The 72,089-nt window shown below is 41.4% G+C and overlaps 1 protein-coding gene across 1 annotated transcript; it reads left to right on the top strand.

The window, feature by feature from the left end:
• Nucleotides 1-14,661: 14,661 nt before the first annotated feature.
• Nucleotides 14,662-52,131, top strand: VAPA (VAMP associated protein A). Its single transcript, XM_059894014.1, has 6 exons — nt 14,662-14,988; nt 33,524-33,676; nt 36,503-36,606; nt 37,123-37,203; nt 48,160-48,333; nt 51,372-52,131. Exons 1-6 carry the CDS (start codon nt 14,910-14,912, stop codon nt 51,528-51,530), a joined length of 750 nt encoding a protein of 249 aa, XP_059749997.1. The 5' UTR covers nt 14,662-14,909; the 3' UTR covers nt 51,531-52,131.
• Nucleotides 52,132-72,089: the final 19,958 nt, after the last annotated feature.

Below are 72,089 nucleotides of genomic sequence, written 5' to 3'. Positions count from 1 at the left end.
TACCCTTGAGGCATCTCAGGCTTTGGTTTTGGTTGGCTTGCAGAGGCCACCAAAGCCCTGGAGCCACTTCTGTCTAATGGGCTCCTTGTTTAGTTGCTTTAACAAGGGCTACAGGCCGGAGTCCTCCTGGAGCAGGCTGTGGGGTCTGGGTTACATGCCTCCTAAGGGTCTGGCTAGACGGAGGGCCTTCCTTCCCCCAGTCCATGCTTATAAGACATACGGGGACCGGGAAAGCAGGACTCTGCTCTTCCAAATTCACTCAGAAATGAAAAATGGAAGCAAGAGAATAAAAAGGTCCAAATATGAAGAACAGGATGATCCCTATTTTATTTGAAAATGGAATAAAAAGCATAAAGTGTTGTCATTGGCTCTCTCTGTATGGATATTTTTTCTTTCATTCTATTTTTTTCCGCTTACTTATAATAAAAGAAAAAAACCCAAACAAACAATTAATAGAGTACTTTGGAGACCCCAGTTGCTTAGAAACCGCTGGGAAATACAAAATTTGGAAGGACAAAGCAAAGGGGAGTGAGCACACTGGCCCAAGGTCACGGGTGCTCCGGTGGAGTCTTTGAATGCTGAACTTAACCGCAGGTCCTGTGTTCCAGTTGTGCACTCTGGGCCTTACCCGGCTTTACAGGACAGATAGTCATAGAGACTAAATCAGTAGCAGTTCTTCTTTTGGAGATGAACCGCCTTGGTTATCTTGGGTGTCGTGGGGTAGGTGATATATTCGCTTTCTGGTGGCAAGTGACGGAAACCCAACTCAAACCTGCTCCAGCAAAAATGGAGGGAGTACTGGTTCTTGAAAGTGGAAATTCTAAGGGGACAAACTGCTTCAGGTGGGTGTGGGTGCTCAAACAACAACATCAGGACCTGATGTTCTCCACCTCTTGGCTCTGCTGCTCGTGTTGATTTTAGCATCGCTTGCTTCCCTGGCTTGTGATCACAGATAAAAAGTGAGCCTGTTTCCTAATAACTCAAACCAAAGTCCCTGGGAAGACTTTGACTGTCTAGTCATATGCCAATCCCTGCACCATCCTGAGTACTTGGGGGAGACCTTGCAGGCCTGGGTCACTTTGCCCCCCACAGCAGGGTCAGTGCCATGAAAGCATCAGAGCTAAGCAGGACCACGGGGGGAGGGGGAGGAGGGAAGAGGTGCTGGACAGACTAGCGTGTCTGCTGCAGGGGACGGCGATGACGTTGGACACACTGCGTTGGACCAAGGGCTACACCAAGAATGTGGTCAGCATCAATCAATTCCCGTGAAAAACCCAACCTGATAAGAAGATGCCATGTACTTACCCAGTGTCTTTCAAACGCCCCTTCTCGTTTCATTGTAATCCAGTCTGATTTCCTTAAGTCTGTATCTATAGGACTTAGAAACCAAGATACTCCGTGCCTTATTCAAATGACAAATTATCTTATGGTAACACTTGAGTTTCGCTAAAGATGGCATACGGAATATGAATCCAAAGACAGCATGAAACACTTAGCAACTAGATACTCAGAAAGATGCAAAGGATATGAACAAGGTAAGACAATTTTGGGGTTTAAGTGATGCTTTAGAAATTAATTTTTCTGTAAGTATGAGCAATTTGATTTCATAGTGGGGATCTATACAGACTGTTCCTTGGATGATCAACACGTTTGTCTTTCTGAGGCAGAAATGTTCAAATAAATTATACTTAGCAAATATGGAAAAGATGTGGTATATTGTTGCTTAGAGAATTCCATTGTGATTTGGGGCAGGTTTTTAAGATCTTGCAAGGGAACTGTGAAATGGTACATTCTATGGAGATAGAAGTTAACTAAAAAACAAAATAAACCAAAAAGTACAAGGAGAAGATGGCTGCAAATGCTGAAATAATAGTGACCCTTTAATCAGGAGATCCTTTAACACCCACGGTGAAAAGTGTCAACCAGGGCAGCAGTGACAAACACTGGGGTCAGCATAGCAAGGAGCCAGATAAAGCTTCACGGTTTAGGAAAATCAGGATTTTTCAAATTCTAGAATGGAAAAAAGAGATTGATGTGAATATGAAAAAATGGAAAGCCGTACACATGAAGTTAAGGTTGGTAAAAGGGCAGTGATTGAAACGGAAGAAGGTGAATTGTGAAAACTGAAAGGAAATGTGAGCATTCTGTCGCCTGTTGATAGGAAGTGTAGTGCTTTTATGCGCACCTGTTCAATCATCTTCTTTTAGGTCAAGATGGCGACTTCAAGCAAGAGTGAGACCTGGCGTGGGAAGCTCGGAGAGGAGCAGGGTCGTTCTGGCATCGAACGTGTCTGTGGACTTGATTGCTGCTTTCACTAAGCACCCCGGGGGGTCTCTGGCCTTCGGAGACCACTTACTGGTGGGGCTTGAGGAGGGCGGACAGAAGGGCTGCTTCTCTCTCCCTGCCCCTTGGTCTTTGACAGGCAAAGCTAAATGCAGGTCTAATGACTCATAGATCAATATCTTTCAGGGACATTAGCACAACTTGGAGAAAGTCACCAGTCAGCTAATGATTCTCAGTGTAGAAATGGCAGAAGAGGCTAGCCGCCTCCCAGAGACGGTTTTAAAGAAGGTTTCCTTTAAATCATGCCAGTTAACAAGGGCCAGGCTAGAGTGTGTTGTCATGCTCTCACGGACAAACAAATGACTGGAACTGGAGCAGCGTCTCAGTGAAACGATTCAACATTAGTGGATTTGGGTGAGCTCCTCCCCGTGTTCATCCCCTTAAATAATTTGATCTCTCCCTCTGAGGGTGAAATCACTCATATGATAAAGATGATTACTTTCAAATTATCTCTGCTTTTGCATCTGAGGTTTTTTAAAAAGCATTTACAAAGCCAAATTATAATCCCACTTTATTTTGGATTGCTACGTTCATATATGTCTATAGATGTAAAAATGCTCAAATAAAATCGGTAGTTGTATATGTTGCATACCAGCTGCCATCGTTTCTCCTCTTCAAGCCCTATCCATGGTACCGATTCTTTCCTTGTGTGCTTTAAAAAGAAAGGGGCCAAGATTTATTATGTGTGGTTCAGACACTAAACATGTTTACAGTTGATATTCAGGTTGAAGGCAGAAAGATGGGTGCATACGCCAGAAATGAGCTCTATTCAGAATTGACAGAAAAACTGTTTTGAATGAGGTGAATAATCAGAAACCACAGGCCGTCCTCTGGGAAAACTGTTTACAGGTACATGGGACACCAAAAACTCCTCTGTTTCTAATTAAAATTAATAAATTGATTTGTAATTCTCAGGATTCTTCTCTACCTCATTGACTTGCTTAAATGTGAGATCTTGATAACCCTTGTTTATCCTCTTGGATGGAGATTCGATGCCTTTCCAACAATTCAAGTGAAACACATCCAAACGTCCCCTCTCCAGGAGGGAAGAGTTGAGCTGACCAGCAGGGGCATGGAGAGTTCCTGAAGGTCAAGGGCAAGCAGAGGTCTCTCTCATCCCAGGCAGCAGAGGACGCCAACAAGCTGAAAATGAAGCAGTGACGATGAGACCCAAGAAACTGGGAGGGGACTGCAGAAGTTTCTGAAGCCATAAGGGTGATCTGTGGGTAAAAAAGTCAGAACCTGGTTACCGGACATGGGAACAAGATGCACTCAGGGAAGATGACAGGGCAAGGGGTGGGAAGTGGAGGAGGTTGTCACCTGGGACAACCAGGGATGAGTGGGGCACAGGTATGGTGCAGAGGTGGGTCACCCTGGTTTCAGGGGCCGGAGTCAGGATGGACAAGATCTTGGCATTTGAGTGCTGCCCTGGCTATTGCACTTACACTTACGATTTCTTAAGTAGATCATGGGGCTACACCAGAAATCTGAAATTGCATTGCTTATGAAAATTTGAGAAACTGGATGGCTGTAACTAGATTATGTTTACCAATCTCACTCTAAATTAAGTAATAGGATGGGTGACCAAAAAGTCCATCTGAAATACAAGATGTTTAATCCTGTAATGGGGTTTGCTGTCCCTTGATTAAAGACAAAACATAGTTTACTAATGTGTGGGGAAAAAGAATGAGCTTTGAGGTCTGAGTCTGCCTTGGGCATCCTATGTACTTCAAATTTTGATCATTTTCAACCTTATTATTTAAAGAAAAGAGAGACACCTGGATATGTATAATAATCACTGGCAAATTTACACATAATTTAGGTAAATACTATTTTCCACTATGCCTCAGTTATTTTTTTAAGGGAATTAGAGGCAGGGAAATAATTTTCACATTATGTAAAACAATCTGTTGATTGAATGTCTTTTATATTTTCAATTAGTGGTAATTATATTGTCACCTCTTCATGTTATTACATTTCTCTACATTGGGTTATTTGTCAGAGACGATTTTAACCAAATTCGTAAGTTGATGTGAAGTTTATTAGTACCAACTCTAGTGGACTGAATGGTGGCTCCAAAGACATTAGGTCCCAGCCCCAGGAACCTGTAAATGTTACCTTATTTGGAAAAAGAGTCTTTGCAGATGCGATTAAGTTAAGAATCTTGAAATGAAGGGATAACCCTGGATTATCTGGGTGAACCCTAAAGGCCTTCACAGTGGCCTTATGCGAGAGAGGTAAAAGAAGACTCAACACACACACTCACACACACACACAGACAGAGGAGAAGACCATGTGAAGATGGTGGCAGAGATTGGAGTGATGGGGCCCCAAGGCAAGGACTGCCAGCAGCCACCGGAAGTTGAAAGAATTAAAGAACAGATTCTCCTCTAGAATCTCCAGAGGGAGTGCAGCCCTGCCCACACCTTGATTTTGGACTTCTGGCCTCCAGAACTCGGGAATAAACATCTGTTGCTTCAAGCAACACTTAGTGGTAATTTGTTACTGCAGCCACAGGAAACTAATACACTAATGAATAAAATATTTTTGCAAAAGATGCATAAACATAAAATAGCAATGATAGGTTGGTGTTAGGATACACTTATGGGCAATGTATATGTAATAAGCATTTCTAATATGATGTTTTCTTTAATGGCCTTAGAAGTTTGTATTCTGTCCAGTGATGAGAATATTATTCACACACATATTTTAATTTTCTCAATCATCATAGGATCAGGTAGCATGGACATGTTTGTTATTTTTTTCATAATCTATAAACCATTGCATGCAAAAAACAATTGTGTGTTTTACTGTATTTCTCTTTCTTTACACCAGTTTTCTGAACAAAGAGGCTGGTCAATATCCCGGATCACACGTGAAAGATGACCTATGAATATTTTTTTTTGACAAGGAGATTTTAAGGATGTTTTAAAAATTAATTTTATTCAAGTATAGTTGATTTAGAATGTATTAATTTCTGCTGTACAGCAAAGTGATTCATATATATATATATATATATGTATTCTTTTCCATTATGGTTTACCACAGAATATCGAATATAGTTCCCTGTGCTATACAGTAGGACATTGTTATTTATCCATCATATATATAATAGTTTGCATCTGCTAATCCCAAACTCGCAACCCTTCCCTCCCTCACCTCCCCTCCCCCTTGGCAACAACACGTTTGTTCTCTATGTCTGAGAGTCTGTTTCGTAGATAAGTTCATTTGTGTCATATTTTAGATTCCACATATAAGTGATATCATATGGAGTTTGTCTTTCTCTGTCTGACTTACTTCACTTAGTATGATAATCTCTAGGTCCATCCATGTTGCTGCAAATGACATTATTTTATTCTTTTTTATGGCTGAGTGGTGTTCCATTGTATATATGTACCACATCTACTTTATCCATTCGGAAAGATGACCTATAAGTGTTCATTAACACATTCATTGGAAGGCAAACAAAGCTATAGGAAAATAGGAGATTGCAAGGTGGTGTTCGAACAGAAGGCATTTCTGGGACTTCACCCTGCATGGGTGAAAGAAAGGGTACGTGCCGGAACAGAGGAGCAGTTAGCCGAGGGGAGCTGCCCCAATAGAAAGCCACGTTCCTGTGCTCAGTTCAGAATCCACCAGTAGAAGAGATGGCTAAGTCCCCAGGAGGAAGGAAAGAAACACTGTGCGATTCCCTCAGGACTGCCCAGAGGGACCTCTGGCCATTGACTCGGGTCACTATACAATAGGGAGAAGGAGGTACCCAGACTTTTCTAGGGTTGTTGGGCCAGTCTCAGCTGACATGGATACCGGAGATCTGAAATGCCACCTGAGTGTGCCCCTCACCTCAGAGTCCTGGCTAAAGGGTGCCTTACAGTTGGCCCCTTACAGCCACACATCCACCTGACAGTCATTTTCTTGGGCTCTGAGTGTGTAATTGGCATCTCATGGTTTCATAAAGGAGAATGTACAATCAGGGACAAAGCATCATTTACTACACTGCTAACATGCAGTAATTTATATGTAAATATAAATTCTGGAATTTATGTACTCACTTCCACGATTACTAGGTCGTCTGGGCAGGCACAGTCTAATTTCACCTTAATGTATTTCTTCTGAAACTGAACCAAACTAGTAAGATGCATGAGTGATAGACCACACATTATCCAGGCTGTACTTTATATGGAACTATAGAAACTTAAAGGACGAGCCATTCACATTAAAATCCATAGCTCGCATCTGAATTGTGATTTCACTTCCATTCTTTAGCTTGACAGTTCTTCAAAATTCATGATTCTATTGATCTTCGGCCAGATGAAAAATAGGAATAAGTATATCCCGTTTGCCACGTGTTCGTTTTATTTGTCTGAGCTTGTCAAATCACCTGGGCCAGGACAAAGGGGAAGAAGCAGCCTGGCTGACGGCTCAGCCTGCTTGCTGACTCTCGCTTGTCCTGAAGGTGAAACCGGCCAGAGCAGGGGATGGATGTTGCAGTGGAGCCCGGATGTGTGTGTCACTTGTCTTTGCCAGCAGGTTCCAGCCCTGGGGGTCAGTCACTTAAAGGGAGGTGGGGGGAAGTAAACAGCGTGTGAGAAAGATAAGCCATGCGTGTGTGTTTCCAAGGGTTCCAGTAGTTTTTAAAAATCACATCTGTAAGGAAGTAAAATCTTGTGAACCACTGAGGCTAGGCTAAATTAAATTTCTCAGAGCCTTTTTTAAAAAATTGAAATATAGTTGATTTACAATGTTGTGTTAATTTCTGCTGTACAGCAAAGTGATTCAGTTATACATATATATACATTCTTTTTAAAAATATTCTCTTCCATTATGGTTTACCATAGAATATTGAATATAGCTCCCTGTGCTATAGAGTAGGATCTTGTTTATCCATTCTATATATAACAGTTTGCATCTGTCTCAGAGCCTTTTAATTCCAAAGAAATCCTCCATCTGAGGAAGCAGCTCAGTGAGTTTCCGTGATATAGCCATGTCATTGCATTGGAATAAAATTAATCTACATACTTGGCTTCAACTGCTGATAAACATATAACAAATAGACAATGGCTAGAGCCATGGCACCAAGTAAAGTGCTAAGGACATTTACAGTGTTGGATGCTTCCTCTATCACGTTGTGCTATGAACTTGGTGTACACGTTTCATGGTACAAACTCTCCCGGTGAGTGAGTCCATGGGGGTCAGTGGGGTCCGGCCATACCTCCAGACTGACTTGAATGAACGGTGACTCTAGGGTTCCCACCCACCTCGCAGGTGCTCTGGTTGTGGTGAGTGAACTCATCACATCCATGTTTAGAATGAACTATTCAGGTTCCTGATTGGTGACTGCTCAGGCCCCGCTAGGCTGGGTTTGTACTTAATCCTGGGGTCAGCCAGCCTTCATTCGGGCTATAGGCGTAAACCACTCTTTGAGGACTACAGGTCCTTATTTATATCTGCATTAAAAGGTGACCCCCCAAACGCATTCATATTCTTATTTTTTAATCTCATGACTAGGAACTTAATATGCTGATGAGATATAGTCCAGACTTAGGCGACAGCACAAAGTTCAACAGGAGAACTAAAGAGAATTCCTTTGGGAGTAACTCTTTGTCAGACTGTGCTATTGAGTCTCCAGTGGTGACAGTTCAATTTTTTTGATTATTTTCTTTAGATAAAGTTATGATTCTAGTTATCCCAAGCTATATAACGTCTAAAAAGGGAGCCAAAAATGGACATTCATGCCTGCCCAAGAATGAGCAATTATGAAGTTAATAACAGCAATGGTGACATTTACTGGGCACTTACGAGTGCCAGGTATTGTGCTCAACCATTTACAAGTATCACCTCATTTAATTTTCACAACAACCCTGGGAGGTAACTAGTTGTATTATCCCCTTAGAAGTGAAAGGCCAGGAATTGAACCCGGATTGGAGTGAGCCTAAACTCAGATCCCCAATATTGTTTAAAATGGCCAAGAAAAGTGAGGTAAAAATAGCCCTTGAGGCAGAAGGAGACAGCCAGAGCACTGTTACAGATGGAAATGATTAACCATGTGTGCTAAACAAAACCAATGCTTTTATTTTTTTATTTTATTGGGGTAAAATATGCCTAACATGAAAATTACCATTTTAACCATTTTTAAGTGCACAGTTCAGTGGCATTAAGTACATTCACATTGCTGTGCAACCGTCACCATCATCACCTTCAGAACTTTCTTCACCTTCTCAAATGAAACCCTGCACCCATTAAACACTAACTCCCCCTCCCGCTCCCCCAGCCCCTGGCCACCACCATCCTACTTTCTGTCTCTATGAATTTGACTACTTTAGGTCCCTCATATATTACAGTAAATGGAATCATACAGTATTTGCTTTTTTTTTTTTTTTTTTCTTTTTTGGCCACACGGCTTGTGGGATCTTAGTTTCCCGACCAGGGACTGAACCCCGGCCCTCAGCAGTGAAAGTGCCGAGTCCTAACCACTGGACTGCCAGGGATTCCCAAGAATCATACAGTATTTGTTCTTCTGTGTCTGGCCTCTTTCACTTAGCATAATGTCTTCAAGATTCATTTGCATTGTAGCATGTGTTAGAATTTCCTTTTCAAAGCTGAGTAATATTCTGTTGTATGTGTATACTATATTTTGCTTATCCATGCTTCCAACTTTTTTGTTCTTAAGAAAAAACAAAAACGCTTTAGGAAAATAAATTAAACGTTCTAGTAGAAAATCTTAGAAAGGTGTGTGCGTGTGTGTTTACCTGGCCATAAAAAAATGCCATGATCTTGATTGAAATGGTCACATATATTTGAAGCACTTCCTAACTCTCCCAGAGTTAATTTTTTTCAGCTCCTTCTCCTAATGCACGTCACGCATTGGATGATGCTTGCTTAAGTCCATTTAGACCATCAACCTCTTCAGTACTGAAATTAAGTATTGGTTTCCTTTGTGTCTGCCCGAGCCTGTGCGATAGAGCACTTTGTCCCAAACAAGACATCAAGTAACAATTGGAATAAATGAATACAAAGAAACCAAGGCTCATTATTTTCAGAAAACCCTAGAAAACTCTCTTCTGTTTATGAAGTATCTCATTAAGAAGATAACATTTGGTTGTGGATTTAAATGTCTAACAACTTATATAAACGTATGGCTGATATTTCAAAGGTGATATCAAATTGTGGGATCTATCATATAACAATCATTTAGTAAAAGCTTACTATTTGCCAAGCACCATGCTGAACACTTTGTACTCATAGGGAATATTAAATAGAAGTTGGAATGTTGCCATTTTATAGATAAGGTCATGAGTTTAATTGCATAACAGGGCAAAAAGTGATGAAGCCTGGATTCCAGTCTGCTGATGAACAAATGTGTGCTCTCCACCTGGTGTCTACTCCAGGTTTTGATAGGTTTGGAGACTAGACGGGGTCAGATAAGGTCAGATGTGGATTTATTGTTCATAGGCATCCTTGGATTTCTTCTTGGTTGGTTTCCTTTAGGAATAACTGTATTTGTGGGAGAAAACACATTATTAACTGCAAAGAATCTGGTGCTTTACAGTTGCTCTGACCTTTGTAATCTAGAGAAAGAAAATGGAATAAGCAGGAGGAGAAGGTGCATTCAATGAACAAGGATGGATTTAGGAAAGTGTACAATTTTGGAGACCAAAACTATTGACCCAAACAATCCAAGGATACTTATACACGCCCCTTCTTCAGTTGCTGGTGTGAAGAGCGTCTAGCACTTGGTGAGGCTAGAGGAGATGGACACTCTCATAAGTTCCTGATGGAAGTGGGAACGGCTGCAACCCTTTGGATAAAATGTGTGCAATATATATCGAAGTAGGAAATAGCCTTGATCTAGTGGTCCCATCACTGGGCATCTCCCTGCAGAAATAAAAGCATCCTATGATAAGGATGCGTGTATAAGGACGTTTATTGCAGTGTTGTTTGTTGTGATAAAAGCCTAGATCAATTTACATGTTCATCAATAAGGGAACAAATGGTACCATAGTAGGGTAATCTATTCTATGGATTCAGCTATTAAAAGACTGAGTTAGATCTTTGCCAATTGACCTGATCAGATATCCATAATATACTGTCAGGTGAATAAAGCAACTGCATATGGCTTTACATATTTTACAAGAATTCTTATGAAAAAACGCAAAAGCCAAATAGCTATGTTTTCATAGTATGGATAAAGTTGGGGAGTGGCACACAACCAAGGCAGTTAGCATTGGTCACTCCAAGTGGAGTGAAAATTGGGAGGTATAGGAGGAAACTTTTTATTCATATGCCTTTGGGTGGTGTCACTTGTTACAATAATCACACATTGCTTTTACAGAATAACAGATTAATTGAGAAAGCATTCTTCAAATTATTTTTCATAAACAAAGATTATTCATCTTATAGTTTTAACTGCTTTACATAGTCACACAAAGAAAAAGTCCCGGGATAAGTTTTTTTCTAACTCTTCTTCCAGCCTTGATTTTATCCGGTGAAGCTTCCACCTGCCTTCTCTTGGAATCTCTATTTCTCAGGGAAGTCTGACAAATATGCTACAACAAGCACCCCCATCGTACCACACTTCCATGAGCACTGCATCCCTGTGATGCTTCCCGACCTCCTGCATGTTTCAGGTGGTTGTCACTCTCTATCCTATCTATGTGTTTAGAAAGAGCCCATGGTGTGCAGTGACTGTGTTTCCTTCCCGTTGTAGCCCCAGGGTCCCCCTTTTACTCCGTGGGGTGGATGGCTTCCCGTCCTCACCTTACAGGACCGCTGAGCAGATTGCTACACCACTGACCTCCTTCTTGGTCCGCTCCTGGCTTCCCTGACGCCTCCCTCTCCGCAGCCCTCTATTATCACAGGCAGGAAGCAACGCAACAGGGGGAATTAGGTGCTTACACAGTGTGGGGAGGGGAGGAGGGGCGGGATTTCCAGGAATGACTCCCAGGGGCAGACTGAGCCGCCCCACAGGGCAGCTGCTCCCTCCCATGCTGCACGTTCTACCTCTGACCCAGGGATCTGGAAGCTGCTCTCAGGCAGGAGCCGCTGCTCCTGCTGACCCTGCAACAACTTACCGCCTCTGGATACAGGAAGCTAGTGACTGAGTGCTGGAACGCTGCTGCAGAAAGCTTCCAGGTCCCCGGCTGCCTCGGCAGAAAACAGACAGGGGCAGAAAGCCGGCCTCCGTCTCACTTTCAAATATCCCAGGAGTGTAACTCACTGGTCGAACTTATTCCAAGAACAGAATCCTACTTGCAAAGGAGCTATTTCATATTCGTCTCTCTTGCTTGGATGTAAGCTTATAAGGGCAGAGACCATGTTTACTGGCTCACCACTGAATCACCCACATGCCGGGCACAGCAATCATTTAACATTTAACATTGATAAGGTAACAGTGCTGGAACAAGGCACTATTCTAAGCTCTTTGTGTGTATTAACTCATTTAATTCTCACAACAAACCTCGGTTGTAGGTTTCGTTATCCTTCCCAATTTACAAATGTAGAACAGGCACAGAGAGGTGAAGTAAGTTGCTATGACCACACAGCAGAAAATGGTGCTTGAACCCAGCCTGTACTCTGTATCCTTCTGCCTGACTGTCTGCTGAAGGTACGCTCATTTAAATGTTTACTGAGTTGAATTATGCAGAGGATTGATCATAAACAAATTCATAATTATAGACCACCTCTAGAGTAAAGGTTAACATATTTAACTATGGAGAAGAAAGTAGTTGTACTTTGTTACCATTTATACTGGAAATTGGTGTGGTTTTTAAATTATTATTATTATTGCCAAATGCACAAGAGATAATCTGTGCAAAGGTGAAAATTATTGATGATTCAAGTAGGTTGAAGTAATATTCAAGGACTTTGTATCTCTTAGACTCATGAAAACTTGGGAGTTAGAGAAATATGCTTGAGTATATTTTTTGCTAATACCTTAGTAAGGGATCTTTATGTAGCCACATTAATCAATGTAAAAAGAGCAATGAACATTGGGCTCCTGTTTCTCCATTCCAAACAATAGATGTCAATTACATTTAAAATTGTTGCCTTAATAACTTCTGGGTGTCATTTTTTGTGGCTTTGGGAAGAGCAAAAATGCACAGAGTAGAAAATTGGGCTACTTCCCTTCCCCACCTCCCTCCCCCCTCTACTTACTGACATAAGATGCTCTCACCTGTGTTTTCATTTCCATATTTAACAAGAAAAGTAACACTTGCTAATTGTTATAAGGTTGTCCTGAGTAGCTGTGTTGTTTGTAAAGTTCTTGGAACTGTTAGAAGAAAGGTATTAATACCAAAGCACAAACCACTTAAATAGTGTGCTATTGAATGAGGGTATGCTGTGCTCTAAAATAGTAATAGGCGAATTATTCCAAAGAAGTTTCATGTATTCTTAGACCACCAGATCTGTAGATTCTTATAGGTTTAGACTCTATACCATTTTTGAAGCGATACTGTGAAGAGAAAAAGTGAAATGGGCAGAGGTTTCTGAATGATATAGACGTGGAAACTGGAATACATCCAATTTCGGCTTCCTCCTGAACTCACGGTGAACACGCCAACATTGCCCCACAGGGGAGAGACTGGCAAAGCCCTCAGCATGCTGGGCCTGCTAACTGGGGTTCCCAGTTAGCTTGCTGGGAAGACAAGTGTCCATCTGGCCGTGGAGGAGCCAGTCCAGCCAGGCTAACTTGCCCATGGATAAGAGTTCTTAGGCAAGTAAAAAAAAAAAAAAGAAAGAAAAGAAAAAAGGAGTTTGTGACAGCTTTAGGGTTGTCTGTTCACGACTAAACATATGTGGGAGCAAATCCCTTGAAGGGATTGTCAACCTAAACTTTTTTTTTTTAACCTTAAGGCCTCTTTTGGTAAACATAGAATTTGTGTATTCTTTAATGAGAACTGAAATTTTAAGATAATTTTGTGAATAAAAGGAACTCAAAGGAGATGTAAATTTAGAATAAGCTTTTCAAACTATTTAATAACCGCTCCCATCCTCCGAGGTTTTCCATTGCTCTCCTTTGGCACAGTCTGGTACGAATGCTAGGTTGGCTGTTCTGGAAAGCTATTCCCAGTTGGCCTCGGATGGCTGGACTGCTGTGAGAACGTAGACTTTGTGCCGCGCCTAGGCCGTGGTTCCATTTGTCTCATTTGTTTTCTAGACCCACTGGGCTGCTCCTTCATGGCAGCGGTATCAGTTTGTCCTTTGTTTCGTGGTGCTTCCTAGGGATTCGAATTTGAGCAGCACTGTAACGGTTTAGTTACGGCACATTCATCTTTTTCATGTTCTTGTCCCCGATTACCCTGGCAATCCGTTAAAGATTGGTCAGCAACTTTGCTGTTGGGATTTTTCTCCTTCGACTCAGTTTACTACAGGCTACCGTAAATGCTGCAGATGGAATTCGTTGCCAACATGTGAACGTGACACTGTTTTGGTTTGGGCTTATCATTATCAATCAAAACTGAAGAACAGATAACGGCAACAAACGTTGTAGATTTTGACTTTTATTTCCAGTTTGATAACGTGTGCCTCGTCAGATCCCCAACGACGCGTCTGCTTCTTAAAGGAGGCGTGTTTCCTCTTCGGCTTTTGCATTACTGGAGAGAATTCAGGAAGGAGGAGAGCTTGGACTGGAGAGCCACAGAATTTAGTTCTACCGACGGAGGGATGGGTAGAATTAGGGAGCACGCTGACAGATCCACGCATGTTTTCCACAGGGCATCTTCTATATTTCTAACCAGGTGAACCTCGGGTCAGTCTCCAGAAGCTGTTTTTTTTTTTTTAGCGCAAACGAGACACCCTCTGGGAACCAAAATGAGTGTTGGCGCGCCCCACCCCTGCCTCCAACCGACCCTTCTCCTTCCCGCCCGCCCACAGCCGCTACTACAACTCCCAGCAAACACCGCGCAGCGCCGCAGGGGGACCAGCTCCGGCGGAGGCCCCGCCCCACGCGGAGCATGCTGGGAGTTGTAGTCAACAAAGCCTGACCACGCCTCCTTCTGCTATTAGGCATTCCCGCTTGGGAGATGGTAATTCGCTGCCGTAGCGGGTTCTCCAGTCTCGCAGCCCTAACTGCGGCTAAACGGGACCGAGGATTGCGCCTTTCCGCCCCGCCGTGCGCGCCGCATCGGTGCCCCAGAGCTGAGCTCCGCCCCGTCGACACCCGCTCCCTTGACAGCTGGGCGGGGATCGGAGCGCGGCGGGCCGGGAGCGCGCAGGCGCAGCAGCCGGCCGCGCGGGGCGGCGTGGAGGGCGGGCCGGGCGCGAGGCCTCGCAGCCGCCGGGGCGCGCACGTAGGCACGCAGAGGCGTCACGTGGGGCGCCGAGGATCGCAGTGCGCGTGGCCGCGGCGGCTGGTGTGGGGTTGAGTCAGTTGTGAGACTCGGAGCTGCGGACGGGCGGGCGGCCCAGCGAGCCGGCGACAGAGCGGCGGGCGTCGGGTTCGGGAGCCGAGCGCTGGCCCCGCGTCAAGTCGGGCCGAGCCGCGCCGCAGTCGCCGCCGCCGCCGCCGCCCCCCGCCCGCAGCCAGCGACCCGCCGCGGGCGCGCCCCCGCTCTGCGCTGTCTCCGATGGCGTCCGCCTCCGGGGCCATGGCGAAGCACGAGCAGATCCTGGTCCTCGACCCGCCCACAGACCTCAAATTCAAAGGTGGGCAGGGGCGGCCGGCGGGAGGGGCGGACTGGCGGGCGGGGGGTGGCGGCCGCGCCCGGTGGGCCCCCTCCCCCGCCGCCCGCGCTCGGCCCCGCCCGCGGGGGTGCGCGTTCCCTTGCTTCCTCCCGCCCCGCGCGCCCGCCGCCATCTTGCGGCGCGCGGGCGCCTCGCTGCGGCGGCGGCCTCGTCCTTGGCCCGCGGGCCGGGGCGGGGTCCGGACGTGGGCGGTGGGGCGGGAGGCCGGGCGCGGGCCGGGCTCTGCGTCAGCGGGGACAGGCGGCCGGACGTCCTCCGCGCCGGGCGACACCTGCGCCGGGGCGACACCTGCACATGGACTCTGGGGCTGCGGGGCCCGAGGGAGCTTCTCGGGGGGGTTTCTCCTGGGGATGCTGAGGGCGTGCGGGGAGCCTGCGGGGAAGCGGGGTTCGTTCCATCTCCCGTCACGGGGAGACCGAATCCGCTTGTGCAGGAGTCCGTATCTTGTCCTTAATTCAGGGAGTCTTCCGAGCACGGAGCCTATGAGATGTGTGGCCGCTCTAGTGCTTAAATCAAATCCCTCGTTGTAGTCCAAGGTTGAGTCCGAAAGGAAAACAGATTGCTTTCCATAGGAAACGCTTTAAATAGCTTTAGGAGTTTTAAAATGTTGTATTCTGACGTTATGAGAGGAGTATTGTATAAAGCCTTCATTTTGGAAGCTCTAGTGCTTTTCCGAATTTCTTTGAATGGAAATGTCAGTGAGCTGCTTGTTAGGTAAGGATTCGGTTTTAAGACAACTCCACGAAATACTAATATTTTGAGAGGCGCTAAGTGCATTTTATTGTAGCAAGTTTATGTGCGCGGCATGATTTTACATAGTTGTAGGCGAAAGGAAAAAAAAAACTTTTGGGGAATCATGAATGTAATGATTTAGATAATACCTAACTCAAATAGCTATTATCTTAGGGTAGAGGAATTTAGTTTAAACCTTTATGGTGTGTGGTTCTTCCGAGAACTTTAGGATTTTGCTTTTATTTTTTGGGAGGCTGAGTTTACAGAGGAAGTTTTCTCTTCTGGTTAACCTGTGTGTGTTGCCATAAGGGACTTGGATGCCGTTAAAACTAGTTTTAGGTCAGGAAATGTTCGCAGAGTTTGACGCTTTCTGCTTAGAGAAGTTGTAATGTTTCCATAGTAAGAGACTAGTAATAGCAAAGAGGCAAGTTAAAAAACAACCAAAAACCCTACACAGTGACTTGCCAAATAGTTAACTCATTTCAGGTATTGAAGATTTACTAGCTATGATGATAGAACAGGTTCTTGTGTTATGGATGAAAGTAGTTCACAGGACGTATTAAAGTTTGGACATAAGTTGACTTTAAAAAAAAAGAGTTTCACTGGAAATTTTATAGGGACACACATTCACTTGGGCCATTTACTTAGCAAACACTAGTGAAAGCTTTGTGCCGGGACTTCCTTGGTGGTCCAGTGGTTAAGACTTCACCTTCCAGCGCAGGGGGTGCGGGTTCAATCTCTGGTCGGGGAGCTAGGTTTCCACATGCCTCACCGCCAAAAACATGAAACAGAAGCAATATTGTAACAAATTCAATAAAGACTTTAAAAATGGTCCACATCAAAAAAAAAAAAATCTTAAAAAAAAAAAAGCTTTGTGCCATCTCTATATTTGATTAAGAGTATTCAACAATGAGTAATTTATTCAGCAGGTATCAGCTTACTTTTGGGGATTCAGTGGTAAGCAAGGTAGAGGGAAGGTCCACAGTTAGTTTGGTTTAATGGGGTAAGCATACAATTAACAACAGTAAAATGTGCTAGGTTTTATCTCAGCCCTTGAAGAACTCCTAGATGGAAAAGACATATAGATGCTGTAACAGAGGCAAAACAAGTATGAGGAAAGAAACCCCTTCTTCCTTCCTCCCGTCTTGCTTTAGGAAGCAGCTTGCTTTCAAATGGGGAAGGGGGAGGGCTGGTCAAGGGAATGGTTTGCTCCTTTACTGATGTGAGAGAAGGTTGGCTTGTACTTAAATACCCAGTGGGTTGCTGTGTGCTTCGGTCTGAAAGTGGGGTAATGGGGAGGATTGGGAAAGAGGAGGGGTAGGATGAATTGGGAGGTGACATTTGGTGTCATTTGAACTTCTTAATAAAAGTTACTCTTCTAGTCAAAGGTAAATAGATTGCTCTGATGGAAAGCTCTCTGTATTCCGAAGAGCAGTTCAACACTAAGTGAGGAGACTCAGTTAGAATCAGCAATCTCTTTATGCTTCATTTGATGGTGGTATAAAAAGTCATTTAACTTTACCGTGAATTACCCGTAATTTTCAGTTTAAGTAAAAGTCTATTAAAGGATAGTTTTGCAAAATGTCACCTGCTGGTAGGTTTATTTGAATTAGTTTGACTTTACATTTGATTAAGATGGTTTCTCCAAGAGTGAGTCATTTAATCATTCTGAGATTGGGTGGTGAATTTTTTTGTTATATGCATAACAAAGTCATCTTGATATGAATTATCATCACTTTGCACAATTGTGGAGAAGCAGATAGCAGTTTAATAGATTTTCTACATACCTCAATATTTTATTGAAGTTTATTGTTTTCTACAATTGTTTATATGAAAATACGTTTAGAATGATGTCATGAATTCTAAAGTAGTTCTTTTGTTGCATTAGTAACGAAAAAGAGGTAGATATTTTCAAATTCTGTTTTTTAAGCCCTGGCAGTAATTTGATGTAGAATTCAGATTTGAAATTTGATATTACATGTGAGAGACTTTTTTGGGGTGGGTCCTTAAAATGTTTATTTACTATTATAAAATTTCTTCCTTTGTATTATACAACATTTTATTTTTCCAGCCTGTTAATAATTCTGGAGGAGAGTTTGGAGAAGAAAGTTTAGAAAATGCTAAAATAAATTGTGAATGTATTCTTCCTCCTAATGATCAGAGAAAGAGGAAAATAGACCAAAACCATTGTATTGAAGGTGGCCCATAACAGTAACATCAGTAAAGAAAACTAAGCTCTCTGAGTGACGAGGGACCTGCAGTGTGTCAGCCAAAGCATCTTTGAATAGCAGCACATCACGATGAGGAGGCCTGAGTGAGGATGGGGAATACTCCTCCTCTTGGTGGGTATTTGGCACATTTTTAGGTATTTCAGATCATTCCTGTTTCACAGTGGCTACATCAAATCCCTGGGGTGATTCCGGCCCCCCCCTCCCCCAAATAGGACATGGTTGTCTTATTACTCTATTCCTTAACAGTTTTCAAGGAGCTCTCGACTGCCCACCAGATAAAAGCCTAAGTCTTAGTGTGACATACAAGCCCTTCCGTGATGTGCTGTCTCCTCTTGTTGCACCTGTTCGTCGGCACACGTCCACACTTTCTTCTCTGAGAAAGAAAAACCCTTCTCATATTTAAGCTTATTTGTTCTGTTATTTTTGCTGGTTAAGGTAAAAGTCTTTCATGACTCAGACCATGTTCCATCAGATATTTTCTCGGTCATGTTTTCAACCACTGGCTTCTTCCTTTAAACATAAAAATGCACTTAAGTCTTTCATTTTAAAAACAAATAAGCCAACAAAATACTTCCTTGACTCCCAGCTCCTTGTGGTGCTTGCCCCTCCTGTGCTTCATTTCCTTTGCAGTCAGACTTCTTGGAAAAGTAGTTCATGTTCCCCGTCTCCCTGTTCCTCTCCTCCTGTCCACTGTCCTCCCTGCTTCCTGATGGCTGCTGCAGTGACCACTGCCACTTTCTCTCTGCTTTGATCTCTCTTGGGCACTTGCCATTATTGACAGTTCGTCTTTTTAAAAACTCGATTCTTTTGCCTTCTGTGACACAGTTGTCTTCTGGTTTTCTTCTTTGCTCTTTACTGTCTCATTTGTGACCTTTTTCTTAAATGCTCATGTTTCTGAGATTCTGACTTGGTTTCAACTTTATCTCACTCTGAACTTCCCTTGTTCAGGCTTCCTTGTTTTGAGGGCTTCTCTTTCCCCTCCTTGCTCTCTTTTTGCACACATTGGTACACTCCCAAATCTGTGTTGAATTCAGACTTAAAATCACCTTTGGAATACATACTAATTACTTATTGACATTTGGATTTGAATGTTGCTCAGACATCTCAAACTGCGCATATCCCAAACTGGTTTTTTACATTGAGGTTAAGGGGGAGACGGTACAGGTGTGGAGGTAGTGGAGTGATGTCATATTTGTAGTTAAGGAAACACACTTCTGGTAGCAATATGGAGTAATATGGGAGGGAGAGATGAATTAGGCAGCTGCTGCTGTCCACGCAAGAGGTGACCGCTTGTGGGGTGGTGTTGGAGATGCAAAAAGTTAAAGACCGTCAAGCTGGTGAGACCCGGGGGTCTCTTAGGTGTGTGCACTGGGAGAGTGTGTCTTGAAGGCTCTGATTTCTGGCTTACACACCTGCAGAGAGGGGAGAACAAGCCCTGGCTGTCTCATGAGAACGGGTGCGTTTTACCCAGGAGGAGTGGGAGAGGAAGGTCCTCATCTCCTTGGACAGGTTAGCTACATTTAGGTCCTTTCAGGGTTGTCACGAGGAGGTGAATCGTAGGCCTTTGGTGGTACGGGCGTGTTACTCGGGAGAGCTCTGGGCTTGGCCAATTTCTTTGCTTCAGGTGACTCTCTTTCCTCTACTGGTCAGCAGCTGGTCTCCTTTTCTCTAGCATCCCCTCCCTCCAGCCTGTCGTCTACACGGATGCTAGAAAGAACTACCCTTTGAAAAGTGCACACCTGATACCGTTGCTCCCTGGGTTGAAGAACCTGCACCATTTTCCCATTATGCACTTGACAAAGCTCCACATCCACCGCCTGCCTCTTCATTTCTCTTCTGCCGTAGCTTTGGTTATATGAAAGCATCTCTCCAGATGCTTTCAGCTGTTGCAAGCCTCTCCAGATGCTCTTTTCAGAGTGTTGTCCTCCCTCCTGTCAGGCAGGCTTTCTCCACTTCAAGAGCCCCTTCCTCTTGTGCTGTCTTTGATTTTCCCAGGCCACTTGGTCACTGCCTTCTTCATGCCACTATCCAAGCTTGTGCTTATCTGCAGTTACAGCACTCACCATTGTATAGTATTTATGTTTACGTACTTTTCTCTCACAATCTGTACTGTAAAGTACTTGAGGATATGCTCATTTATTTTTATGTCCATAATAACAAGATCTGGCATGGGATGATTGTCCAGTGAGTGTTGATTGCACTAATAAGACTCAGATGATTTCTCCTGTAATTCATGTTTTCTGTCTTGGATCTCTTTTCAGTAGGGTTTTTCATCTGCCTTTGCAGGTACTTGTGTTTTCAGAGTTTTGTAGTTACAGAAAAGGGTATTTTGTTAAGAGCTGACTAACGATAGATACATTGTTCATTCTTTATGCTTCACCTTTTTCATTTGTTAAGTGAGAAGTGGAACTGGGTGATTTCTTGGGTGGTGGTCGGGCTGTCAGGGTTTGTGAATGTATATGACAGTTGAGTGCAAAAGGAAGACACAATTTTTCCCTGCAAAAGAAAAACACAGTTTTTCTCTTTACATATGTAAAGAATTGGGAGACCTTGATTAGTTAAGTTCTGCAAAGTTTGGTATTTTGTGATTGTTAGTGTTGGTAATTTTGTTGTTGGTTTACTGTACTAGTTACCTGTTAGATTTCCTTTAAGACCTTCCTTAACCATACACAGATGGTCTGTGAAGAGAGTTTGTTAGCAAGGACCCTTTTATTTTCTCAGAGGCTCTTCCTGACTCTCTTTTTCTTGTTGCTTTTCTATCTTGACTGACCGACCCTTCAATGAACTCCTGTCTTTCAGAGGAGATAGTGGTTAATATAGGATGGATCCTACTTTCTTTCATAAAAAGTTGGTTTAAAAGAAAATTACGTGTTCGCCAGTTTATTAAACTTTACAGACCACAAAATGTAATATTATTTTGTATAACTACTAAAGAAAAATTCTTGTTAAAAAAAGAATTAAATGCAAGAGGGGGTTATTTTTGCAAATGCTTGTTTACTGGGTTTATTATAACTGAAATGTGACTCAAATTACTCTGTTTAAAATTTCTTATGAAAACTTTCAAATATTTATAAAAACCTTTATACACTTAACGAAACCTCTATACTCTTAAATTTAATAATTTCATATATACTTAAGTTTAATGATTATTAGTATTTTACTGTGTTTTTTTGGGGGGGTGGGGTTACCACAGTATTTTAAACAAATTCTGGCTGTTAGCATCTCAAGCTTAAATATCTGAGCTTGCATTTCTAATAAACAAAAAAAGGGTAATTTTCTTTGCAGAATCATGACACCATTGTCACTTAATAAAACCAAAAATAATTCTTCAATAATCTGATATTTTGTCTATTGAAATCTTCCCAGTTACAGTCCTGGTTTTTAGTTGGTTTGTTCAGTCTATGCATTGCATGCGGCTGTTGTATCCAGGTCGTCTTATCTTAACAGTGCCTCCACCACTTCCTTTTTATCATGCCATTTACTTGTTGAAAAGACCAGGTCGTTGTCCAGTGGAATGTCCTATATTGATATTTCTGGTATGTAGTTCCTGTAAATTTGGAGTTGGATTTAAGGGCTTGAAGATTCAGGTTTCAGTATTTTTTTGGTAAAAATACTGCATAGATAGAATTGTGTCACATCAGGTGTGGATAACGTCTGGTTGTCCAACTTGTAGTGATGTTAAGTTGATTGGTGATGACCGCCTTATCCCTCCCTTGAAAAGTTGCGTAAGTATGAGTGCATTTATGGTAATACGTGTGAGGGAAAAGATCAGAAAGAAAATAACGTTAGCAGTCATTAGCTCTACTTTAGGATGCTTTTGTTTTCACGTTTTTACTTTTCTGTGTTTTCCAAGATTTCTGCAATGAACATTCAGTGCCTTTAATGGTAAGAGAAAAAAATTATTTTGTTATTAGACTCAGTACTTTGAGAGGTTATATCAAAAGTCTCGTTTGTCCTACCTGTAATACTTTGTTTTATTTTTTATTAATAACTTAAGCCTTTTATACAGGCTGAAGTCTTTTTTTTTTTTTTAATAATAAAGCAGTTATATAAGGTCAATAGAAAACAAGTCTGTAACTATACCGTAGCAGTTCAGAAATCAAGGCATATAAAGACAAGTAGAAAATCATGTTTGTTTGAAAGCAAATCTAATTTATAACTAATTGTACATACATCTGTTAAGTTTCATTGGGCTCTTACTGTTAGGATCAATTGGTGGTCTCTTGTGAGAGCGTGGTAGATTAGTTTGGGGTATTTATTTCTCAGAGAATGGGCCCTGCCCATAGACTGTATTAGAGGCAAGTAGGTCTAAGCAGCGTGTAAGTTCACAGGATCCCTCTTCGTCCAGACAGTGCGGAGGGTTCAGTGGTGGGCACCTCGCCCAAGGCCAGCCAATATAGACATACTGATGATTGGCTAGTCACAATGTTGAAGCCTCCTCTTTAAACACGATAGGTTTTAGAATTTTAAGGTCACAGAGACTTGGAGACAGTGGCTGATTTGGGCCATGTCAAGCAGAAGTAGCCAGTTGGGAGAGAACAGGGAGAGGAAAGCAGGCAAGAGAGGTCTTGTGGTTCCAGTATCAGTTTCTCTTGAATGCAGCCTTTTGTGAGGCCAGCTGTACCTCATGTCCTGTGTCACTGAGATTGCTTTCATCTTTATAATCAACGCTTAAGTATGATTTTATTCTTCATAATAAAATTCCTTGCTTAAATAAAATTAGACTTTAACATTTATGAGACTGTGTTCAACTTTATGACTGTGATACATATTTCACTTTATAAAAATAACCTCAACTAATGTCTTAAATTTTTATAAATACCATTTTTGATGCCGTGTCATTAATATACCATAGAATTTATTTTTTTAAATTTTATTTTATTTTTGGCTGCATTGGGTCTTCATTGCTGCGCACGGGCTTTCTTTAGTTGCGGTGCACGGGCTTCTCATTGCGGTGGCTTCTCTTTGTTGCGGAGCATGGGCTCTAGGCACGCGGGCTGCAGTAGTTGTGGCACGTGGGCTTAGTAGTTGTGGCTCGCGGGTTCTAGAGCGCAGGCTCAGTAGTTTTGGCGCAGAGGCGTAGTTCCGTGGCATGTGGGATCTTCCCGGACCAGGGATCGAATCCGTGTCCCCTGCATCGGCAGGTGGATTCTTAACTGCTGTGCCACCAGGGAAGTCCCAGTATACCATAGTTAGCTTAGCTACTTTTCTCTGGCATTTGGGGAGTTCTCTAGGATAGTTACCTCGAACATTTGGTACTGTTTTCAAAATTCAGGCTTAAATGAATGAGATGTTTAGTTACTTACGTTTCAGCTTTTAAAGGATGTGATTGGATTCAGTGGCCATTTTTAAAAATAGTTATGTTAAAGAATTGTTAATATGAGAGAGCTTTAAAGTACTGGTTTGTAATATAAATTGACAGATTTCTTATGGGCCTACATTTTGACAGCCTTTTATTTTGTAGCTATATACTTCCATATATACTCATCCATATATATTTACACGTGTGTGTGTATATATACATACATATTTTTATTTTGGTACTTGGATAATCTGACATGAATTTGAGTGACTGCTGTACCTTTAAAGGTATAGAGCACCTTTACATCATGGAGTGTGTTTTCTGTTTGTTTTCTCTGTGAACAGGTTTTACTTTTATAGCTTATAGGGGAAGATGAATCCCTTGGTTTTGTTTTCTAAGTACTGTTCTCACTGCGAAAAATCTCAGTAACAGCACCTTCAAAAGATAGCTTTTTCTGAATCTTTTCAGTCCCCACCCCCCCCACTTTAAAAATAAAAGATTTTATGAACAAATTAAGGTAATATGAATTCACGTTTAACAGTCCCTTCTGATTATAAAATCAATGCTTAATGTAGAAAGTTGAAAAAGCATAGAACAGTATAAAGCAAATAAAAATTACTCAATCCTACCACCTATAAATAACCAGTTTCTTTTTTAAAAAATATATTTATTTATTTATATTGGCTGCACCAGGTCTTAGTTGCGGCATACAGACTTCTTAGTTGTGGCATGTGAACTCTTAGTTGCGGCATGCATGCGGGATCTAGTTCCCTGACCAGGGGTCAAACCCAGGCCCCCTGCATTGGGAGCACAGAGTCTTACCACTGGACCACCAGGGAAGTCCCTAAATAATCACTGTTAACAGTTGATTATTTTTTCTGTGTATGACTCTTTTTTTTTTTTTTTTTAAAGAAATTCACATTCCTTTATTTATTTATTTATGACTGTGTTGAGTCTTCGTTTCTGTGCGAGGGCTTTCTCTAGTTGCGGCAAGTGGGGACCACTCTTCATCGCGGTGCGCGGGCCTCTCACCATCGCGGCCTCTCTTGTTGCGGAGCACAGGCTCCAGACGCACAGGCTCAGTAATTGTGGCTCACGGGCCCAGTTGCTCCGTGGCATGTGGGATCTTCCCAGACCAGGGCTCGAACCCGTGTCCCCTGCATTGGCAGGCAGATTCTCAACCACTGCGCCACCAGGGAAGCCCATGTGTATGACTCTTTTATATCCTATATTTTTTAGTTAATATTATTGTGATAATTTTCCCACGTTATAAGTATTTTGCTTCTAATCTAACAGGAGCTTTAGATCTGTAAATGGTGCTAAAAACATTTATTACAGGTTCTCCCGAAGATATCCATTTCTCTTTTATTCTTTCCCATCCTGCCTACCTAGATTTTAAAGAGTAATCTAAACTCTTCAGATATGGAACGTTTATTTCTGTTTTAACAAAGGTGTTAATTTAAGCATATTTAATGTTTAATCCTGAGTGCAAGCATGAAAAAAAATTTTTTTATGTGTGTGTACATCTTATTTTTCTCTAGAAAGTTACACAGTGGAAGGACATAAGATTTATATAAAAATGTTACAAATCAAAATGTTTCATTTCTGTGTGAAGACAATGTTGTTTATTCTCTCCCACTTGTTTTCAGGATTGTGTCACAAAGATTGTTTAGGTCAGAGTGAGCAGTCTGTGCATCAAAAGGTCAGAAAAAGTACTTCTAAAATGTTTAGTAGCTTTATACAAAATGTCAGTGAGGCTGTGATCATGTAGGATTGAATTACCGGCCATGTTACCACGGAGTAGTAGGTGTTTTCTAATTAAGGCAGTAAGTAAAGTTGTTCATAAATGTCACATACTTTGAGGGCTGAGAGGAGTCTTAGAGATGGTTTTGTGTACTGAGCTAGAGTGGAGGGTTAGACTGTGCTGGAGAAGTGACATGATTTGCTCAAGGTCAGTCCCCTTGTTGATGGTGTTAGATTGTGAGCCTCTAACTCAACACACTGCATTATGCTTTTTACAAAAGTCAGTACGTACACCATCAATAGCAGACCGCCCCCGCCCCCCCGCCCCCCGCAGGAAGGTGATGGATGAGTATTTAACTTTGTGCTCAAAACACTGCTGTATTAACTGAAAGTGCTGAAAAAGAAAGAAAAGACATGGTTCCTGCCTGTTGGTTACTTTTAACTATAACTTTAAGCCCCTAGAGTGGGAAAACTTTTTTTTTTTTAATGACAACACACTACTATGTTAAGTGGATTTTGGACATTTTTTTCATGATACATTTTGAAATTCTTTGTTGATTATGTAATGTGGATAAATAAGGGCAGTGAAGCGGTTTAAGAAATCAGAGCTTTTCTTAAATAGTAGAAGACTTAAATAAAATAGGCAAGTTTGGCTTTTGTATTTATCTCAGGGTCCATACTTTTGTAAGGTTAATGAAAGCTTATAAAAAGATATGTTTAGTGCTTTAATAACTAAACCATCTTGAATAGAAATGACTCATTTTGTTTCCCGGAAAGTGGTCTTCTGTTTATTTTTACACTAATGTTTGTACAATAATATTTATTCAGTACCTACTATGCCAGGGATTGTCCAGCTGGGGATACAGCTGCAAATAGAACAGAGACCCAGTCTTCATGGAGCTTACATTCGCTCAAGTCTGAGATTTCAGTGTGTTTGGGAAAAAAATACAGTAAATAAATTAAGGTAACTTCATCTTTAAAATTTGTAATGAAGATGTTTTAGGGCTTTCTTTGATGTAAAACATAAAAACTGTTTTCTTGGTGTTTGATACTTGTTTCCAGAAATATTCATCCTGTGGAACCAAGGGAAATACAATAAAATATCCAATAAAAATCTTTTTCTTATATTACTGATTTGACTACAGTTTCATGCTTTAACGCTGCAGAAATCCGCCTGGAATGGCTTATGAATTAGGAAATAAATAGAGCTTAGGTATTTGCATAAAATACATAGAGAATTTATGAGAGTTCAGGCTCTGGAGGCAGACCTGACTTCCCACTTCCATGGCTTTGTGCTTGTCTGACCTTGGACAAGTATTCTAACTTCTGACTCAGAGTTGACTCATCTGTAAAATGAGGATAAGTAATAAAAGTATCAGCCTCATAGGCTTGTTATTAGGGTTAGTGACATAATTCACGCAAAGTTCTTGATACATGGTGAGTGTCCAGTAAAGGCTAGATTGTAAAAACTTCTGTTATCACTGTTTTTACTAGTACTGTTGCTGCCATGCAACTGTTACTGAGGGAGTTATTAGTAGATGTTCTGTATGCTGTACAGCATATAATTCAGATGTGTGATTAAGTTAACGTAGCAAGACATATTCAGCAACATAACCCTGTGTTACTGGAAAGCTGTTTAATCAGTGATGCAGCCGTTAATTTGCTAACACCTGTGGAAACATTGAAGCAGTCATCACTGACTTCACTACAGCTACATTATTTATATATTTGAGCTGAGCATCCAGCCTGCCTCATTAGGATTTTTACCTATTCTGTTTCAGTACAGATAGGATGGAGGAGTGAAAATGTCATGCTGGGGTAAATGATTTATGAATACCTAGAGTCATAGCAGAACGTACATACTTCTGATTTTTTTTGTTGTTATTGCATGTTGATTAAGAACAATCCATGTGATTGCTCAGCCATACTCAGGTTAAGGCCGGTGTGCATTACTCCAGTTCATTCAGGGATGAGCCGGTTTCTTCTCAGGGAGCTTATAGTTAGTGGGTGGTTTAAGACGTACATAAATAATAAAGTGAGACGTGCGGGGAGAGAGAGGTAGGGACACTGTGCTATGGTAGTTGTATGGTCACCCTTGTTTCTCCTCAGCGATGCATGCTTTGGTTCATTGCACTTTCTGTTGTTATCCTCCCGAGGTCACTAACTCAATCTGTACCCCATAGCCAAGAACTCAGAGCTTGTCCAGAACCGGAGAGTCTGAAAGGTGAGCCTGCTTCAGTGTTACAGGTGCTGTAGAAGACATGGGACTCCTGGGTTTAGAGACAAAGGATGTTATTCTCAGGGCACTGCAGGCAGCAACTTCATAGTTGTGTTGGTTTCCTTTGCCCCTCAAATTCCATGGGGGCAACACAAAGGGGTTCAGTGCAGGTGGGTGCTGCCCACCTGGTGGCTTTGCGTCATAGCTGAGAAACCTTGAGTCTAGGACCCCTGAATCTTTTGTGATGGGCTGCACAGAAACCTGCCTGACCTTTTTCCAGAGGAGGACCTGAGCATTATCACACTGGACAGTAAACAAACCTGCCCTCTCCTCAAGAGGGAGATGCTGACAGTCAGATGCAAGACTGTTTACAAGGATCTACTGTAGTAGATCCTTGAAAAGACAGTCTGTATGAAAGCCTCCAGGGCCTCAACTGGCAAAAGGTGCAGAAATGCTAGAGACCCATGGAGACTTGTCTCACAACAGACCTCCGGGTTGCTGGTCTAAACGATGCTACGGAGTTCGTGAGTTAACATTCATGCACATAGCCTGTTTATTCTTGAGCTGCATCCCAGAGGCCTTTTCTGTTTCTGAAATGCTCCATGCTATATTCAGGACCACTTATCCTGAAATAAAATTTGATTCTCTTCTTAGTAAGCAGATACTGTTGAACTCAAGTTGATATACATGCTGAGGTGTTTAGGAGTTTTCAGTTACTTTGGAATGCATCAAAATAAGATGGATGGATGGCCAGAGATGGCTAGGTAGATTGATAGGTCTCAAAGTAAGTAACAGCAAAGTGTTAATTGTAGAGTCTAGGTTACGGGTGTATAATCATAATTGTTCACTGTTCAATTTCTTTGAAGTTTTTCAAAATGCGGGGGGAAAAGCCAAGTGCTCTCTCCCCTTATTTCCCCCAAGTCAGTTTTCTTTGCAACTAAACAAAGCCTGGCATTTCAAGAAAACTTTAACGGCAATTTACATCAAAATAGGTATATATGATAACCATTTAAGAAACTGTTTAGTCAGAGTGGTTCTACTTTTAGCTGTTTTTAGCTTAATTGTGTTCCTTTTAAGAGTGGGAGGTTTGGAGAACTATTTAAGAGGAAATCATTGCTCTAAATTTTTTTTATGACATTATTATTTTTTTTAATATATTTTTTATTTATTTATTTTTGGCTGCATTGGGTGTTCGTTGCTGTGCACTTTCTCTGGTTGCGGCGAACGGGGGCTACTGTTCTTTGTGGTGTGTGGGCTTCTCATTATGGTGGCTTCTCTTGTTGCAGAGCACGGGCTCTAGGCATGCGAGTTTCAGTAGTTTGGCACGCAGGCTCACTAGCTGTGGCTCGCGGGCTCTAGAGCACAGGCTCAGTAGTTGTGGCGCACAGGCTTAGTTGCCCTGCGGCATGTGGGATCTTCCTGGACCAGGGCTCGAGCCTGTGTCCCCTGCATTGGCAGGCGGATTCTTAACCACGTCGCCACCGGGGAAGTCCTGCTCTAAATTTTAGGTATACAGCGTTTCATGCCGGAAATATATTTTTAGGTAAAGGAGTCAGGCTAGTCTCACTTAGGACATCCTTCTGGGTGAGCTGCCCTAAACTTTTCCTACATTTTTGAAGTTTGAGGTTCCAAGTTTTTTCCAAACTTTTTAACACAGGGACCATATTTATGTATGTTATATTTCCATCTGTTAGAATTTGGGACTGAGAATAGGACTTTGGCTTACTGGGAATGATAATGTAGTAGAGCTAGGATAGAATACTTAGTGACAGGAAGTGGCGTGGGAGATTGAAGGAGGGCAGCCTGTGTAATTAAAAGGTGGAGTTTTAAAATTTAATTTTGTTTTTTCAGTAAAAGAGTTCAAATAAATGTTATCTGTGTGGAATTTTGTTTTATATGGTATATTTTTACATATAAACAGTGAAATTTCATCTGTAAAGTAGGAGGTATCAGATGGTATCTGTGGTTGGTGACTAGTTTACAATCAAGTAATCATAAAATGGACTGTTGCAGTGATTGTTCCTAAATGTTAAACTAAGCATTTATATTGAACAAATGGCAGGATTGTCTTCAATTACAAGGATTAAGTTTTAGAAATCCTCAAAACATGAGTATTTATTTCCTATATAAGTTGCTTCGAATGTTTCACTTTTTCATCAAAACACTGCTTTTCACTTTTTTTTAAAATTAATTAATTAATTAATTAATTTATTTTTGGCTGTGTTGGGTCTTCGTTTTTGTGCGAGGGCTTCCTCTAGTTGCGGCGAGCGGGGGCCACTCTTCATCGCGGTGCGCGGACCTCTCACTATCGCGGCCTCTCTTGTTGCGGAGCACAGGCTCCAGACGCGCAGGCTCAGTAATTGTGGCTCACGGGCCCAGTTGCTCCGTGGCATGTGGGATCCTCCCAGACCAGGGCTCGAACCTGTGTCCCCTGCATGGCAGGCAGATTCTCAACCACTGCACCACCAGGGAAGCCCTGCTTTTCACTTTTTTTTCAGTTTAATTTTTTTAAGCTTACACCAAGGGTCAGCTTTTCTTAAAAACAAGAACAACAAAAAAAATCTTTACTGTTTTTCATAAAAAAAAAATATGTACAGTTTAAAGAATTATCAAGAAGTCAGTAGCTCTGCAGTCACTGCTCAGGTTCAGAAATAGAACTTGTGTGTTGCAAAGCTCTCCTCATACCCTCTCCCTGCAAAGTTAACTCCTGTTTTTTATGGTAACCATTTACTTGTTTTTCTTAATGGTTTAAACACGTAAGCATTGCAGGGGATATTAGTAAAGCAGGAGATTATTGATATAATGCAGTGGTTTTTAACCTTATTTGACACGATATCCCATTTTGATATTTTATATTTTGTAATGCCCATTTTTCCATCCTGAAGTGAAATTCATATATAAAATTACCTACCGACATACACAGTTAAAATTTTTTAATATAATGCCTTAACTATAACATAAAGGAGAAGAAAGTGAATTTGTGATGAAATATGCATTTCAATGTGTAAATGTTTGGGCATGACTGTAGTAGAAGACTAATGAATTAGCCAGATGCCTGTAACTTACTTAAATAAATGAGTTTGGATTTAAGGGAAGTTAAGGGAGGAGTTATCTGATAGAGGGTTTTCTCTAACGTTTTGAAATAAGGGCAAGAGAATATTTATGCATGTGGGTAGAATCATGTGAATGTGTCACCCATACATGTGTGCTGACTGGGCCAGACGTTTGTAGGGATTTAAGTGTCCTGAGTGACATTGCTGTTGGTAGAATAATTTTCTGTAATGGTAAACTCACCTTGCAGAGTTTTAGGGAAAGAGAAAAAGGTTTCTTGTTTTACACAATAGATGTATTTCTGGGAAAGAGGGTTTTTTTCTTAAACCAATGTGTGGATTTCTGGAGGGGTATGTGAAGATCTGGTGGGATGGGGGCCTAATACTGTACTTGATTGCGTGGATCTACCCGGGTGTTGCGAAATGTCTAACATCCTGTTCCTCTTCCCCCCCAACAGTAGCACCACCCAGTCCTAATGTCAGACAGAAGTACCTGACAGTGGCAGTATTACCCTGGATTTAGGCTTGTGTTGTAGCAGATAAATTACATAACTTTTCCTCTATTTTTGAGGGCCTGTAAAGATAGATTCTATCAGGTCTGTTAAACCTGCAGGCTCCAGGAATCCACGATACACCCCCACCCCAGATTGCCCCATCTCACCCTCACCCTCCAGAAAAACCCAAGGTAAAATTGTTGTGAATATTTGCCTGTGTATGTTTTTCTGGGTTAGTATATAGTTTTCATGAGATTCGTAAAGAGTTTCTGTGACCCACAAAGGTGGAACAGATGTTTCTGCCTAAGACCTCTTCCAGCTGTTAAATCTGGTTATTATGCTAGTGGTCATTAGTACTTGCTGATTTTGCATTTTAACCAGGAAAATGGGCTCAGACTCTGAACTGGCTGCTGGGGGCAACCCTTACTGAGAGGCTTGGTTAGAGGGACACAGTGGAGTAGAAAATCTCAAATTCATTTGTTAGGTGGCTTTATTGTAGGTAATTTTACAGTTTACTGATAAGGTTAACATATTCAGTAAAGAATTTGGCTTTTGGTGGAATTTTTTTCTTTTGACATATTATCTTCATCTTTAGGTAGTTTGCATTTTTATGTCTAGAAAGACTACCGATCTATTATTTAAGATTTATAATCCCTTTTGGGCAATATAAAATGTAAGTACTGTTTCAGAATTCATATGTTGATGAAAATTGACACATGGTCATTTTCTAAGTCAGTTTAAAAAATCAGTCATTTTACCTTGTTTTGGATAGTTGGTCCTTTCCTCTAAAATTGGGGAAATTTAAAAAATTGAATTTAAAATTACGAATTAAAACTTACATAATTATGTTATAAAAATATAGGATTGTTCAAAATTAAAATTTTGTAAAATGTTTCTTTTGTTATTTTACTAAGGAACTTTTAAAAATAAATTTATACTTAGTGCTAATGTTAAATTCCTAGTTGAAATAGTCACATAAAAATGTACACATTCTCAGTTACCTGTAGTAATTTATGGATTTTCAGAATGTTAAGAAATGGAATCTATGTCTTTAAGACTTGTAGTTTTAACAGTTTAAAATGTGCCTCTAGCCAACGATTTTGTGGATTCACGCAGCAAAATGGACAGATTGGAGCTTTCCCCTTCACTCCCCCGGGCCAGTGTATGGTGGGGTAGTTAGCTGCTAGCCAAAAAATGCAAGCAATTGGGATTGAAGAAGCAGTAAAGGATGTAAAATAATATATAAATGCAGTGATTAACTTGACCATGTAATTCAACCAAGCCGTCCAAAAGATTGTAGTTCTTATATATATTGTATATATATTTTTAAAAAATGTGTACTTGTTGATTTAAATGTCTATTTCACATTAGAATTTTTTCCATAACTGGTTCTCTGCCTTTATATGTTTTCTTCTAATGTTCTCTTATTTCTGTCTCTTCCCTTTCATCCCAGTTCCAAATCTTTATTTGTTAGAAAATATCTTACAACTCACAAAGTTTAAGCATAGGATAAAATTAATTCATTTCCTAGGACCTGAAATAAGTGCCTTTCATTTCAAGTCTCTTCTTTTCCTCTCCTTGCCATCAGGCAGGTCTACTTTCAGCCCCTGCTCTCTTCCCAGTGCCTCTTCATTGTCTGTTGTTCCCCTTCAAGCCTTTGTCTAAAATAATTTTCCAATATTCAGCAAAATGGGAAACTATCTGGCAGAGTTGGGGAATCTTCTCAGTCTGGACTCTATACTAGAAATATTTTAAAGTTTTAAAAGACATGCTTGTTCTGGTTTATTTAATAAAGGAAAGATAGACTTTATAATTGTCTTTGATTTCAGCCTTCTAGCTTTTTTTTTTTAAAGTATAACTTAAAATTAATTGTTTCAGAAACCACTGAAAATTGCTTTTGGGTTAGTTAGAAGTGTGTGGTTGTTGCTTCCATTGAGACATATTTATCTTCAGTCTCCAAATTAACAGGTATTGAGTTTATTGTCTAAATCTGTATAGAATATCTTTAGGCTTTTCTTCGGCCAAGAACAAAAGTGGCGGTACTGTTTCTCCACACCCCACTCCCCCCTTTTTTAAACAAAAAATGGTTTAGGACTTATTTAATTCAGGCAGGACTGCATCACCTTTTGGGTTCTTTGTTTTGCAGTTTTATGTTTGGGTGTAGAGTCAAAGCTTAAAAAAAACTTTGTATGTAGAGCATTTGACACAGTGCTCTTAATAAACACTTGACAAATATGTGAGTGAAAGAATGAACGAGTGAAGGGATCAAAGTTAGTTGAGGTGAAGCAAGAGCACCCTGTCATTGGGTTTGTCGGCTTCTGATGGAGAGGTTTTGTGGTCGGCTCTGTCAGGTGAATCTGAAGATTGGCATTGGTTTGCAGACCACTGGATAATCTCGATCTTTTCAGTCATGTGGTAAGAGCATACTCTAGGAATACAATTTTGGGCTTATTTCATAAATTGGAACTTTCAAAATACATTTTATTTGATAGGAACAATACATGTTCATGTAGTGATTTTATAAAGTCTGGTAAGGAATGAAGAAGAAAATAAAACTGCTTTGTTTTATATAAAACTGGAGGTATATTTAGGTACACAGACTTTCAGTACATACTCTATATAAAATTGAGGTTATGTGCATCCAGTTTTGAATTCTGCTTGTGTGTGTGTGTGTGTGAATCCAATTAAAACTTTTTTTCCCTGTTTTTGGTTTTTAAACCTTACAGGCCCCTTCACAGATGTAGTCACTACAAATCTTAAGTTGCGAAATCCATCGGATAGAAAGGTGTGTTTCAAAGTGAAGACTACAGCACCTCGTCGGTACTGTGTGAGGCCCAACAGTGGAATTATTGACCCAGGGTTGACTGTGACTGTTTCAGGTAGCAAACCATGTCTTGAATTTATGCTGTTCTTTTACTATATGCAAACTGCTGCAGGAAATGTCTTATCTTGGGGTGAGGGTGTATGTGGTCAGTTTGTAAGCAGTTACTGTCGTTCAAAAAAATGTTATATCTATTCTTTATTTCTACAGCTTACTATCACATTCTCTGCCCTTATTATTTTGTCTTTGAAGTTTTGTGTAATTTTTGTGATTGCTCATTCTCATTCGTTCACATCTCTAGCTGTTGTTACGTATTGCATGCGGCTATGGAGGTGTTATCCTAAATCTTTTGCTTAAAAATGTACAGTGCCTCTTTTTTGCCAATAGCTGTAAACTTAGATGCGTCTTTCTGCCTTTTATTGTTAATGCCAACAGTGCCCCGCACTTGAAAACTTCAGTTTTGTCACCCCCTTTTGTGTTTACTTGTAGTCCAGGGAGTGTGCTTGGTTCCTTCCATGTATGGATTGCTTACTCCTGCCGTGGAGTCTGCTGGTGCCAGAATTAATGCCCTCAGACTTCCCCGACGGTATCCTTTCATGATAGCATCTAACATAGCGGAGCGATAGGAAGCAAGTAGGAGGATGTAGTTTACTTATGGGAGAACTTCTCAGGCCCCTCACAGAGACCATTTACCCTTATTTTCTAGCAGTAGTTCTCACCTCAGTGAAGGTCTGCCATAATTGCACAGAGAGCAGGAACACACGCGGACCTTTCCAGATTAGAATCTCTGGGGACACAACCTAGGCATGTGTATGTTAAACAAAACAAAACATGCCTGCATAATCCTGATAGGTATTCCTAAGCTATTAAAATAATTCTGTATCAGTTTTCTAGTTTTCAAGCCCACAGCAGATTAAAAACAGCAAATTATACAAAGAGTGAGCACCCGGGGCAGGCTCACTGAGACGTTCATCAGTGGAACCTGACTGCAGAGGCAGTCAAGGACAGACCTCAGAGTTCTTGGGGCACTTAATCCTCCCTCAGTAACTGTATACCCAAACTCAGAGCTAGGAGGCCCTAGAGAAGATGCTTTTAGTGAGTCTTGTGGTGTGGTGGCCTGGCAGGCCTGCTTTTATGTTTGTCTGACCGAACTGTCAGTTCATGGGGAAGATGGGTGGGCAGTAAGAAGAGTGGGCAGTGAGTACGAGTGTTCTGGAAGTTGCTCTCTAAGTCCACAAGCCTTTTTAGCTCAATTGGAAGAAGATAAAATTATTTCTATCCACATGGTTAAAAACAGATTTTGGTGCAAGCAGCTATATCCCTAGGAATCCATGGAACCATTCAGAAGGCCTTTTTCTTTAGGATTCTAGCTTTCTGAAGTTTTACTGTATTAACATTTCTTAAGAACCTGTATACTTCTCAAAGCCCTTTCTCCCACATAAGCCCCTTGTATTGAGCACCTGACTTACTAAAAACTCCTTACACACCAGTTACTGTTTCCATGCACGCCCTTGACCCCTCTCCTCCACTGAGAACTCGGCACTCCAGTTTTCAGTGCAATGCCTTTCCGGGTGAGCAGGCACTCCAGCCACGCTTCCTCCAGCAGCCTTCCCTGATTGGCTCTGTCTACATACTCACTCCTTTTCTCCCTCTCTCCCTTTAGCATGCAGCTTTATGGATTTACTCCTTTAATATGTGCTAAGATTGTCTTCCTCTTGTTACATGGTCTGTAGCCTTAGAAGTATGACTGTCATAAAGTCACAACCATGTTTGAAGTTTTCTTTTTATCCAGTTTCTAGTGAATAGTGTAGGGTGGTGGTTCAGTGAAGGGTGTTCCTGGAGATATATTGTGCTTTATCTGGGTTCTGGGCGTTTATCCTGTGCATTTTCTACAGCTGTATATTTGGCCCTTAAAAATTTTTTTTTAACCATGATGGGAGTTAATGGACTTCTCAGACATACCTTATAAAGAAGATGTTCTTATATAATTGATATTTCTTACATTTGCTTCATTTCATCTTTTTGAAAATGTTGACATCTGTCTATCTTAGAAATAATCTAAATATTAGCAGGGAAGTAATCTCCACAATATTGTATACATATTGTGTACAATTGCTGATTCATTCTTTATATTCTCTTATTAGATTTATATTACATAATTTAAAACCACATGGAACGTCTAAAAACCCTCTTGTAGGCCACTGAAAATCATAAATACTTCAGAAAAAAATTTGAATATAATTATTAGGAAGCTGGAAAAAGTTTAGAAATCATGAGGCTGTATGGCTTCCTTGTACACTTTGTTGTCCTAGACTCATTTAAACAAATTGATAAACTCTTCTTGAATAGGTGTGTATTTAAAATCTATTTTAGAAAAATTAGTTATATCAGAACATTAATATATGGTAGTGAGTTTTTAAGTTACTTAGAATTTCTCCTATAAATATTACAGTTGTCTAATTTTAAGAGCTGTTATCACTAAATACTAATGCGAAACCTGTTTATATTATAAGTGGTTTTAATAGACAGTTTACTAGATTTTGAGTTTATAGGCATTTTAATAGTTAATGTTGGCAAAGTTTTGAAAATTTTCCAAACTTAAGTTTAGAGAGGGCAATCATAGATTGATATTTATTTTTTTTAAATAGACATTTGTTTATTTTGTGGGTTGTTAAAGACTTAGCAAATCAGAAAGGTAGACAATTTAAAAATAATTGGAAACCATAAAGTTGATTCTGGATCCTTACTGTAAATAATCCAGTGTGTGGTTTCTTGCACCCTTCCTGGTTTTCTTTAAATTTGCAAATTAGTGAGTGAGTACTAGGAATGCAAAGAAGCAAACAAATGCAGAAGTCACTGTCATGTGTCCTTTCTTCTTCTTTAGTAATGCTGCAGCCTTTTGACTATGACCCCAATGAGAAGAGTAAACACAAGTTTATGGTACAGACCATCTTTGCTCCACCAAACATTTCAGATATGGAAGCTGTGGTGAGTAGAGAAGTTGAACAGAAGTTGTCCGGGGGAATGTTGTTTAAACTGTGGGTTTTGTTTAGTTCTCCATTGAGAAACCTGATTTTTAAAATTAACAAAATCTGTAAATCTGTTCACTACAGATAATCCTGACTCATTTCAAAAACGAAGGAATTTTGAAATAGTGTCCTTAGAGACAATTTTGAAGTGCTACTATTAAGAGTAAAGTCCTGTAATCTCTAGGGATGTTAGTGTGATTTTAACGGATTGTGATAGTAGCTCTTCATAGGGTTCTATAGGAAGTTCTGTGGCATTGCTGGTACCTGTGGTGGGTGAGAATAACGCAGTGTGTACAGGCAGCTGTAGTCCTGGCTGACCTGGGGAACCCCCTGCGTGCGCGTGCGCACACACACACACGCACACACACAAACACACATGGCAGCTACACTAACCCTTCAGTTGTCCCTTGAGGTGAAACCTATTTGTCCCCATCATATCTCCTCTGTCTCATTGTTTGGTTTTGTTTGCTTTTAGTGGAAAGAGGCAAAACCCGATGAATTGATGGATTCTAAATTGAGATGTGTATTTGAAATGCCCAATGAAAATGATAAATTGGTAAGTAGGAAAATATAAGAAAATTGGAAGCTATTAAGCTCTCAGTTACTTTGAGATTGAATTCTGCTTCTGGTTTTGGCCTTTGTGATTGTGTGATATGGCTGTTCCACTTTATCAGACTCAGTGTTTACGTTTTTTAAAAACAATGTGTATATGCTCTTTTCATTTCATAACATTTTGTTCAAGAAGAAAAATACTTTTAGATACAAGCTGGATGATGGAGAAGAACCACCTAATTCTACCAAAATTTTGCTACTTAAACCACTTCAAGTTCTTTATTAGAATGAGACGTGTATACATAAATACAATTAAATTACAGACATAAACCACTTTTTGGCAACTATATACCTGCAGTCTGGGGATAAGATTTAATTTACATGGACAAACAGTTTATTCCAAATTTGGCTATTCCCAGGTATTTTGTTCACTGTTGATTTTGGTCAAAATACATCTGATTTTATTCCTTAGTAAATAATTTTTATGTTGCTTTTTGATTAGCGTGAGGCAAATAAAATTTGAGGGACTGAAGTGTATGTGCATGGAGTTTAAAAAGTAGTCTTATAGAATAGGTTGTGGTCACTTTATTCCTTTTCTGAAATGCAAATTTGAATTTTTTTCTGTGGTTTGTAGGAGGAACTTGAAGGGTAAGTAGGTTTTTGTGTGTGTGATTTAACATATAAAATAATATGGATAAATAGAATTGTTTGGCACAATCAGGTTATAATCTTACATGACTTTTTTCTTTGATCTGGAGGCCATTTGCCCTATTGAAAAGTAAACTTGCAGATTAAATACGTGGGGTCAATTGTTGTGTTACTCTTTTAGGATAAGCTGAAATGAAGAAGTGCCTGAATGGTAATTAGGTGTTGACCAAATCATTTATTGTGTTTTTAATGCCTTATTAAAGGGATTTTGAAATATTTGCCAAAAACAAAAAAATGTGAATACATATGTTGTTATTGGAAAGTGAGATTTGATGGCATGTTGATGCTTCCCATTTGGAGTTTACTTTCTCTTTTGCTAGGCTGCCAGGATGCTAATAGCTTGCATAGCTCTTATTATTGGAACCAAGAAAAGAGCACATTCGTCTCGGTTGACTTATTTTACTTCTAGTTTTATTGAGCTATAGTTGACGTACAACACTGTATAAGTTTAAGGTGTCAGCGTAAACACTAGTGTTACATATATTGTGGAATGATTACTACAGTAAGTTTAGTTAACATCCACCATCTCATATAGCTACCAAAAAAAAAAGTTTTTCCCCCTCTGATGGGAACTCTTAGGGTCTGCTCACTTAACAACTGTCAATATACCGAACAGTGGTGTTAGCTAGAGTCAGCATGTGGTACATTACATCCCCAGTTTTTGTCTATCTTCAGTTTTGTACCTTCTGGCACGCTTCATCCAGTCCCTCCTCCCCGTGCCCCGCTTCTGGTAACCACAAACCTGATCTCTTTCTACAGGTTTGGGGCTTTGTTGTTGTTGTTTTGTTTTAAGATTCCATGTATAAGTGAGCTCATACAGTATTTGTCTTTCTCTGACTTATTTCACTTAGCATAATGCCCTTAGAGTTTTGTCCGTGTTGTGACAAATGGCAGGATTTCCTTTTTTTAATGGCTGAAATAATATTCCATTGTATCTGTATATTCCAGTCTGTATATATATATACCACAACTTCTTTATCCATTCATCTCTTGATGGACACTTAGGTTGTTTCCTTGTCTTGGCAGTTGTAGATAATGCTGCTTTATGAACATGGGAATGCAAATATCTCTTCAACATAGTATTTTCATGTCCTTCAGATGTATGCCAAGAAGTAGAATTCATTGGAATAAGGATTGACTTACTTTCAAAACACGTTTGGATATTTTCTCACTTTTATGAGTTTTATGCCATTTTTACAGTCATTTAATAAACATAGAGCTATCTTTCAGCTGGGCTTCTCTTATGCTCTGGATAGCAGACAATTTGAGATTATAGTCTGAAAAGGGCTGGAACCCAAGTATTTGATATTGCTGATTGGACACCAAACCAGAAGTTGATGGAAATGATATGACTGTGATTGGTGAGCCTAGCCATCTTACTACCTCACAGAGGAGAGTAGCAGGTGTACCTAACACATAGGTATAGCCCATAGTAATCCAACAAAGTGGCTTTGCGTCTGCTAAAGGGCTTGAACAAATACTGCATGGAGATAGATCCCAGAGCCCCCCACACACCCTGGAGCTCGAGCAGAGGTAGTTTGGTCCGGGAACTTTTTCATAGCAGGTTGTTAGTAACCCAAAGTCTGTTCAGTAATTTCAAAGTATGCCAGAGAATATCCGATTCTGAGCCTGGATGCGCTGGCTGCAGAATGTATTTGCACTAATTGAACTACTTGGACTTGCAGTATAGTTATTATTGACCCATTAAATTATAGGGAATACTTGCTAAAGATAATGATTTTTTGAAGCAGTTTATTTTGAAAAACTTTAAATACCTAGAAAAGTGGACAGTACAGTGAACCCGTGGCCAGCTTTATTAACAGTGACCAGTTTATGCTTAATTTTATTTTATGTAAACCCCACCACTTCCCATCTCACATACTGTTTTAAGGCACATCTCAGACATAATTTTATCTGTAACTGTTTCAGTATATATCGTTCAAAGATAAGGACTTTAAGAAAAGGAAGAAAAGAGCAATGACAATACTATCATTAGTCTTTGAAAGCTTAATATATCATTAATATCAGACTATTCAGGCAGCATTCACATTTGCCTCACAAGTGTCATTTAAACATTTGTTTTTTTGCAGTTAGTTTGATTTGAAATCAAAATAAAGTCCACATACTGCTATTGGATATGTTTCTGAAGTCTCTTAATCTATAGATTCCCCCTGTTTTTCTCTTGTAAATTATTTATTAAAGAAACCGGGTTTGTCCTGTAGACTTTCCCATGGACTAGATTTTGCTGATTGCATCCTTCAGGTATCTTTTAACTTCTCTGCTGTCTTTGGTATTTCCTGTCATTGGATCTAGAGACTTGATTAAATTGAGGCTTATTGTTGCTGGTGAGGGAGAGGCAGGACTGCTTTGTAGGTGGTTATCTGTTCTCTCAGGGAGGTACCTAATGTCTGTTTTTTTTGTTTTGAAGTTAGCAGCTGTTGGTGTGCAGTGTGTAGATGAGTGGTCCCAGCCAGGGGTGGTTTGCCCCCCAGGGGACATTTGTCAATGTCTGGAGACATTTTTGGTTGTCACAGCTAGCGTGGAGGGGTCTACAGATGTCTAGTGGGTAGAGGCCAGGGATGCTGCTCAACTTCCTGCAATGCACAGGACTGTCCCCACAACAAAGGTTCTCCAGCCCCAAATGTCAGTACAGTCGGAAGTGAGTAAATACAGTTTAAGTCCATTGATTCATTCAAGGTTGCGTAATGGTGACTTTGTCATTACTGCTTCATTGTATTAGTTAGAGAGTAACTGGGGCTCATCTGATACTTGCTGATTCATTCAATGGTGGAGTTCTAAAGCTTTCTCTTAAGTTATAGGCTTTCAAAAAATGAGTTGGTCACAGTGTCCCTCAGATGATGTACAGTCAGCTTTCCGTCCTCCTTCCTTTCCTCCCCCTCCCTCTTTGCCGTGTTGTTATGGACTCACGGACTTAAACTTAACTACTGTTTCAGGCCCTTGCAGTTATCGTATTGGTGCTCAGATTGGCTAGTAGCTGGTCCTTTCACCTTAGTAGTCTTTGGTAATTTCCTTCATGTCTAATATGGCAAGGTACTTCCAGGCTCAGACCTGGGATTAGACATTTCTTCAAGCCCTGGGTCCTTTCGGTGGGAGATGGTATTTCGAGACCACAAGCTGGGCACTGGGAGTAAGACAGTGATTTTTAGTTTTGTGAGAATTCCTATCAAACCATTCTTTTGGCCAAGATTCTAGTGGAGGCCTGATTGTCAGTTGAAGGCACTTTTAATGGTAAAATTTTAATGATGAAATTAGTCAGCATCACATAAATCACATAAGATGATGCTCATCCTTTTATTTCTTGAGGTGTCGTGATTTTGTTTAATGGTTGGGTTATGTTCTTGAAGCTCTTGGATAATTCAAATTGTGTAAAATCCAACACTAACTGAGAAGAATGGGCAGGTACTCTTGTGCACCAGCTGCAGTGCTGTTGGAATATAGCAACTCATATAGCAACTCATAGCTTTGCTGTTATGCTTCTTGATGGACATTTTTAAGTGTTTGGAATTCACATTTCAAGTTTGGCACATAAAATGAGACTTTTAATATTTCAGTATATCAGTATTTCAGATTTATATAATTCAAATGTGCAAAAATATTTGTATCGATACTAGAGGTGGCCTTAATTGATTAATGTGCATGTTAAAAAGAAGGGCTGAAATACAGCTGTGTTTTTATGAGGCGGTGTTTGCCAGAATGTGTTGGTTTGGAAGGGCTCTGTGGTCAGATGAGTTTGGAAAAATGCTATAAATAAGCACACTGCATATTTGCACATTAAAGGCTCTGAATAAAGAAAATCTGATTAACCTAGTATTTCTTTTTTGTTTCATATAATGCAATTAACTTCCCACGGAATGCCAGGTGTTCTGTAAAATACACTTTTGGAAACGCTGTTCCTGCTTAAACTCATTCTTGTGGTGCCGCTAACGTGCAGGTTCTAAGGGAAATCCCCATTACCGAGGGATCACTGAAGTGGGCGCAGCCTGGTACAGACATGGTGCTGTCCGAATTGTTGATTAGTGACTTCCTGTCAAGTCATCAGCTTACTGTTGCATCACATCCTTTACAGAAAATGTGAAACCTCAGAGTAACCAAATCTGGAGTGTTTATAATAGTATAAAATATATAAAGTTTTTGTGTATTTGTTATAATGATTAAAGATGAAACCTTTTATACATACACACGCACACACACATAAAACACCTCTTTTTTAATACTTTATTCATGTGGTAATAAAACCCTGTTGGTAAGACCCTAATGGTATCTTGCCATTTCCGGTTTAGTATTGTCTACAGATGAAGTTGATGAAGCTGCTTAAAGACCATAGTATCTCTGACATACTGGTTTCTTTCTAGTATCCATAGATACAGTTACAAAATTACTTAATATCCTTTTTCTGTATGTCTGTCTTCAGTTTACTATGAACTTTGTCTGTTAGGAAATTAGGGCATCATTGAGTAGTGTTTTACCTAGATAAAGTTTGTCAGTTTACTACAGATAAATTGGTAAGATGCCATATGAAGCTGAATCCTGACTACACAAATTGATTAAAGATGAAACGCCCTTATTCAAGGAAAACACATTTCTAAATGTGGAAGATTCACAGAAATATGAGAACTGTTGGTAACCTGTATTTTTAGAATTAGAGTACAAAATATATTTTTTAGTTTATATAGTCATGATTGCTGTTAGTAAATTCCTATAGTGACATGGTTTGACCCCTTATTGTAGTTTGTTTGTCAATATGTTTTAAAAAGTTCGTTAATTTAAGCAAACTTCAGTTTAGTTTTTAACTAAGTTGCTGGTGACAACTTTAATACACAGCTCTCTCCAGATGGCACATGCACTTTGTGTTCAGCCTTAGTGTTCAGAGCAGTGGAGAAGCCCATGTTCAGTTACACATTTACTCCAAAGAGTTGCTTATCAGAATTTATGATCTTTAGTAATCAACTTAGAAAAATTTGGTTAGCATCCAAAGCAGTTAGATAGCACAGTAGCTATCATGGTTATTGATACTTTCTTCTCAGAGTTGGTGTAGGTAGCAGGTAGCAAAACGTGCTGTTGATTCAGTGTTTCTTATGTTAGGTACCCCATCCCACTCTCACCCCTGCCCGCAGCTCCTCACCCACCTCCCCGAGCCCCCAAAAGAAGTAGACAGGCAGTTAAGTACATTATGTAAGTATACCTTACCTGTTTGAGGATCTGGATCTTTTTAGGTATGCTGTTATTTCTTGGGCATTTACTGTTTCTAAAGACAGTTGGAAACGGCTGTGTTATTATTTTGTTGATTTCTTTAGGTTTTTTAGGACCTTGGTACTGAATATACAACTCAGAAAATGATTGAAGTTTTTAGTCATCTTGTAGGATAAGAAAGGTGCCCGCTTTAGAAGTATGGTGGTTGAGTCCATGTTTTTATTTTTATGGTTTAAAGAGATCATTTTTGTGATAAAACAGTCCTAATTTATTTGGAACCATCATTAGAATATGGGCTTCTTTTTGGAAAATAGCTCTCTGATTTGGAGCATACATAGAATGACCTAGGAGTCCAAGAACCCTTTTATTTTAGACTAAAAGGAGGTACTATTAATAGTTATTCCTGGACAACAGGCATTAACTAATACTGCCCTTAGGCACTAAGGTGTGTGGTCCCCCTAGTCCTCAGGGACAGCAGGTCTTTGACTGGATGCATTTCAGTAAGTTAATGGCCCACAGTCTTCAACTGAGTTATGTTCAGGGCTACTACTGAGAGCCGCTCAGCACATTCCCTGGGTTGTTGATAGCTGGACGCAGATGATACTGGAGTGTTGACTACTTTATATTTTACAAACTGGAGTTCTGTGAATTATTAGCTCTTTTTAGTTATTATAAACTCTGTATTATGAACTCTAATGTCTAGTTAGTGGTTGTGTTTTTTTTAGGATTGAGTGTGGTTTTAATTAACTTGTTAGTTATGATGCTTTCTAACCTCTTCAATTCTTTATGTTGAAATAAAAAAATTTTTTTGGTTTATTTTAGGCCACCAACTCTACTTGACATTTTCCAAATTTTAAAAAATTATTACATTTCATTTATGCCCTCCATTTAACATCTGTTAATGACATATTTTCTAGGGAAAAATACTTGTCATAATGAAGCCTGAAGGACTGTTAAGAATAGGGAAGTCTGCCAGTGTCACTGGTTATGGTGATGTGGTCACCCAGCACGTATGAGGTGTTTATTGTGAGTGTGTTGTGAAGGAATTAGAATTGAAAATGTCAACTATGTTTAAAATTACAGTAGAACCACAATCACTTAAAAACCAGGCATACAAACTGTTCTGTTCTAAAATAACAAATTCCACACTTAATAACATCTCAGTAGTGAGCAGGACAAATGTAAGTGGGAACATTATTATGAAATTGGTGTAATTTTCCCTGTCACTGAGATTTAGGGAGCATCCTCTAAAAAAAATGTGAACAGACCAGCAGGTGTAGCAGTAAAGGTGGGAGCTGGTGAATATCACTCTCCAGGCAAGTACTTGTGTTAATATATAAAAAAAAAAGATAAATGAGATTACTGCTTTATGTTTTCTTATCCAGTACAAATAACAGTAACCCTTCTTTAACTGTCATTGTTAGTTATTTACAGTGCCCCGGGGTAGGAGAATTTGTGGCAAAAGCCCTAAAGATCTTAGGTCATATTTGAATTTATTCATGTCTCCGTGTGTGTGTGTGTGTGTGGGCGTGCGTGCGCATGTGTGTACACTTAACATTCACTCAAGTACAATGCCAGCATATCAGTAGATGACAGTGACCTCCTGGTGGTGTCCTGGGTGCCGTATGATTCCCTTTCTCATTTCCTGCTTGTTGGGAACTCCGGGAACCCCCACAGTTTGAACAGGCTGCTGATACTTTGATTTGGCTTTGCAGAGAATGTGTATACTAAGGCTTAAACAAAACCTGATCCTTTATCTAAATGTCTGATACTTTTAAAATTTTGTGATTTTCGTTATTTACTTCTGGGAATCATGATCCTAGAGAAAAAGAGTAAGTGGGTTGTTCAGAGTGAAAATATATCTTCGGTAACTTTATTATTCAAATACTACCTCTTCCCAGTTAAGGCCTTACTCAGGCCTCCTGACAGTTTCCTGCTGTGGCTCTAGGCCTTGCCTTTTACCTCCCTGTAATACACTTGATCCCTTACTCTTAACAGGAGTCAGGAGAATGTAGCCTCGTGTTTACATTCTTTGGCTCCTTTGTCCATCCCAAGGCTTCAATTCAAAAACCGAATTTGCCTTGTATTTATATTTCCTTTTCTGAACAGTTCCAAAGTCCTCGCTTTTTCTAATTACCCCCAAAAGGAATAATTTAGAATATTGGAACTGAAATTCTAAAGGTTGTTTAAAAAAAAGTGCAGAAGTAAATTCAACTCATAGATGGGGGGAGATCACTGCAGGTAGGCTAAATAATATAAAAGAGTGGAAAATGTATGAGATACCGTGTTTTCTCTTGTCTCGATACCATGGCCTGACCGTCGAGTCTGTTCTGAGTTGCAGTGTTAGGTATAATGTGCGTGCAGTGTCACTCCTCAGCTGCCTCAGAGTCAGAGCGTGTCAGGTCCCTTCAGATTGCTTGTTCCATGGTTCTCAGAACAGCCAGTCTCCTCTTTCGGGACCAGTCTGAAGCAGCTCTCAAGGAACACGCTGTTTTCCTGGAGCCAGACCTCACCGTGGCGCTCCTGAAGGGAAGCCTGTAGCTGTCTCAGCAGCCTTAGTGTTCCCACCAGGCTCCCCAGCTTGTCTCCACGCCCGTGACTCTCCCCCCACCCCACCCCCTTTAACCACCACCCAGTTAACTTATACAGGCTTCTACTTAATTAATTAATCAATCAATTAGATTTTTTTGCCTCTGCTCTGTATGTTGCCTGGTTTGTAGGGGCCTAAATGGTTGTGAGCACATGGGGTAAGTGGGTTTACTCAGTGTGACTGTTTTGTTACTTGTTTGGCTTACTTTGGACAGTGTTTAGGCTTCACTGTTATCGTTTGCACTCTCGTCTTAACATTTATGCTCCACGGATGGGTTATGACATTTCTTCTCCTTTTTCTTGTAAAAGCAATATATCAACATTAAGAAAAATTTTCAATAAAAAGAGAAATCTAATTCTGCCACCATGAGAAGATATTGATTGACATGTTAATTAAAATCCCAGAGTGGGAAGCTACCCATCAAATGTCTAACAAGAGTGAAATGTTGAAGTAATTTTGGTAAGGCACAGAATAGAATATTTAATGACATCGTGTTATTTAAAATGATAATTAAAAGATGTACATATAAATGAATAAAGATTAAAAAGTTACATGTATGCTGATTTTATAAAATATGCATATGAAAGAGAATATTGGAAGATAATATATAAATAATAGTTATTTTAGGTTGATGAGAGAATGGGAGGTAATTCTCAATTTTCTGGAATTTCAAGAATTTGTTTAAAAATAAAAAGCCAATTGTGAAGAGTTTGATGATTCCTCATTCTAATTTTTTTTGTCTTCATTTTTGGCCTTTTGTATCTCCTCGTAATTTCTTAGTCAACTTTCTGGTACGAGTGTGATATTTTCCCCCAAACCTAAAGATTGCTGAGTTGCCACGTTGTTGACTGTTCGTCTTCACAGAGGAAGGCCATGTGCCATTCTGCTTCCCAGAAGCTGGACTAGTTCTAGGTTGGAAAGTGCACACTTGAGAAGTCATTTTGAAATGAATTCTAATTACTGTTAAGGAAAAGAATAGGAAAAGAAATTGGTGGAGAGCAAAAACATCTGAAACAGGGTTTGTAACAGTACGATGGGATTGGTTGGGACAGGCAGGACAGAGTGGAGAACAAGAGGCTCGCACAGGAAGCACAGAGCCGGATGGTGAAGCAGGCTTCCTAAAACCCGTCACGGCGGGGACGCTTCTGAAGAGGAGTGGGAAAATCTGAATGATGACTGGAACCTCAGTACAGTGCTGCTAACTTTTACATGGATTTAGACAATGGCGATCAAATCATAGCCCCTTCATACGAAATACTAGTTTTGTCCCTATTTATACTGAAAGTAAATTCAGGAGCTGGGATGCTGTGGTAGGTGTGTGACCTATGATTAAATCTTCCTGATGAGTGCTGTGGAAAATGCCATAAAGTTGATTTTGGAAATGTTCTTGTTAGAAGTTTATATCTGAATAAAGCGGTTTATACCTTTCTTTTTGAGAAGTTAAATTTTTAGCAAGTAAAATTTTAATTAAAGACAAGAATTGTGCTAGTCCTATTACGGAGCTTGTGAAGGCAGAGATGAGATTCCGGTGGATGGGTGTTGAGTTGAGGCTCAGGGACGCTTAGGCCCTGCCCTGTGCCTTTCTCTCCATGCCTTTGCCACTAGTTCCAATGGGTGAGTGCTGGCAGGAGTTAAGATTTGGGGGCTCATAATTTTAAAGGTGCCGAGTACCACTGTGGTTCCATATTGAGTTTCATGAGTTAAAGCAGGTAGTGTTACTAATGATTTGAAGCGATCGTTTCTATTTGAGTTTAAAGTCATGAAGTGGACTCCCTCCCCTCTTTTTTTCCCCATGATACATGTTTGTGTTCATTATCTCCCCTTCGGTGCTCATATCCTTCAGTTATTTTTTCCCATGAATAGAAGTTAGGTTTTCTTTCAAATGTTTTTTTTAGGTAGTCTCCTGATTTCATTGCGTGTTTGCAATAACACCCCCCCTTCCCTCCAGAACCTCATTTGAATTGCAGAATCAGAGCACTGAAAATGAACTTCATGTTTGGATTTTGGTTGGCGTCACTCAGCATACTTATTGAGTAACTGCTGTTGGCCATAGTGCTGGGTTTAGGGGTCAATGCAAAGAGGAATGACTCTTGCTCTACCCAGGCTTTGAAGCGTTGTAGGAAAGAACACCAAAAGTACAGTGTTGTGCTGTGTGCTCAGTGCTCTGGTGGAGGTAAGTGCACGGGGTGGCGGGCGCAGAGGAGGGGTGGTTCGCGTGCTTTGACCTCGCTGACTGCTGGTGTTTACTGCTGTCGTCCTGTGCAGTTGTTCACAGATGACCAGACACTGGGTATTTAAAAAACTTTTTAATAATGAAATTGAAAACTGTCAGAACTTTGCATGTAAATAATTTCTTGGAGATGGATGTGTGGAGTTTAAGTTGTTGTTTAAAAACCTGTAAGGAGAGTTAGTCAGTTGAAAAACGCCCCGCCTGCTGTCTTTGTGCTGCAGAACGACGTGGAACCCAGCAAAGCCGTTCCCCTGAACGCTGCGAAGCAGGACGGGCCCGTGCCAAAGCCACACAGTGTTTCCCTCAATGATACTGAGACGAGGAAGCTCATGGAAGAGTGCAAGAGGCTCCAGGGAGAGATGATGAAGCTATCGGAAGAAAACCGACACCTGAGAGTAAGTGCTCGCTCCTGGGAAAGGAACGTGATTGCAGTTAAGGCAGCGGGGAGGTGAACGTTGATGGGCCATTTTGTCTGTCAGCTTTTAACATTTACCCTTTTTCAGTTCTTTTTCCTTTTCCCAATTTGCTTCTGTCCTGGCCTTGGCTTCCCGCCAGCCTCTTCTTACACTTTGGCTGTGGCTTCTCCTGTCCCGTGCTCCCTTGCCAGCAGCTGGCCTGGGTGTTGGGGTCTGGCTGTGGCCTTGCTGGCTTCCTCTCTCCCTTGTGCAGCCTTTGCATTCTGGGCCCTGGTCCTGTCACCTGATGCAGCAGTGCTGTCCCCAGACTGGCACCCGTCGTCCAGGGCGCTTGAAATGTGCTTAGTTGGAATTAAGATGTGCTGTGAGTGACATAGTGCCAAAACTAACCAAAAAAACCTCTTTTTTTTCGTATTGTTACATGTTGAAATAATATTTTGGTTATATTGGATTGAATAAAATATATCATTAAAATGTTGCCAATTTTTTGTACCTTTTTAAATGTGCTGTTAGAAAATTTAAAACTCCATGTAGGGCAGCCATTGGAAGCGCCTCTTCGGGTCGTGTCGGTCAGCACTGGGCTGGGGGTCCTGGAGGAGCCTCCGCTGCTGTAGCAGGAGCGCTTCCCTCTGAGGGCGGCCCGGCACCGTGGCGTGCACACACGTCTCACGGTGCTCGGTTCTCATCACCTTGTCAGTATGACCTTTTGTGGGACTCTCTTCCCCTGAAAAGAAAAGAGAAACAGTCTTGGAATGCTGCCTCCTCTGTTTCCAGGCTGCCGCTTACCTCTTCCGGCTCCCGTTTGTCCGTCTCCCTCCAGCGGGCTGGGGTGTCTTGGGGGCAGGGGCTGTGTTCACCGCCTCTGCGTTCACAGCACACGTGCACAGTGTTCATTCACATTTGAGTGAGTGAGCAATGGGCTGTGGGATAGTGTGGAGTTTACTAATATTTCAAGACCTGAAGACCTTTAAGTTGCTTTTTGAGGCTTTGTTTGAAGCTTTTCATGTCAAAGTAGATAGTATTAATACTAAAATGTACTTAAAGTAAATAAGCTAAATTGTGGGACGTAATCTACATCTGATTATTTCATAGCCTGTGGAAACTACACTCTGAATCAAAGGCACTATGTCTTGGCCTGATGTGTGCTGAGACGGCTTTTCTGGCTATTCCTATTCCACAGCCCCGCCGCAGAGGCCCCTGCCCCCAGCCTGTCTGGAGAGTGGAGAGGTGGTCTCATGTTACACCCACACCCACACCCATGCCCTATGGAGTTCTGAGGGTGCTGTTTTTTGTTACTTTTCCTTTATGTGCCATGACTTCCTCAGTCCTGTATGTGATGGAAGATGTGCTCCTCAGTGTACTGAGAGCCACGGCCCGTCGCCTGGCTGGGAGGGAGAGGTGCCTGGGTCGGGCCGGGCTGGGGAGATAGGTGATAAGATTGATTCCCGGTCCCGACTCTTTATGGACTAACGTTCTGTAGATGTTATTTGAAAAAGCATTCTGCTGTTTAAAAGAGAAAACAAAAGAACCTTGAAGACCACTGGTTTACAGAGTCAACTTCTGGACCTTTAACAGTTCACACTAAGGCCCATCATCGCTGGTTGCCAGGTTGACTTCCTTGAGGGGTCTCATCACTGCCCTTTATGTTCCGCAGCCCTGGCCTTCTTCATCCAGCCTGTGCATCGGAATCTGCCCTGAGCTCTTAAACACACATGTTCAGGCCCTCCCGAGACCCCGTGAGGCAGAATCACCTGGAGTAGCTTTTAAAGTTCTTGCCGGGACTGAGCATCATTGTTCTGTCCACACGGGACTAATCAGAACAAGACCCAAACCTGCAAGCCCTCAGAAAGTCCAGTCATGCAAATAAAACAGCATGACATCAGGTGCACTCTTCCAGTGGGTGTTATTAGTGAACACACTAGAGAAATGAATCAGTGTGAGAAAGTAAAAAGGAGCTTGTGCTGAGGAGGTGAAAGCCTGCCCCGTATTCATCTGGTTGGGATGATGGACCAGGTAAAGCCAGCTGCCTAGGTAAACCGGCGTCAGTATTTTCCCCAAGGTCATTCTGCAGCTGGTAAAGTGTCATAACAACCTCCTGCTTAGAGTGACTGCTGTCCTGTTACTGAGAAACCTGGTCCCCTAAAGTCATAGACTGTCAGAAACTTCACGGGGTGAGGCTGTGTCAGTCAGCACGGAGCAGCCACCTGGTCTGGAGGATGGGAGTCACTGTGATGGCAGAGAAGCGGCCTCCCTTTCTGGTCCAGGTGCAGAGCTTCAGGTGCGGGGCTCTGCCTACAGCATCCCACCCCTGTTGTATTTGTAGTTTCCAAAGAAACGATTCTGTCTCTCCTCTACAGTCCAGACCCTGGTGCTGACCCTCTTACACAAAGACCTCCTGCTTTGCTTTGAGCACATTGAAACGCTGCGTTTAAATTCCATCCTGCACTCCCCCTCCCCAGTCCTGTAGAGTCCTGTCTCTTCCCTGCGCTCTGCTGTGTGGGGCCCTGCTTGCGGCGGGTCAGACTGATGACCTAACTTTGTTTCTGGTGGTCTTTGGCTGATGGAGCCCAGCGTGAAGATGCTGTCGGCCACCTTGGGGAAAGTGCACACCTAGGATTCTTCTTTAATTGTATTAATTTTAGTGGGATTTTTTCCTTCTATGTAAATATAACCGTACCTGATATTTCAGTTTTTTAGAAGTATATTTCTTGGCTCTAGTTTTTAAAATCAGCATTATTGAGGTGTAATTTACATTCCATGAAGACACCCGTTGCGAGTGTATATTTCAGTGATTTTTTTTTTTTAGTAAATTATGGAATGTGCAGCCATCACTGGAATCAGGTTTTAGACTGTTTGTATCACCCTAGAAAGTTTCCTTAGGCTGGGTAGCAGCTCGCCCCTGCTCTCGCCCCCAGTCGCATGCATACTGACCTGCTTTCTGTCTGTATGTTTGTAGCTCACTAGTTTTATGAATATTTGTTTTTAAAACCTCTTTTTGTGCATATATTTTTTTCTAGGATGAAGGCTTAAGGCTCAGAAAGGTAGCACATTCGGATAAACCTGGATCCACCTCAGCTGCATCCTTCAGAGATAATGTCACCAGTCCTCTTCCTTCACTTCTTGTTGTAATTGCAGCCATTTTCATTGGATTCTTTCTAGGGAAATTCATCTTGTAGAGTGAAGCATGCAGAGTGCTATTTCTTTTTTTTTCTCTTGACCAGAAAAAGATTTGTTTACCTACCATCTCACTGGTAGTGTGGCCCACGGTGACCATTCTTTGTGTGTACAGCGTCATATAGGCCTCGCCTGTAACAGTCTCACGGTTAGAAACACAGTAAGAGCAGAGTGTTGGGCTCCCGGACAGCGTGAACGTCACCAGACCATCCCTCGCAGGTGTCATTGCACATTCAGTCCTTTATGAAATTCATAAGTAAAGAATTGTTCTTTCTTTGTGGTTTTAATAAGAGTTCAAGAATTGTTCAGAGTCTTGTAAATGTTATTTTAATAATCCCTTTAAATTTTATCTGTTGCTGTTACCTCTTGAAATATGATTTATTTAGATTGCTAATCCCACTCATTCAGGAAATGCCAAGAGGTATTCTGTGGGGAAATGGTGCCTCTTACAGTGTAAATTTTCTCCTTTACCTTTGCTAATATCATGGCAGAATTTTTCTTATCCCTTGTGAGGCAGTTGTTGACTGAGTTTTTCATCCTTCCAACCCTGTCCCATGGTATTTAACACAAAAATAATAAAACTGTTAACAGATTCTTGCTCGATAGCTTGTGTTTGTCGTGTCATTAGACGGGATGCCAGGGAGTGTGCTGTGTGGTGATCTGGGTTATAAAATGCATAATTTTATCTCATGGAAACCCTTGCGGATATTGAGTATTTGTGGTTCAAAGTCCTCATTCTTTTAAGGAAAGGAATTGATAAAATTTCAGGCCATTTTTGGAATTTCGGAAGATCATAATCCATTTGTCCTCAAGATAATATAAAACAAGCAAATGGCATGAGTATAAAAGTGCTGTAATTTCAGTCAGTTTACATGTCTGCCCTGTGGCTCTATTGTGTTTAATTTATCCTATTCTAAATAGGTTCTTTTAGTGTCTTCTCAAGAAAGACTGATTCTCCTTGATTCTAGTCACCGCTTTTTGACCAGCATAAGAATTCCTTTTATTTTATAACATTTCGTAATAATAGTCAAAAGTAGGTTTTTCCCTGTCCAGTTTGACACGCACAGTAATTTCCATTATGGAAATTTGGTATTACTGAGTAAATCTTGGGAATTCCTTTGTGAAAAATGACCTTATCCTTTGCAGATCTCTACGTCAACCACATGAAATGCGTTTGCACTATAAATGCATGACAGGGTCTGGTGTACTTTCCTGTACTTAGTCTTATGTCTCATTTAGTTAATCTGTGTTGGCATAGAAAATTTTGGAACCAGAAAAAATAGATTCACTTTTTCTACTAAGTACAGTCTAATACAAGCGAATTTTGATTTTTGAAAATAGGTGTTGGTTTTGTGAAAGATGCACTTATATTTGAAAGGGAAATTGGACTCTGGGACTTGACATGGTGCAGTGAAGTATGTTGGCCCCAGGGCTGTGTGTACCTTTTATAATGGAGTGAAATGCTCTGAAGTATTTTGGTTGCATTTTCATTTCAAGTATGTTTTGAACTCGTCAGAGCCCGTGTACTGTGGTGTTGCACTGTATGTTATCTTCTAGAAAACCTCTTGCTTGAGTGCAAGAGTAACTAAGAACAAGGGCACGTCTTCCCCGCACGTGCTGCAGGTGCCGCCTGGCGCAGTCACTGTAAAAGCTCCTTCCCACTCTGGTACCTGGGAAAGCATGCCAACAAGCGTTGCATTTCCGTCCCATCCGTGCAGAATCACTAATTCCTTGGCTTCAGTCTCTTTCTATAATCAGCATTACCGGTGATGAGCATCAGGCTTGACATTTCATAGCTATCAGTTTTTAAACAATTTAAGTTCTCAAAAATTTAGTAGAAGCCCGTTTTATGGGAATGCTCCTTAGAGTTCATTTTGTTCAACCTCTTTGTTTTATAGTTGAGGGATTTGAGGCCTTCGCGAGAGCTCAGAGAACTTTCCTCATGTCTCACAAGGGCAGAGGCAGGGCTGGACCTGAAACCTGCTCTTCTGACTCTAGCTCAGTGTCTGTTTCTGGGAACTTTGTAGAAAAAAATGTACCCCAATTTGATACGACTGAATAGTGGACGTAAGATGCTCAGAGTGTGAGATTTCCTGTCGTAAGACTGTACCACAGGCAGCTGTGGAATAGTCTCATGCACATGTCTGGTTTTAGTATTTAGGCTAGAAATCCCCCTTCCCAGTTGGTAATAAATAAATGCATTTTTAGGTAGGCATTTCACAAGATGCATAATGCAGTGGTTGGTCTTGAGCTAGAATGTAGTCTGGGTGTTGTCTGCAAAATAAAGTCCACATGGGCTTCTTTACTGCTTTACATAGCAGGACATGCTCCGACTGTTCAGGAGACTCTTAACTGCTGTACGAAATGTGGTCAAATTATTTTACTACCGACAGAGTCCAACTGTATTAATTGACTGGTAATATATAGATTAAACTATTCATCTTCATTCCTTACACGTTCAGAAATTTTTGCTTTGTCTGCCTGCTTACTTGTGAATGTCAGCATGAGGGAAATACACTGTTGCCATCTCTGAAGCCACAACCAAGTAACTAAGGCCTTTAAGTTCTTATCTGACACTAAATGCACTACCTTCCTTCATTCTTTCTATAACTAATGTACCTTAATTTTGCCCATTCTTGTATTTACAAGAGACAAATTTAAGAATTGTATTCTGAGTGTGCAGTATGTTACCTTAAAAAAAAAGAAGAAATGACGCTTGGAAAAAAAATATGTATCAAATTCGGAAGTTCTCGTCAGAGAAAAATAATATTCTTAATTTCTCCTTCAGTTATCTTAGTTCAAAATATGCCGCTTTGAAAACAGCCTTTATCAATAAGATAAAAAATACAGTTCCTTATAGGGTATATCCCCCAATTTTAATCTTCTGCCAGTTTGAAAACATTCAAGTACTAGTTTTCCCAGAGCTTTGCACATTCCTTTCAGTGATTTTGGTATGTGCATAGATTTTTAAAAATTCACCTTTATGAGAATTAGGGAAAGACCAGTTTTACCATATGGAAAAACAACAAAATAAGGTAAATAAATGATCTTCATATTCCAGCTTTCAAAGGAAAATAAACTATTGTGTGAATAAATAAACTGTTTAAAAATGTGGTGAAGTGTCATTTTCCTTTCTGAAAAGCAACAAAAAGGAATTTGATGTCAACAGACTGTGGTGGTGTGTGTATTTATGTTCTGTCAGGTAATAGCAGCCAGTCCCTGGGGCCTGAGGCCCGCTGGCAGGTGGTCTTTTCTTAGTGACCTGGAGGTTGAGGGCTTTTGGGTAGGACATGGGGACACGTGCTTCTTCAGCTCCACACTTGAGAGCCCACCTTGGTAGAAGCTGTGCTTCTGGAGAGTTCTGTGCAGGAACAGTGGCCTCTTGGGATGCCCAGCCTGCAGGGACTGGTGCAGAGAAGTTTGAACATGATCCTTGAAGGGAAAGAAAGTTCTAGCTTCCTGCATTTCTGCTTGTAGAAATAATGTGTGCATCTTAGGGAATGCGGAAAATAGTTTATAAAAAATAAATGCTGAACTCTGCATCGGTTTCTATGAACATTTATTTCCTTATAATACTGGTGCTCTTTAAGCATAATCATAAATTACAACCTTGTATCTTTTTTTTTTTTAATTTTAATCTACTTTCTCTGGTTTATTGAAAACCAAGTATAAGTGACTGCAAAAGTACTTTTTATGATCCTAAAATATTTTTATGATCATGTTTGTGACCGTAAGGTTATGAACATTTTATTTACAATGTAAAGCTCTATTGGCCAGATAATTCCCTTTCTAATTATGCATACACTCCTATTACCACATTTCTCTTGTTTTAAAACTGCGTTTCTTGTTTTCCAGTTGTTCCTATATGTAACACCCACCTTGAAAAAAGGTGCAGGGAACTACTAAGATAACTATTCATTATGCTAGATCTTAGTGGTGGTATGCAGCTACAGCATGTGTTAACACGTGTGATGCACTCCAGAAAGTATCCTGACACTTGGACGGTACCTGCAGATATACTGCCTGAAGATTGGTCGGGGGTGGAGACCCGGCTCGGTCATTTGTTTTTAAGCTCCAGTCATTTTAATCTGCAGCCAAGACAACTGCTTCAGAGGCTTTTAAATGCCAAAAGACAGATGCCAAGTAGGTTCAAGTAAGACTTAAGTCCTGTAATGTAGGGAACCTGGCATTTTCAGAGTTCTTTGTATGTTAATCTTTTAAAAAAATTAAGTTGCAGGAATCAGCTTGAGGGGTTGCTTATTGCAAGAGCTGTCTTTGTGAAGTTAGCGTTGCTAGAACACCAGTAAAGGGTTTTTGCTTGCAAATAGGTCTGAGCTGTCTGTGCAAAAATAAATGATTTCAGAAATGTGGGGCTGAGCTTTAATTACCACTTTGCTAGCAGACACCCGAAGTGATTGCCCACCTAAGCAATTTATTTCACCCATCGTGTGTTTCTCGAAGCATGAAATGGTTTTCAAGATGCTTATCCCAGCACGCCAGGTGTTAGTTTTATGTCCGGTCATAATCCTTCCCAGGATCCTGTGATACAGGTACTGTTCTTACCTCCCTTGTAGGGGACGAGCAGGCAGGTTTAGGGAAGTTAGGTACGCTCAGGTTTACACAACTTTAGGTAACAGCACAGGCTCTGGATCCCGAAGGTCTGGTCATAAGAGCGCAGGCTCTTAACCACTGTAATCTACCACGCAGAGGAGATGCTTTCTATCCTGTCCAAATCGGGTACTGTCTCTAGTGTGGTCCTTTTGTGATGCCTTTGATTCACTGTGAAGACAGTACAGTTGTCCCTCTGTGACCAAGGGCGGATTGGTTTCAAGATTCACCGTGGAAACCAAGATCCAGGGATGCCCAGTCCCGTGTATAAAATGGCTGAGTACAGTCAGCCCCGCTGTGTACACTGATGCGAAGCCCATAGATAACAGAGGGCCGACTGTAACATTTCTTTGTGGAACCTTGTGGCCCTAGATTTTCTAAGACTTTTTTTCTTGCTTTTATCTACCAAAGAAGTGAGAAGAAATAAGTGGCCATTAGCAATCTCAGCTCTTAGTAAAACCAGTATGAGCATAACTAAACAACTTTATTAACGTTTTAATAAAAGAAGGGGACTGTGGAACTCATTATGTAACCTTCAAGGCTGGAGAACAGAGTGTGACCTCAGTCTTTTCTGTATATGGTCCTTAAAGATTTAATGATTATTTAAACCAAGTGTGTGGGTTTTGATAATTCATGGTCTAAAATCTCGATACTGTTTGTAATCCTACAGAGAACAAAGGATGTCAGGTAATGTACACACTTAAGGACCTTGAGAAAAAATATAGATTTTTTGGGGGGGAGAGAAATTATTGATAATTAAGTTCCAAAACAAGTTATGGAGAGTTGCAGTTGCAAGTAATTGTCTATTTTACATTCTGAGCAATAAGAATTACTCATTTTAGTACATTCCATGTTTCAAGAAGTAGAGGTTTGTCAGGAGTTATATAAAGAGTTTAATGTAGTTTTGGGGGCAAACTTGCTTTTTCATTGTGTACTGTTTTCATCCAAAGTGTGTATCCTTAAATGTGCAATATGTAATAGATAAATGTATGAGGGTGTGTATCAAGCTACTTTGATTTAAATTTAGGGAAATACTTAATTTGAAAAATCCAACTTAAACTTTTGAGAAGCAAAGGAGAGCTTTGTTGCAAAGTATTTCTTTGGATGCCGTTCTGTACTTTGCCATCAACTAAGTTTTATGAGATTATTGAAATAAAATTCAGAATTTCTTGTAAAAGTTGAATGATCATGTTTAATTTATCAAATTAAATGAATTCTCATCTTCTCAAGGGAAAAATTCTCTTACACTGTGAGACGCGCTCCACTCCCCCCATGGAATTTGTCAACCGGGGAATTTCCTTACATGTTTTAAGAAATCAGTTTCTTATCAAGATTCTACATTCTGTAATGAGGAAATGGCTTAATAAGAACCTTAGTTTTTAATTGGGTAAAGTGTTCCTTTGTCAGACAAGCGGTGGGTGGAATTTCAGAGAGATAAGTACATTGGAATATATACTTAGGTTCTGGATGTGAACTTTATAAAGTGCTAAAAATTTGTGTGTTCATCTTTATAATGTTTGCATGGTGAGGCCGTGCGAGGGACACAGCTGCCGTTCCTGAGTTTTTAACAAGTCTTGTAACATCTCTGCATTTGGTTGAGGCAGTAAATGCTATAAATGTTCCCAACGAGTAGTGTTCACACTATCTGAATATGTAAATATTTCTTTCCATCCAATACTTAGATCTCTTAACTCTAAAAAAGTACATTGCAGAAGCTGGTGTGTTCCCCACCCCGCAGTGGGGGGTAAGGTAAGCTGTAGTGCCTGCAGAATGGGGTTGCCTCCCTCCTTGGATTTTATTTTTTTCACTGTGAAGTTTTCTTCAGCTTTGATGTTTTATTTTTACATATTTGCCTTAGATTTCTCGGCTGCTTTTAAAAAGTAAATCATCAAAGATAATAACTGGCGTCCCCTTTATACCCTTCCCTGATGACATTTCCCTCTGGCAGGCCACTAACCTGAAATGTATGTGGACGATTCTCGTCCTTGCATCAAGATTTTACCCCACTTGTATGTAACGGTCAGCATATAGAGTGTCTTGCATGTTTTAAACTGTGACATAAACGTGTCCTTTACTCAGAATATGATTTCTCTAGTTCTCCCCTCACCTAAAAAAAGTTCTTACTGGGAAGCGCGCACTCTTCCAAGTATCCCCTCAGGATGTCTTGTACGTGTTCCGTGACCTAATACACCGTTTTCTCCTCTGCTCTCCAGCTTGGACCCATCGTAGGAATGTTTTCTGTCACTGACAAGTCTAGCGTGGAAATTGTGACACCAAGACCTCCCAAAGGTGCCGCCACTTCTGCTGAAGCTGCATCTCTCAGGGTTGGGGTTTGTTGACAAATGCTGCCCTAAAAGCCACCTGCTCTGTGTGCCTGTGTGGACATAACGCGCACAGAACTAGGGAAGGAGGTCAGTCAGTCTAAGGGGAGGGACCCTCGCGTGGCTGCACGTCCTTGCTGTTTGTGTGTTTGTGCACGTGCTGCGGACTCTTATGTTCGTGTGTGTGTTGGATGGAGGTGGTTTTTCTTGCATGTTTTGGAAATGGAGAAATGTCACATAAAAACTGGGGATTCGTACTTTGGAAAACCTCAAGGTACGGATTTGGTTCCCATGTGCGAAGATTGACTTCCGTTTTCAGACTCTGTTTCACTTCTGAGTTACCTGTGCAATTCCCGGATTCACCTGAGCTTGTGAACCTGGCTTAGGTCCTCAGCACATGTTACCGACGTTGACTCCTTCCCTGAGCCAGGCACTGGTGGCTGTGGGCTGGGGTGAGATGACACCAGATTGGGATTGAGTTCTGGATGGTGGGATCCACGGGAATCCTGTTCTCAGGAAGCAAAAGATCCCTAAACACACTTGTACCTTAGTCAACAGGTGGTTGGGCCCAGACGGTCCAAAACGTGGTCAAGGAGCCTTAAAATTTGAGGAGCAACGGAAGGTACTTTCAGGGGTACCCATTGTATGTCAGGTGCTTTATATAATCTCCTTTCCGGAACAAACAAACTTTTTAACAGAGGAGAAGAGCTGGGAGGAACGGGCTTGTCCAGGCCCACTGTGTAGAGCCGAGTCCGGGTCCCAGGCGTGGGCCTCCCCTGTGCCCTGCGCCTTTGAGAAGGAGGGGGATGAAACTGTGTAAGTGGCCTAATGGTGTTCAATAAAAACAAGAGCTCGCTTTGGTCTCAGGCACTCAGTACTGAGAGTATTAAATAAACAATTTTCTGCTTTTGAAAATCTTGGTGTCAAGAACAATACTACACACTTACTACACACTGCGTTAGTGGCTAGAAGCTGGGGCGTGACCGCAATATGGTTTCAGAATTTAAGGTATTTTGCAGTCCAGGCTCTTTATAGCTGGGCTTTTGACCAGCTAACTTAGATGACTAGCTATATAAATGGTGTTTAGCATTATAGTTTCAAGTATGAAACATGAGTGGCTTGGGAAGGAAGCCTGTCAAAGAGGTTAACGAGCCTGGGGCCTGGGCTGACAGGGCGTAGATTATGGTTTGGGCTTGCTCACTTCCTTAGTTACGACCCGGGACGTTTCTGTTCTCTGTGCCGCAGCTTTCCCCTCGTAAGGCTGCTTCACTGGGTGCGAAGGGGCTGGAAGAGCAGACACTTAGCAGATGGAAGCAGGTACTGTCCACCTACAAGTGAGGTGGACAGTGGGCGAGTTGTCTGATTATTTGGGTTAAGAATTCAAGTGAAATATCCAGAGAGTGGGTATTGGCTTGACATGATAAAGTCAGGAACCAGTTCTGCAGCTGAAACAGTATCTGGCCAAATGCAGACACCTTTCACTGAACCTGTAGAGGCAGCAGGACACAGCGTGGGTTTCAGAGGAGGGACGAGCCAGGATTCGGATCTCAGCTCTGCCCTGGCACACAGTGGAGCCTCGGCAAGGCCCCCGTCAGCAACACGCCTGCTGGTCACACTCTGTAAGCCAGGGAGGGGGTGTGGTGAGGACTGTAGGGCATTTTAAAGAACCCAGCATAGTTTGGGGAACATAATGAACATATTAAAATTGCATTTATACTCTGTCCTTTAGTCACGTATCAGAAAGATAACACCAAGAGTTTAGACGTTTCTAACAGCTGCTTAGTGGAAATGGATGATCTTGAGTTAGAAAATGTAAAAATGTCTTAAAAATTTAAAGGAGGCTGTTCTTACAGGTAAGCAGCCGGTGAGAATTATACGTGATGCACTTTTGTTTTTTGATTTCTTTTTCTCTGAATATGAAGGTAACACTGATTGATTATAGAAGCTTAGAAATTATGGAAAAGCCTATAGTAGAATTCCGATATCCCACTCCTGAGCTTCTTTAATGCTAACAGCTTCTTTAATGCTGAGCTGAGCATCAAATATGTATAATTAACATAATACTTAGTGTAGATACATATTAATACTGTTAAAATCAATGTGTGTCTTTGTAAGCCAATTAACAAAATTATTAAAATAATTCACTTTTGATCTGGAAACAGTTTTTGAAATTATTGTAAGAATAGCACAAAAACCACTCCTATACCCTTAGGCAGATTCGTCAGTTGCTAACATTTTACCTCATTTGCTTCAGCCTTTGTGCTTGCTCTCTCCACACACAAATACACATTTTATATGCACACATGCACATGCACGCACTCCTGGCATGTGGCACATGTGTACACACACATGTACACATTCACACGAGTGCATATATACCCATGCACACATGCACCCACGTTTTATTTTCTCTGAACCAGCCGAACCTAGGTTGCATGTGGCGTGGAGCGTGTATGATCCATCCCTCCCCACTTCCGTGTGGTTTCCTGGGAAAGCTCTCCTCTCACGGGCGTGCAGTGCAGTTGGCAACCTCAGGAGGTGGAGCGCTGATTGGACACTTTGTCCGCGTCATTTACAGCATCTCCGCTTCAGTGCAAGGTCCAGGCTGGGCTCATGTGTGGTGTTTGGTCGTCCCGTCCCTCTAGGCTCCTTTACCCTGAAATAGTTCCTCAGCCTCTGACTTTTATGACATTGAGCCTTCTGAAGATACAGTCTTCCCTCACCTCCACCTTTTAAAATTGCTCATTTGGGCTTTCTTTGCTGTTTCCTCACTATTAGATTCAAGAAATGGGTTCTTAGCGGGAAGACTACAGAGCTATTGTCCTCTTCAGGGTCTGGTGCCCAGAGGCCCACGAGGTCCTGCCCCTTGTTTGTGGATAAAGATACAACTGAAGGGGCAGTGGGGAGAGGACTCACAGACTTTGTGGTTGAGGCTCTGGCATCAGACGGCCGGGGTTGAGCGCTGGCTTCCATGTGACCTTGGATGAGCTTTCAACTTTGCTGTCTCAGTTTCCTCATCTATAAAAAGAGGAGTGGTTCTGAAGGTGGCTCTTGAATTGAGGGAATATGTGTTAAGTTGTTGGAAAGAGCAGCTGTCCAGGACGAGCACCACATGGGACAGCCATCGTCATGGATGCTGGCTCTTCCCATTAATGTGAAAAGTTAATATGGTCACCAAAGCGGAAAGATGGGATAAATTAGGAGTTTGGGATTAACATAGACACGCTACTATATTTAAAACATAACCAACAAGGACCTACTGTATAGCACAGGGAACTCTACTCAGTATTCTGTAATAACCTAAATGGGAAAAGAATCGGAAAAGGGATAGATGCATGTATATGTAGAACTGAACCATTTTGCTGTACAGTTGAAGCTCACAGAACACTGTAAATCAACTATACTCCAATACAAAATTTTAAAAATCCCCAAACAAAAAAAAGACAAAAAAAAAAAAAAAGAAAGTCTCAGAAATGCTGAAATGGTAGGTGCACCATTTCAGCTCATACAGGTAGGATTCTAAGTCTCAGAAGTTAACCCCGAATCTCTCCTGATTCGTGACACCTCCAGTTTTTACAAGCTCCGTGGAAGCACCTTCTTTCTACCGAGTAGATTTAAAAGCCGTCAGGAGGGTTTATCCTTGTGTCGCAGGGGTGGCACCTCCAGGAGCAAGGGTGGAGGGAGTGGTTCCCACCCTCACGCTGCCTGGAGAAGCAGACACCATGGCTGTCCCTCTGTGCCTTTGAGAAATGGGGACTCTGTCCATCGCTGTCAGAGGGGGCATCACCAGATAAAACACATGAAGTGTATTTTGATAAATCTTTGACCATTTGTGGAAAATATTTGGAGCTTTTTAGTGTAAGAATGGTGCTAATTTCCAAATGAACACTCAGGCATTGTGGTAAAATTGTAGTTTCCCTTTATGTGTGTTTGCATAGGACTGGGATGATCTGGGAATATTCCTTTCTTCGTTTTTGAACGAGGCCTCCTTTCTGTGCGTTAGGACAGGCAGAGGCATGTCAAGAGCAGTCTGGTTCCTCTCCTCCCTCGTCTGCTTAGATACTCAAATTTAAAACTCACCTAGGTCTCCAGCCATGTCACTTCTTATTTTGGGAAGGGGTTTGATTCCATTGATTTTGTAGGGGAACCACAACGACCTGGAAACTCTATTCCAACAGGGGCAGTAGATCCATGAGCAGAACCGAGGCTCTTCTCACGGGCGACAAATCACTCGACGTGATGCAGGAATCCCTGGGCGGCCGCCCACTCCCGAGTATCTTCCTCGCCAGCCTGCGAGGTGGCACCCCCGCCTCCTGCCCTGCCGCCTGCCCCTCAGTCTTCAGTGGGTTAGGACGCCAGAGTGGAGAGAATGAAAGGGACGGTGACCAGCTGTGCTTACCGAGTGGAAGACCTTCACTCCATCTTGCTGGTCTTGCTGATCTCAGACTCGGCTTGAAAGGTCAGCAGGGCAGGGCTGGCCTTGCAGGGCTGGGTAGCAGGCCAAGGCCAGGGGCTCTGGGTGCCCACCGGCCCCGCCCCCCGGGGTGTCCCTGTGAGCATTCAGGGAGCAGGCCTGGCGAAAGCCCACCATCCAGTGATGGAGATAGCGTGGCCTCAACGTGGATAATTTGGTCAGATTTATACCCGACTCTAGTTCTGTGTGGATTGTACTGTGTTGAGCTAGGAATCGTCTTGGGGAGTGTTTTGGATCCTGAAGCCTGAGGATGCCCCCTGCCAAGAGCCCTTTCCCGAGACTTCAGGGAAGAGTCTTCTCCCCACCTTCACCCCAAGATGCAGCAGCGCGTCCTCTTCTTGTCCATAAATTGTTGGCTAAATCGCCTTGTCTTAGGAAATTCTCCTTAAAACCTCAGCCCCAATATTTTAACTGTTGTGACACGTTTGAAATGAGGATCACCAGAATTCATTGGCTTCACGTAACACCTGTGCTTGGAACTTCTTTCAGGTTTTCTAAAAGTAGGTAAATAACTGTATTTGGTTTCCTAACCTCAGAGCCTTGTCGATTTGGTTTTGGCTGAATGGCTCGGCTGGTTTTAAGGTAAACAGAAGGATCTTGGAAGTGTGCTGCGTCCTCCACCAGGGACACCCGGAGGCCACTTACCGGGTTCCAGGGTTCCAGGTGTCAGTGGGGTCGGGCTTTGTTCCCCAGGAGGGATGGGACTAACGGCTTTTCTAAGAAGATTTGGACGTTTTGTTTTAATTCGGCACCTCCAACCCCCTGTCCCTCAGACTCTTTCATTTTTCTTGAAGTCAAATGATAACCACTTTTTCATTTTTTAAATAGCAAACCAAAGTCTGGCAGGCTCTCAAAATGAATCATTGTAAAACTCGATCCTGCCACCAGGTGGCAGTGTGGTCTTTTAAAAAATTATTTATTTATTTTTGGCTGCGTTGGGTCGTCGTTGCTCTGCGGTGTGCGCGGGCTTTCTCTAGTTGCTGAGAGCGGGGGCTACTCTTCGTTGCGGTGCGTGGGCTTCTCGTTGCGGTGGCTTCTCTTGTTGTGGAGCACGGGCTCTAGGTGCACAGACTTCAGTAGTTGTGGCACGTGGGCTCAGTAGTTGTGGCTCGCGGGCTCTAGAGTGCAGGCTCAGTAGTTGTGGTGCACGGGCTTAGTTGCTCCACGGCATGTGGGATCTTCCTGGACCAGGGCTTGAACCCGTGTCCCCTGCATTGGCAGGCGGATTCTTAACCACTGCGCCACCAGGGAAGTCCCGGCAGTGCGGTCTTAAGTCCTGAGGCTGGACCCTGGAAACCCCCAGCTAGTGGGTTTATCATCTCAAACAAATCGGACTATTATGTTTTTTATTCAAAGTGTAGTTACCAACCGAAGGAAACGTCTGTCTTGATTCTAAGGGTAGATACGAAACTTCTCTCCTCTCCCTTAGAAGACAACAGATAGTTGATGTAAAGTTTGTTTTTCCATTATAAAATTGGGATAATTATAGCAATAATGTGGGTAAACCCTTGGGATGTCTTTAATGAAAAGATGCTATAGAATAATACCTTTAATTTCATTGTTAACTTTCATTGCAAGCATTAAGTTTTTATAATGTCTCATAATTGCTTAAGGTGTTATGTGATTTGTATCTGGTCCTTCACTCAAATGTTGAACAGCTTTTTTTGTTTTGTTTTGTTTTAATTTTTTTTTTAATTAATTAATTAATTTATTTATTTATGGCTGTGTTGGGTCTTCGTTTCTGTGCGAGGGCTTTCTCCAGTTGTGGCAAGTGGGGGCCACTGTTCATCGCGGTGCGCGGGCCTCTCACTATCGCGGCCTCTCCTGTTGCGGAGCACAGGCTCCAGACGCGCAGGCTCAGTAATTGTGGCTCACGGGCCCAGTTGCTCCGTGGCATGTGGGATCTTCCCAGACCAGGGCTCGAACCCGTGTCACCTGCATTGGCAGGCAGATTCTCAAACACTGCGCCACCAGGGAAGCCCGTTGTTTTAATTTTAATGTTTTGGCCATGCCCCGAGACATGTGGGATCTTAGTTCCCTAACCAGGGATTGAACCCGGGCCCACAGCTGTGAAAATGCAGAGTCCCAACCACTGGACTGCCAGAGAAGTCCCAAACAGCTTTTTGATTTAATAATTGAAGTGGATAAATTCTGGGTTCCTTATGTATCCCTCCTGCCCCCTGGGCTAATGTGTAAGAGGCCTGTCCTATGTACCAACTGTCAGATTGAACCTCTAGCAAGGGGAGTGCAAAGCTTGAACAGGGGCTTAAAAACAGAAAATTTAAAAGCAAAAACTCCTACACTTTTTATTGTTAAAAGTGTTAGTACATAATTGTCTTGAGCTTAATGTTTTGATCTCTAATGAGAGTGGTCTCATTACCTTTCTGATTTTTGAAAGCTTTAGCTTTCCTCTGCTCTCTGCCTGGAGGGGTGGCCATGGGGGTGCTGGAGGGGTGCTCGGGTTAGAGCAGGCTTCAGGCCCCTGCTGGGTGAGGGTGGAGCCCTCCACAAACTGGGCGAACGTCAGTTCACTCACGGTTCATGCCATCCTTCCAACAAGCCCATGCCCCCCGCTTTCTCAGAGGAGAAAGCAGGTCCCCCAGAGTGGCAGGCAGAATAATGTCCACAGAGATGTCCAGGCTGTAAACCCTGGAAACTCGGTGTGCTGTGGACCATGGCAAGTGGTGTGAAGGCTGCAGATGGAATTAAGTTTGCTAGTCAGCTGAATTCAAAATAGGGCGATTATCCAGATTATCCGAGTGGGCCCCGTGGACTAGGGACCCTCCCCTGGACCCTCAGGGGTCCCCCGAGGCTGCTGGCTTTGAGGACGGGAAGGGAGCTACAGGCTGAGGAATCTGGACAGGACACTACCTGCCAACACCTTGAGACCCATTTGAACTTCTGACCTCCAGACTTGTGAGATAATAAATCTATGTTGTTTTGAGCCGGTCAGATTGCCGTGAGTTGTCACAGCGGCCACAGGAAACGAGTGCCCGGTGTCACACAGCACCAGTTCCACCCTCAGGGGAGGGTGGTTCCTGCTGTCTCTTGGCTCAGAGGACTGAGAAATGACAATTTCTTTGTTTTGTAGATGAAGTGACCATTCTCACCGACCTCCTCACCTGCGTGTAGAGGATGAAGGGAAATGCACTTTTAGTTCTTCCTGAAATCTAGTCTTAATCCAGTAATTAAAAAAAAAAATCCCTTCAGGCCATGCTGTGTTTTTTATAGTTGTTCACTCTCTCCTTCCCTCCTTGGTCACCTGCTCTACCTGGTGGAGTGAGTACAGGAGGTGACTGGTGGCAGTGGGGAGGCGTCTTTGAGGCCCCTCGGTGCCCACAGGCAGACTGGGCTCTGCAGACGCATGTCCTCAAGTCCACCCACCCTCCACGGATGTTGCTCCAACTGGGTCCACAGGACCTGTGACCTGTGACCCACGAGGAACCTGCCGGCTGCCGGCTGGGCTGTCCCAAGTTGGCGTGGGCCTCTCTGGTGGCCTTTCAGAAGGTTCTAGACCTGCTGACCCTCCCCCCTCCCCCCCACCCCTCTGGTCTAGTCCTAGTGACAGGGAGGGGGTGAAATTGATTTGAGTTCTCCAACTTTGGTTTTTTAAAAACTGAAGGAAGTCGTAATACCCTTCCCAACAGGTAAGCAAGCCTGGTTTTCAGGCCTCTTGCCCCAGGCCAGTCACTCTGGACACCACAGAGGAACATGGTGTTTAAAGTGGGCTGTTGCAGTGCACAAGCTAGGATTTGCTGTACGTGTCTCTATAGCAGAGGGTTACCTGTCAGTCGCAGCCTATGATAGTGATGCTCTTGGCTAGGGATGCCTGGGGCGCTCACCTGGGCCGTCCTACCTGCAGCAGCCTCCACAGACATTTCCCTGACCAGTATCCAGTGACGTGGCTGGACCGGACCTTGTGGGTCTTATGACTGCAGGACGCACCTCAGCGACAACTGTCAGAGAACTTTAGGAAAAAAGATTCATGACTCACAGGTCCTGGAGGACACATAGCACACCCGGGGCCACACATCGTGGTCAGGGTGGAGGGAGGGAGGGAGGGAGGGAGTGAGGACCTGGGGCTCTGCCTTTATTAGGGTCCCAGGTGGGGTGGGTGAGGTTTTGTGGGTTCACTCTTTATTGGCGAATTTAAAGCGTAAGAGTGGGAACTGGGGTCCAGGAAGGGAGAAGAGGGATTACTTGAGTGGTCACTTACCCAGGTCACCCAGGGCCTTCTGAAAGGGGACCTTCCTGGGTGGGCGGCCAGCTCCTCACCTAGTTGTGTAGCTGGAAGTCTTTGAAGTGGGTGCCTCCACAATCAAAAGCTAATTGTCAGGCACTTATCTGTCCCAGGGGTGGAGCTGGCATTGGATCTCTGTCCTCAAATGTGCAAACCCTACACCATGGGCAGGTGGGCAGAGGTGGAAATCTGGTCTTGTGGCCAGTCTGGAGGGGAAGGACAGTGTTGCCCCGCTGTAATGAAAGGGGTGTCTTCCCCTCTGCCTGGCACAGAGAACCAGGAAAAAGGGAATGACCGGCGCCCTCTGCAAACAGCTCCTTCTGAAGCTGTCTGCCTCGAAGGGAGAGCAGAGGGCGGGGGCCACTGGGACCGTCTGCTTCTCATTAGGCTGTGCAGAGAGCATAGTTGGGTGGAGTTCATTAGCACCGTTAGATGGTTTATCGTAAGGATGAGTAAATACACTTCCTCGACCTACCTCAATGGAAAGGAATGATGCCTCAGGACACTTTCAATTAAAAAAATCTGATTTTTAACTTTTGGGGAACAGTTTTAGGTTTATTCCTCTGCACACCATTTCTAATGATGTTCTTTGACTTCTAAGAGGACATTTTTATTGACCGTAAAGAATAAAGCAATCTTTGTGGTGTCCAAACCATATTCTACAGATTCAGCCTGGAAGCATCTGTAAAAAGCAAACAAACCATAAAACGCCACACAGACTTTCAGAGAACAGAATGTAACTTTTAAGAAGATGTTTACTGCTCTGAATAAAGACATTTTGGAAATCCAAGCAGGCATTACAATGAGTTTTTACAAAGTTAGGAGAATGGATTTCCTGTGAAATTGGCATGGCTGCAGCAGGCCTACCTGCCTTTTCTCCACCCCACTCTCCCTTCCTTCTTCACCCACAGATCCTGCTGTTGTTTGGAGTAGCATTTGCTGGACGAAAACAATGACATTTCTTGTTGGGGGGATGATCATGTGCTACTGAACAGTCAGAAGTAAGTGGGAGACTGCTGGAAATTTCTGGGACATTTCATTTTCTTACTTTTGCTCCCATCACTTTTTTCCTGTTGTTATTTTCCAGACTGAAACGTGAATTTGGTTGGCTTTACCTCTCGTGGTCATCTTGGGACCATGAAGTAAAGACTAAGAATCTCAGAACTTCTCTCCTGCCAGCCTCCCCACACCTCACAATTGACCAAAGGTGTCCATACTGCTTCCAAAACCGGGCAGAGAGAGAAATGCTTCCCAAACGATGCTGCTGTGGTTGAAAAGTATTCCTGAGCTCTGATGCTTCCTAGCCTGCCCTTGCTACAGCCTGTCTTTTAAAAAATTTATCTGAAAATGTCATCATCTCACCTATATTCCGGAAGGATATTTTTGCTGAGTGTACCATCTGGGTTTGCCGTTATTTTCTTTCAGTCCTTTAAACATATGCTTCCATTGTCATTGGCTTCCACTGTTTCTGTAAGAAGTCAGCCATCAGTCTATTTATTGCTCCTTTAAAGGAATTTGTCTATTTGTTCAGGCTTCTTTAAGGTATTCTCATTGTCTTTTTGTTTTTAGCAGTTTTACTATCATGCAATGAGATGTGGGCTTGTTGTTGTTGCTGTTTGTTTATTTGTTTGGGATTTGAGAGACTTCTTCACTTTGTGACTTGATATTTTCATCAGTTTGGGAATATTTTCCACCATTATCTCTTCTAAGACGGCTTCTACCTAAATTCCTTCTTCTCCTCTAATGAACTTCTAATTATTTATATGTTAGACTTCCTTATTGTATTCCCTGTATATCTTACCCTCTCTCCTGAAAAACATTTTATTTATTTATTTTAAAATTTATTTATTTTAAATTTTTTATTGAAGTATAGATGACATACAGTATTATGTTACTTTCAGGTGTACAACATAGTGATTTGACAATCAAATACTTTACAAAATGATCACCCCGATAAATCTAGTAACCATCTGTCACCATACAGGGTTATTACAACATTGTTGATCATATTCCTTATGCTGTATATTATATCCCCATGACTCATTAGTTTTATAACTGCAGGTTTATACCTCTTAATCTCCCTCACCTATTCAACCTAATTAACCTCCCCTCCCCATTCCTGCCCCCTCTGGCAAAGACCAGTTCGCTCTCTGTAAATGTGAGTCTGTTTCTGTTTTGTTATGTTTGCTCACTTGTTTTGTTTTTTTGATTCCACATATAAGTGAAATCATATTGTATTTATCTTTCTCTGTCTGACTTATTTCACTTAGCATAATACCCTTATTTCACTTAGCATAATACTCTATTATTGTATTATTGTCAATTTCTCCTTTTATGTCTGTTAGTATTTACTTTATATATTTAAGTGCTCATATGTTGGGTGCATGTATATTTATAAGTGTTATATCTGTTTTTTGGATTGATCCCTTTATCATTATGTAATGCCCTTCTTTGTCTCTTCTTATAGTCCTTGTTTTAAAGTCTGTTCTATCTGATATAATAAGTATTGGTACCCTAACTTTCCTTTCATTTCCATTTCCATGGACTATCTTTTCCCATCCCCTCACTTTTAGTCTGTATGTGTCTTTTGATCTGAAGTAGGCAGCATATATATGGGTCTTGTTTTTCTTTTTTTTTTTATTAAATTCATTCAGTCCCCCTATATCTTTTGATTGGAGTCTTTGGTCCATTTATATTTAAAGTAATTATTGATATAGGTACTTATTGGCATTTAAAAAATCATTTTCTGGTTATTTTTGTGGTTCTTTGCTGTCCTTTTCTTCTTTTGCTCTCTTCCCTTGTGATTTGATGACTGTGTTTAGTGTTATGTTTTATTCCTTTCTCTTTATTTATTTATTTATTTTTGTGTGTATCTATTATTGGTTTTCGGTTTGTGGTTACCATGAGGTTCTTGTATAGCAACCTATGTATATAGTGGTCTATTTTAAGTTGATGGTTGCTTAAGTTTGAGTGTGCTCTAAAAGTACTACATTTTTACTCTCCCCCTACCACATTTTTTGTCTTCGATGTCACCTTTTATATCTTTTTATTTTGTATATCTCTTAACTAATTATTGTAGATACATATGATTTTACTAGTTTTGTCTTTTAAACTTCATACTAGTGATATAGGTGGTTGATCCACTATCTTTACTATATTTTTGCCTTTACTGGTCAGAATTTTTTCTTTCATAATTTTAATATTTCTAGTTATGGTCTTTTCTGTTTCAATAAGTTCTTTTAACATTTCTTACAAGGTTGATTTAGTGGTGATGAACACCTTTAGTTTTTGCTTGTCTGGGAAACTCTTTATATCTCCTTCATCTTTGAATGATAACCTTGCTGGATAGCGTATTCTTGGTTGTAAGTTTTTTCCTTTCAGCACTTGCATATGTCATGTCACTTCCTTCTGGTCTGCAAAGTTTCTGCTTAAAAGTCAGCTGATAGTCTTTGGGAGGCTCCTCTGAGTGTAACCAGTTGTTTTCCTCTTGCTGCTGTTTAGAGTCTCTCTTTAACTTTTGACATTTTAATTATAATGTATCTTGGTGTGGGTCTCTGGGTTTATCTTGTTTGAGGCTCTCTGTGCTTCCTGGACCTGGATGTCTGTTTCCTTCACAAGGTTAGGAATGTTTTCAACTATTATTTCTCCAAGTAGGTTTTATGTTCCTTTATCTTTCTCTTCTCCTCTGGGACCCCCATACTACAGAGTTAGTAAACTTGATGTTGTCTCTTAAACACCTTCATTTATTTCCTTTTTGCTATTCTGATTGGGTTATTTTCACTAGCCTGTCTTCCAGGTCACTGATCTGTTCTTCTGCATCATCTAATATGCTCTTAGTTCCCTCTAGTGTATTTTTTCATTTCAGTTATTGTATTCTTCAGCTCTGATTAGTTCTTTTTAATATTTTCTACCTCTTTGTTGAAGTTCTCAATGTGTTCCTCCATTCTTCTGAGTTCAGTGAGTAGCTTTATCACTAGTACTTTTGACTCCTTATCTAGAAGGTTGCTCATCTCTGTTTTGTTTAGTTCTTTTTCTGAAGTTTTGTCTGTTTTTGTTTGGAACATATTCCTTTGTCTCCTCATTTTACTTAACTATCCAAAATACCTGGACATCAGTATTTTGCAAAAGCTCCCCAAGTGATTTTAATGAGTACCAGAATTGAGACCTTCCCTAACATAAAATATGATAAAGATAGTACAAAAAGGGAAAATAACAGCTTAATCTGATGTATAGATATAGCTGCAAAAATAAAATATTAATATAGAAAAATCATCTGTTATAAAACAAAACTTTTGCTAAATAGACTTTATTGTGGCAACACATGAATGAGTCCCTCACAGAAAGTTTATGGGCATAATTTATTACATTGCATTTCCTGTGGAGAAAACCCATAGGAACCTATCAATACATGTTGAAATTTTAACAACCAAATAAAAACTTTTTAATAGGAATGGAAAGAAATTACAAAGATGTAATAAAGTCTGTTTGGTAGATATTATAATTCTTACCAATATCTGGTTTCTGTCTCCTTCCAGCCATCCAGACGGTTATACTTCCTGGTCCCCTTGAAATTCTATGGGTGGAGTCATGGGGAGCGGGGTGAGAACACTGCTCTCTTCCTTCACCAGGGGATCCAGGAAGCTTTGCATTGTGATGGCAGAGCCACGGGATTGAGACAGCCTACTTTGTGTTACTTCACAGAGAACAGCATGCCTGGAGGTTGTCCAGGCCCACAGCTGGCATTTTGGTAGTGAGAAATAAATGTGTGAATCCACTGGGATTTTTGGAGTTGTTACCACAGACAGTATAACCTCTTTTGACCAGAGGTTTTTGGAAAAGTTTGCCTGCAAAGGGCCAGATAGTAAATATTTTAGATGTTACAGGACATATGGTCTCTGTCACAACTACTCAACACTTC

Source organism: Balaenoptera ricei, chromosome 14 (genome assembly GCF_028023285.1).
Source record: "Balaenoptera ricei isolate mBalRic1 chromosome 14, mBalRic1.hap2, whole genome shotgun sequence".
NCBI classification, from domain to species: domain Eukaryota; kingdom Metazoa; phylum Chordata; class Mammalia; order Artiodactyla; family Balaenopteridae; genus Balaenoptera; species Balaenoptera ricei.
Note: the sequence above shows the minus strand (reverse complement) of the source record. Positions and strands in the feature narration are given on the sequence as shown.

Bases quoted from the DNA above. Each gene is read 5' to 3' on its own strand.
- VAPA (XM_059894014.1), top strand. From the start codon at position 14,910: ATGGCGTCCGCCTCCGGGGCCATGGCGAAGCACGAGCAGATCCTGGTC. The intron at 37,204-48,159 runs GTAAGTAGGAAA...TTTGTGCTGCAG, and splicing joins CCAATGAAAATGATAAATTG to AACGACGTGGAACCCAGCAA. The intron at 48,334-51,371 runs GTAAGTGCTCGC...ATTTTTTTCTAG, and splicing joins AAGAAAACCGACACCTGAGA to GATGAAGGCTTAAGGCTCAG.